This window comes from Urtica dioica, chromosome 3, assembly GCF_054948205.1.
Source record: "Urtica dioica subsp. dioica isolate 48M chromosome 3, U.dioica_male_clone48M_v1_H2, whole genome shotgun sequence".
NCBI lineage: Eukaryota > Viridiplantae > Streptophyta > Magnoliopsida > Rosales > Urticaceae > Urtica > Urtica dioica.
Window position 1 is genome coordinate 35,501,367 of NC_142758.1, and position 72,089 is coordinate 35,573,455.

Below are 72,089 nucleotides of genomic sequence, written 5' to 3' on the forward strand. Positions count from 1 at the left end.
GATCCCACTCGGTTGGATTCCATGCAATCAGAGTTGGTAAAAACTCTATGCATGCTAGAGAAGTTTTTCCCACCTTCGTTTTTTGACATCATGATTCACTTAACTGTTCACTTGGTACGTGAAGTGAAATTATGTGGGCCCGTATTTTTACGTTGGATGTATCCAATCGAACGTTACATGAAAGTGTTGAAGAGTTATGTGAAGAACTACAATAGGCCGGAAGGGAGCATAGTAGAAAACTATATAGCTGAGGAGTCCGTTGAATTTTGTTCGGAGTATTTAACTAATGCAGACGCGATTGGGTTGCCAAAGAACACAAGTCATGAATCAAAAGTTTTATCTACAGGTATGTTTTGTGACACTTTCTTTTGTGTATTTAACTTATTCATGAGAAGATCACTACTTATATGAGTGGTTATGTACAGGTACTTATTTTATCGTCAACCGGAAAGAGTGGGAGCAAGCCAGTCTCCATGTCTTGCATAACGTTTCCGAGGTCACGCCGTTTGTGGATATTCATTTGAAAGAATTGAGGGCAAATGATCCAAAAAGAGCTAAAAATGAAAAAAATGGTTACAAGAAGAGCACAATTGTTTGTTTCAGAAGTGGCTTGGAAAATGATTATTTCAAGAATCAGGACATTCAGAAACGTTGAGCAAAATATGTGGCGGTCCTTCGTCAATGGTTACAAGGTACACTGCTTGGTCTGTTAATGGTTTTACTTTTTACACCAAAGAAAGAGACAACCAGCATCCCGTTCAAAATAGTGGTGTTACATTACTTGCTGAAGCATTACACGTTTCTTCGGCAAAGGATAAAAATCCAAAAAAAGCTTTCATGAACTATTATGGGTACATTGAAGACATTTCAGAACTTGATTATTGTGGGCTACGAATCGCTTTGTTTAAGTGCAAATGGGCAGACAACAATCATGTTAAAGTTGATACACGCCGCGGCCATGTATACTACACGCCGCGGCCATCATGTCTCGCCGCGGCCATCATGTCTCGCCGCGGCCAATAGAACACCTGGCCGCGGCGAAATAAGTTCCAGATTCTATGTTTTTTAAGGAACTTATTTCGCCGCGACCATGTATAATACACGCCGCGGCCATCATGTCGCGCCGCGGCCAATAGAACACCTGGCCGCAGCGAAATAAGTTCCAGATTCTATGTTTTTTAAGGAACCCATTTCGCCGCGGCCATGTATACAACACGCCGCGGCCATGATATCTCACCGCAACCAAGAGGATACGTGGCCGCGGCGAATTACTTCTTCGTCGGGGAGAATCTAGTTATTACTTATTAATCTAAAGTAATATCAAACACAATCAATACATAAATTTTAAATACTCAAATCATCCATTCAATACCATAACAATACCATAACAAGTCTCAAACAGAAATTCATACAATACCATAACGAGTCTCAAACACAAATTAAAAACTGAAACAAGTATCAAACACACATAAAGACATAAATATTTAAGTCTCACACACATAAAAAAAGTTGAAAACAATAATTAAACTTAGAATGTTTAAAAAAAAAACATAAAAAAAAAAGTTTACTCGTTGTCGTCGTTGTCATTCCTAGGTGGTTGTGGTGGTGGTGGTGGTGGCCCCGGGTACTGAGGAGGTGCCATATGCGGTGCTTGCGCCTGATAGTATGTGTATTGAGGATATGGAGGAAACCGGTATTGATTCTACTGATTAATGTCCCATCGACATATCAGCTCGTTCAATCCTTCGAAAGCCGCGGCGCCATATTGTCCTTGTTGGTACATGTAATCTTGGGTGTGTTGATACCCGCCAACGAGATAGTGGTTACACCGAGCAATGTACTCTTGGGTGGCGGGATCATACCCCGGAGGTGGTTGTAAACACAACAGTGGCTCGTTTAGTGACGATTCATCCTGCTCTTCTTCATCCTCTTCCTCCTGTTCAGGCTCTTTGACAATGTATCTCTCGATCGTCTTGTCATTAATAGGCGGCCCACACTTCTTGGTTGTGTCGTGTTTTGCGCCTCCAACACCGGCATTCAGACACAAGCCGTAGATGATTGACAGACACGGCAACCCATTTTTGATATTCTTGTAGTCGATTCTTTTCATCCAATTGTAGATGAATCGACCGACGTTGATGGTGTTACCACGAATGATACAAAACAAAAGATGGACATGTTCCTCGTCGAGACGGGTGAAGTGCTTTATCAGAAAGAGACGGGAGCAAATGAAATAAATCCACGTTTTTGCGAGCCTGTAAATTAAACACCGTTATATTTAAAACATGCAATTAATAGAAAAAATAAACACTGTTCTATTTAAAATATACAATAGATAAAATAATACACACGAAAAACAAGAAAAGTCTAACCTCGTCAATGATTTACGGAAAAGCTTTCTAACTCCTTTGTCCATGACCCAATTCTCTCCTGGAGTAGTCAACAAACTCACATTTCATCGAGATTAGGATTTCTCAACCATTGTCGGTAACCCTCATTCTCGAATTCGATGCCAGGGGTTCCTAGCAATGCGTTGATGACTCCGACACTACAATCGACGTCTACACCACGAACCGTCACCACATCATCCTCGTGATCTGGTAAGTTCGCGTAGAATTCGTACATGAGAGTGACGTTTGCTTTGTGCTCGGGTGTGGCACAAAATTTTCTCCAAGAGAAACCTTCGATGGTGTTGTTGATTTGAGCCCCTATAGTTGTGCTTGAGCTCACCTTCAACCCTCGTTCAAAGATTGGAGTTCATTGAACGAGGATGTCGTAGCGATCTTCTGCGGCCTTGCTAGTGAATACCCGACTATTATAATCCACTACGGGTTCAGGTTCGGCTTGACGAGACCTCTTATTTTTTTTTTGTGGGGGGCCTAGAAGAGCTAGGGGCGGCTTCTTTGTGATCGGCGGGGGTCTTTGAACGGCCCATTTTCACCTAATTGAAAAAATCATTTCAAACTCAAATTCAACAACATTTTCAAACAATAAATCATCTTCAACACAAAATTAAACTCAATTCAACACTGAATACATATAAAAACACATTATATTCAAATAAATAAAACATAAAACTCATCACAAACACAAATTCAAACTCCAATCCGAACTCAATTTAACTACAATATCAAAATACAACTCATTTTCAATCTAAAATAACATTATACCCAAAATCATAAATTAGAACAAAAAACCCAAAATAAAAAATCCTAATTTCAGCCAAATCTACACCCCCAATATCATAAATTACAACCAAAATCAACCAAAATCATAAATTAGTTTATAAATCACACAAAATATTCATGAAAATTAAGATTTTGATATGAAATTGAGATAAAAACATACCTTGATAAAAGAATTCGGTGGGAGAGAGAGCAAGGGAGGCGACACCGAGAGAAAGATAGAAGAGACACGACGAGATTTTGCTTCGGTGAGGAGGGCGGCGACATTTGGCTGCGAAGTTTCAAGGTGGGTTTTGGAGGAGAAATTGCACAGAATCGGCCGAAATGAAGGTCTGAGGCGAGTGAAAGTGTAAAAAATGAAAAAAGAAATTGAAATGAGGCTTTTATAGTGAAGCCCTAAAATATTTTACGACAATTCCCCGCGGCGAGTTGAAGCCTTGGCCGCGGCGAAATGTCGTAAAAAATTTCAACAACGGGTTATTGTCCCATTGTGGAATCAACTCGCCGCGGCGAAGCATTGACTTCGCCGCGGCGAGATTTCTGACTTTATACCCCTCCCACAACGGTACAGCGTACAGTTGTGGAAGAGTTTGGCCGTGGCGAGTTCTTGCCTTGGCCGCGGCGAGATCCAACAACGGGTCACCATACCGTTGTGGAATGTCCGGGATTCCACAACGGTACTGTGGTACCGTTGTGAAATCCCGGACATTCCACAACGGTACAACTGTACCGTTGTGGAAGCATATAGATTCCACAACGGTACTGTGTTCCGTTGTGTAATCCAACATATGTAATAGTGCATGGTACAACCAAGTCGTCACTCGAGACGCACCTAAGACGACTACATGGCGCACGTAAGACATGGCGCACCTAAGACATCTACATGGCGCACCTAAGACGCCTACATGGCGCACGTAAGATGCCTACATGGCGCAACCAAGTCGTCTCTCGAGACGCACCTAAGACGCTTACATGGCGCACCTAAGACGCTTACATGGCGCACCTAAGACGCCTACATGGCGCAACCAAGTCTTCTCTCGAGACGCACCTAAGACGCCTACATGGCGCACGTAAGACGCCTACATGGCGCAACCAAGTCGTCTCTCGAGACGCACCTAAGACTCCTACATGGCACACGTAAGACGCCTACATGGCACAACCAAGTCGTCTCTCGAGACGCACCTAAGACGCCTACATGGCGCACCTAAGACGCCTACATGGCGCACCTAAGATGCCTACATGGTGCACGTAAGACGCCTACATGGCGCAACCAAGTCGTCTCTCGAGACGCACCTAAGACGCCTACATGGCGCACCTAAGACGCCTACATGGCGCACCTACGATGCCTACATGGCACACGTAAGACACCTACATGGCGCAACCAAGTCGTCTCTCGAGACGCACCTATGACGCCTACACGGTGCACCTAAGACGCCCACATGGTGCACCCAAGACGCCTACATGGCGCACGCAAGACGTCTACATGGCGCACGCAAGACGTCTACATGGCGCACGTAAGACGCCTACATGGCGCATCCAAGTCTTCTATCGAGACACACCTAAGACGCCTACATGGCGTAATCAAGACACCTACCCGGCACACATAAGGTGCCTGTGTAGCATGGCGGACTCGCAGTCGAAAAAGCTTACAGAACGCAAACCATCCAAGCGGCTGGCACGTCTGAAGTGAGATCCTGCTGAGATAAAAGAACTGGCAAAACCGTTGACACAAACACTTGCCTATCAAAACATGCCATGAAAAATGAATGAGCAACAACGTTTATAAAAATAAATGATGTCTCATAAAAGAAAAAGGCGACTGCCCCAAAGATCCTAGAAAGCAAGAGCTAAAACAAGTGCGCTGAAAGGAAAAATCCTATAAAGCAAGCGCTAAAACAAGTGCGCTGAAAGGAAAAACCTAAAAAGGAAAGCATGCACTAAACACTTTGCGCGAAAAAAATAATAAAGAAAATATGTCACTCGGCGGGATCATCGCCAACAAGATCGGCTCTGTCGAGTGGTGGGAACAGCGAATTGAAGAAGTGGAAGGTGACCCCCCGAGAAACATTCTCGGTAGCTGTGGCGTCCCGACACTCTGCCGCATGTCTTGCCTCCTCGACTCCGACGTCGAAGTCGTCTTGAAGGTCGGTCGCGAGCTGTTCCACCGCAGCTTTCTCCGCGGTGACCCGAGCCACCTCCTCCGCCAAGGAGTCGGGCTCACGCTCCGCTCGAACACGGGCAGCTTCACTCGATGAAAGTTGGCCCTGAAGAATTCCTATTTCTTCTGTGCGTGACTCCAACTGGCGTCGAAGGTCCCGCACCTCGCTCCGGAAGACCTCCGTCGATCGAGTCGCCACCTCGAGAGCTTGACGTTCCGTCGTTAGCTTCTCATCCATTTTCACCACCGCCGACTGAGCACGGTCGCATTTGCCGCTGGTAACCCCCAATTCCACGCGAGCCTCTTGGAGCTGCTCGCGGAGACTCGCAAACTCTGCCTTTGAGTGAGAACCTCGCTCGGCACGAGCCAGCTGAGACTTCGCTTGAGCAAGCTCATCTTGGGCAAGGCTCATCCGACGGATGAGGTCATGAAGGATCTTCTCGCCTCGGGTCGCTCGAGCAAGCACCTAAGAAGGCAAAAATATAATTCAGCAAAAGACAAGCCCCTAACGAACAAAGCAAAAGAAACTTACTCTCTGCGCGTCAGAAACGCCGTGACAGAAGAACTCCACGTCGCTGCTGGCCACGACGCACTTCCACATCTTCATCAAAGATTGAGCAAGACCCAGGGAACATTCCCCTCTAACCTCCGCGGCCTCCACGTCGACCATCGAATTTACGCGCTTCGAGTCCGAAGACGTGTCTGGTAGAGCCGAGGAGGAGGGTCGCTTCAAAGAAGCGCGAGGGCCGCTCTCTGTCGGATGACCGGTATCGGATTTCACAAGACCATTCCGTGCGGCAATCCGAGAACGGACCGCCGCCAATGAATTTGGGTCCCGTGAAGCCTTCGCTAAGCGGGCTCGAGCCCTTGCCCTAGCCGAAGAAGCTACAAAAGCGACAAAGTCAAAACCTTAGACTAAGAGCAAAAACAGAAAGAGCGAAATGTCGATATACCTGGAAGACCGCCGCTCGAGAGAGATGATGCAACACTGGGAGCACTCTCGGTCCGCTGATTATCGCCACGGCTAGGTGGAAAGGGCGGGAACTGTTGTCAATGGTGCCCACAAGAAGAGTTGTAATCTTTATTTTGTACATTTGATGTAATAAAGTCTCATGAAGACTCTTGCTTGTAATTGCCTATTCATTCATTAATAAAGTTGAAACGTTCATTCATTCTTTCTTTGTTTGAAGCTTTATGATAAAACCTTAGTCTTTTAGTCCATAAACAAACTTAACAACTTACGAAGAGACAAATGTAGATTTGCATGAACAAACTCTTCGTAGTTTGCTTAAAACGATATATTCGCAATCTTAGGGTCAAAGGACTATTGACCTCAGTATGATTGTTAGAAGAATCTATGATGTCTGGTTATGAGGCATTGAGAGTTGGGGACTCTATAGTTCTTCTAGGTATCTTCCGAAGGAACTGAATTGACCAGTGCACTTCTAGAGACAATATAAGAACAAACCATTTAACCTCTTATGTCTCGAAGTCACTATGTATGAATTGCATCATGCTTACCTTAATCCTGAAATGAGACATGCCATTTCACACCTTAGTATTCTCATTTGAGAAAGTCAAAGTTCGGACTCACTATGTGATTCCGAACAAGGCCTATTGGTGAAGTACTAAGTTGTGAGTCTGTCATGAGTAACTTTGTGAAGTTCTCATAGATATGGAATTCATGTACAAGATTGCTGAAATGCAATGTATGTCACCTCATGCTTTGTTCCTTGGAGTGTGAATAAATGAACTGGCCAGTGTCCAAATTGAGTCCTGACTCTTTTGGATGAAACAATGTGACTTGTTAGCTCCTCGTCAATACATTGTTTCTAACTTATTCACAAGCGACAAAGGAGTTGAGGAAATAACAGCTAGAAGGGTAAAATGGTAATTTAGTAAATCCCGACTAGCTGATGACATTCATGAAGGGTAAACATAGATAATATTCAGTGTATCCGCTCATCATAATTAGGTCGAATTCTTGAGTAGAAAATAAATTCATTTGAACCGAGAGATTTTCAGTGTCAGCTCTTTAGTGGAGTCAGTTGGCATTAAGCTAAACTTGGAAAAGGTTTGTGAACTTTTGAGTCCAAGTGTTTAGCTCAAGCTTTGTTCATTTGGGTCCATGAGGTCACTGTCACGAATCACATCGATAGGAATAGTTAAACTGGAAGCTAAGTAAAAACAAGAACGAAAATTGTCGAAATGGTATTTTTGTCTTTTGAGACATAAGGATGAAATGGATGTCAATAAATTTTGACAAGTTCATTTGATGACTTAATGTCACTCGGCCATAATATGATTAACTGGGCCTTGTGAATTAATTTCATTTCATAAGAATTTTATTAAAAATTCTTAATGGGCCTTTCTCATGTTGTCATGAACAAATGAAGAAGCTTCTAGAAGCTCCTTCTAGAGAGACTTGGGCGCCTACCCTAATAGAGAAATAGGATAGTTTATTTTGTGCATAAATGTATTTAGATACTTGCCAAAAGAAAAAGAGGAAACAAATTTTGCATATGGGATGCATAAAGAATCGGCCATGTTGAGAGAAAAGGCAAGCCTTGAACAAAATAGGAAACAAATCAAGGCTTCTAAAAGCCCTAGCTTGGCCGAGTGTCTCAAAGGGAAAGAGAGGAATTTGGCTCATGAATATGTGATATTCTATAGAAGAGGAAACTACCTTATTGAAGGTGAGACCTCTCCTATAAATAGGAGCCTCATTTCCTCACATTTCATTCATCCAAGTTTAAGAGATTTGAGAGACTCTCTCTCTAGAACTTGTGGCCGAAAATCCTCTCTCTCTCTCTCTAGTTTATTTTCGATTTTTTCTTGTCTTGGCACCTAGGTCCTCACTCGACCTAGTGTTTAGCTCTGCGACTTCGAGACTCGTTCTTAAGTCGTAGTGTTTAAAAGTGCCCACTCACTGATTCCTTCTTTTCGAGTGATTTAGTGATAGAAACTTTCGTGGTTGCTCGAGGTGCCGAGGAAAGAAAGAGAGACGTGCTGCGAGGGGAGATGAGCGTTGCAAACTTTCCACAAGCTTCTTCAAAGTTCAAGCTTCAAGAAAGGTTAGTAAACTTCTAGCTCATATTGGTTTTTAATTACATGTACTTGCACTTGTCTAGGTTAGTAAAAAACTGTTTTTACTTGTAAAAGAAAATTTTTAAAATTCCGCCGCTTAGCGAAGCGTTAATTATTTTCTCAAACCCTAGATCGATTCCAACAAATGGTATCAGAGCTATGGTCAAAGATTAGCATGTACATGTTTTTAAAATTATGAGCTTGAAAATCGTTTTCGAAAGTTTACTAATTTTGTGACAAGTTAGAATTGTAATCTTAGATTTTTTTTTAATTTAATGCTCTTGTCTTTAAATTAAAAAGCATGTTGATTTTCTATGAGTTTGGGATGTTTTTAAAACACATTAGAATCAGTTCTAAAAGTTTTTAATTTTTTATATTGAAAAACGTGTTTTAAAGGTTTGAGAAATTTCGGTAAATTTTGTGACTAGTTACTTTGTCTTTCTAGTTTCTTTTATTTACCGTAATTTTTTTATGCATGTTGTTATTTCTTTTATTCTATGTTATTACCCTGCTAATTAAACACAAATAAAAGCTTTAAACAACATCTTAAAACGTTCTGTTACACTTGATTCTTTTTCGCACCTAAAAAGGACCAAAGTTTTAATTTATTTCTTTTTCTTCGAGCTGGAGTAAACCTGCATTAAAAGTGGCATAACTCTCTGCTCAGAAATCCAAATTTAATTATTCTTGAATCAAATTAAAGCTCAGTCTGTCCTCTGTCCAATGCCACCGGTTTTGGCTCAAAAGGACATCGGAGCCGCCAGATATGGCGATTTTACTCCGAGGTGCGCGGCTGTCTGAAACTCCAGTTTTTTAGAAATCCGGATTTTCAAACCCCACTACCATGAGTTATAGAACTCTAATGAGAAAATTTTCTTGAGCAAAAATGTTTTTCATATGATTATAAACATGATGTGTAAGATTAAAATGTTTTGATTTTTGAAAGTTTAATTGAAATTGAATTTTTACAAAACTAGTTTGAATTTTGAAAAACCGTTTTCACTTTCAAACTTAAAAATATTTTGTCATCCAAATCAAATAAATTTTCAAAATGTTTTCAAAACTATATCTATATCACATATGTTCAAAATCTATATGCTCTTGAAAATTTGAGTGGGAGGTCTCTTTGTAGACAAGCCGAAAAATAAAAAGATGTGTAATCTAAAACTTTCAAGTGTTCGAGTGGGTTGAAGTTCACACTTCCCTCACGCACTTTCCCGAAATAGAAAATAGGAAAAGATCGAGTACGTACCTTGTGCCTTTATCCACTAATACTACTCTGAACATGTCAATCTAGGATTCTCTTCTAGTTGTCCGCTCTGTCGCTCTCTAACTAGGAAATCTGTTTCCGAACTTAAAAGAGTCGATGAACCAACTCCAAAAACTAAGTGGGAGGGTTATATTCGTTGTTTGTAACCCGCGATCCCCAACACTAGTGAAAGATGCAATAACGTGGGACTAAGAGCCGCTCTTGCGACCCTCACTTAAATGTGAGTACTCCAAGGCGTTATTGCTTCGATCATTGCTCAATGAGCTACGTCCGAGAGTGATGCAATGATGACAAGGCCTCCCCTTGGGGGATTGTTTTTCAAAGCTGATCTTTTGGACTAAGTGGTTGGTTGCACACTTAGGCTCAATCCCTAGTATCCTCCCTTGAGGCTCTGCGAAAGGATGTGAGTGATCAAACCAATTTAAAAGGTGGCTAGTCAAAATAGATGTATTGACATCTTGGCTTAGCATTAATGATGTGTCATTTACTTATAAATGGAGATTTTTTGCGGCCTTCTCTTGAGGGAGTAAATTATCGTTTGGTTTATAACACCTTTGGATTTTACAAAAGTCTTAATAAAACTTAAATCCTAAACCAAAGACTAATCATAAACTTGTTTCAACTTTTATAGGCAATATGTCTCTCAACCCTCTCTCTACAATTCTTTCCTCGAATAAACTCGAAGGCGACAATTACGTCGACTGGAAACGTAACCTCGACATAGTCCTTACTGTCGACAAGCACAAATGGGTTCTCACCACCCCCTGTCCTCAAACGAATGAAGATTCGACGCAAGAGGAGAAAGACGCCCTGGCGGCTTGGCTTCGATCCGATGAGATTGCGAGATGCTATATTTTGGCATCGATGAACAATGTGTTGCAACAACAACATCGTGATTATGAAACTGCCACCGATATGCTCTACAATCTCCATGAGATGTTTGGAGGGCAAGGACGTCAAGCTAGGCAACAAGCGGTCCGACAATTCATGAAATGTCGTATGAAGGCTGGAACTCCCGTTAGAGATCATATGATGCTGATCATTAGCTATCTCAACGAGATGGAGATTCTTGGATCTGAGATTGATGGGGAGACTAAAATAGATATGATCTTTGAAACTCTCCCCGAAACCTTTGATACCTTCAAGTTGAATTATTCCATGAACAAGCTAGAGTACACTGTTACCGAGCTCATGAAGGAACTTCAAACCGCTGAGGCACTCACTAAGAAAAAGAGGGCTCAAGGAGAAGTACATGCTACTGCCTCCACCTCTGGATCTAAGAAGAGACCTCGCAACGCTGAGAAGAAGAACCAACCTAAGGTTCACACGAAGAAGAAGGCGCCAAAGGCTCCGAAGGTGGACAAGTCTAACGACAAGTGCCACCACTGCAACGAGCCTGGTCACTGGCGTAGGAATTGTCCTGCCTACCTCAAAACCAAAGCAAAAGGTATTGTACTTGTTACTGAAGCCTGTTTAGTAGCTGATAATGTATCATCGTGGATTGTTGACTCCGCTGCTACTAACCATATTTGCTGCTCCTTGACTGGTTTTAGGAAAAGCAAAAGCTTAGAGGATGGCGACTTCTGCTTCAAGTGGGGTGATGAGAGCGTGGTGTCTGCGAAGGCTGTGGGATCCGTGACGCTATCTTTTGAAGATCGAACTTTAAATTTGAATAATGTTTATTATGTTCCTTCCTTTGGGAAAAACCTAGTATCTGTTGCTCAACTTTTCGAGCAAGATTATTAGTTGAAGTTTATAAAGAATGGAATTCGTATTTCTTTTTCTAATTCTTTCGTCACTGATGCATGTATGAAGAATGGTCTTTTTTACATCTATCCCACTCAACCTTCTCTTTTAGACACCGAAATAGATAACGATCTAATTAGGGAGCCAAAGAGGATCAAACTTTCTGAATCCTCCGATCTAACAAAATCAACATACCTCTGGCACTTAAGACTTGGTCATATCAGTCTAGATAGGATTAAGAGACTTGTGAGGGATGGTCCACTCCAAGCCTCTGCAATAGGCTCACTACCTACTTGTGAATCCTGCATAGAAGGAAAAATGACTAAGCGACCTTTCTCCGATAAGGGTCGAAGAGCCACTGAGTTGCTGGAACTAATACATTCTGATGTATGTGGTCCGCTCAACCAACAGGCACGTGGAGGATACGAATACTTCGTTACCTTCACTGATGATTACTCAAGATATGGGTTTGTCTATTTGCTTAAACACAAATCCGAGACCTTTAACGTATTTAAGGTCTTTAGGGCTTTAGTGGAAAAGCAAACTGGCAAAGTGATCAAAACCCTTCGATCTGATCGAGGTGGTGAGTATATGTCTGGAGAGTTCGATGACTTTCTTAAAGAAGAAGGTATCGCTTCTCAGCTTACCGCACCTGGCACACCTCAACAAAACGGAGTGTCAGAGAGAAGAAACCGAACTCTTATGGAGATGGTTAGATCGATGATGAGTTACTCATCACTCCCGCTTTCCTTTTGGGGATATGCCCTCGAAACAGCCGCCTACATTCTGAACCAAGTTCCGTCTAAAACGGTTCCTGGTACTCCTTATGAGAGATGGACTGGCCGTAAAGTGAATCTTGGTCGCATCCGAATTTGGGGTTGCCCTGCACACGTGCTGAGGCAAAAGACTAGCAAGTTGGCTAGTAGGTCAGAATTGTGCCTGTTTGTAGGATATCCGAAGGAAACCAAAGGTTTTACTTTCTATAGTCCCGAGGACGATAAGACTTTCGTTAGCACGAATGCTCGTTTCCTTAAGGAGGACTTTATGAAGGATACGAAACCTAGAAGCAAAATTGTGCTTGAAGAAAAGTTGGGTGAGGAAGCTTCTACCTTATCTGTAAGAACTGTTCTTACCCCAACTGAAACACAACCTAACTCATCAGAATCTCGTCAAGTAGTACTTCGACGTAGTGGGAGGGCTGTTCAACAGCCTGACAGGTACATGTCTTATGGAGACTCTCTTGTAGCCGTCTCCGACATGGATGACCCTGTTTCCTATAGCCAAGCGATGGCTTGTTCTGAATCAAACCTTTGGCTTGACGCCATGAAAGTTGAAATGCACTCGATGTATGTCAACAAAGTCTGGAAACTTGTAGACCTTCCTGAAGGGATTAAACCTGTAGGGTGTAAGTGGATATACAAGAAGAAAAGGGGTCCTGATGGGAACGTCGAGACGTTCAAATCACGACTTGTGGCAAAGGGTTATACCCAACAAGAAGGGATTGACTATGAAGAAACCTTCTCGCCAGTCGCGATGCTTAAATCCATCCGCATACTCCTATCCATAGCTGCAGCTCTCGACTATGAGATCTGGCAAATGGATGTCAAGACAGCCTTTCTGAGTGGCAATCTTGACGAGCGCATTTACATGGCTCAACCAGACGGTTTCGTGGATAAAGGTCAAGAGACCAACGTTTGTGAGTTGCTTAAATCCATTTATGGACTAAAGCAAGCATCTAGGTCATGGAATATTAGATTCGATGAAACTGTAAAGAGCTTCGGCTTTGAACAATCAATAGATGAGCCTTGTGTTTACAAGTTAATACATGAAGGCAAAGTTGTGTTTCTGGTACTATATGTCGATGATATACTGCTCATTGGTAATGACGTGGGTAAGTTATCTGAGGTTAAGGTCTGGCAGGCAAAGCAATTCGATATGAAGGATCTAGGAGAAGCCGCATACATTCTGGGAATCCAAATCTTTCGAGATAGGAAAAACCGGACCCTGTCGCTCTCTCAAGCATCTTACATTGATAAGGTGATGGATCGCTTCTCGATGCAAGACTGCAAGAGGGGTCAAACACCCTTTAGGCATGGAGTTTCACTCTCTAAGGACCAGTCTCCCAAGACTGCACAAGAGATTGAAGACATGAGGAAAATTCCTTACGCCTCTGCCGTAGGAAGCCTTATGTATGCTATGCTTTGCACTAGACCTGACATCTGTTTCGCCGTTGGCGTAGTTAGCCGTTTCCATTCCAACCCTGGACCCGAGCACTGGATTGCTGTTAAGCATGTTCTTAAGTATCTTTGAAGAACTAGGAACTTGATGCTTACATACTCAGGGACTGACCTGACTATGACGGGATATACCGACTCCGATTTTCAAGCGGATAAGGATTCCAGGAAATCCACTTCGGGATCTGTGTTCATCCTTAATGGTGGAGCTGTTGTGTGGAGGAGTATTAAGCAATCTTGCATTGCTGACTCCACAATGGAAGCAGAATATGTGGCTGCTTGTGAAGCATCCAAAGAGGCTGTATGGCTTAAAAAGTTCCTTAAGTATTTGGAAGTTGTTCCAAACGTCGACGAGCCCATGACCCTTTATTGTGATAATAGTGGGGCTGTCGCTAACTCAAAGGAACCTAGAAGCCATAAGCGCTCTAAGCATATTGAGAGGAAATATCATTTGATTCGAGAGATCGTGCAGCGCGGAGACGTGGAAGTGAAGAAGATCTCAACGGTGGACAACCTAGCAGATCCATTCACCAAGGCCCTAGCGAACAAGGTCTTCGACCAACATCGTGAGGGATTAGGCATGAAAGACTACACACATCTTCTTTGAGTCAAGTGGGAGTTTGTTGTCAATGGTGCCCACAAGAAGAGTTGTAATCTTTATTTTGTACATTTGATGTAATAAAGTCTCATGAAGACTCTTGCTTGTAATTGCCTATTCATTCATTAATAAAGTTGAAACGTTCATTCATTCTTTCTTTGTTTGAAGCTTTATGATAAAACCTTAGTCTTTTAGTCCATAAACAAACTTAACAACTTACGAAGAGACAAATGTAGATTTGCATGAACAAACTCTTCGTAGTTTGCTTAAAACGATATATTCGCAATCTTAGGGTCAAAGGACTATTGACCTCAGTATGATTGTTAGAAGAATCTATGATGTCTGGTTATGAGGCATTGAGAGTTGGGGACTCTATAGTTCTTCTAGGTATCTTCCGAAGGTACTGAATTGACCAGTGCACTTCTAGAGACAATATAAGAACAAACCATTTAACCTCTTATGTCTCGAAGTCACTATGTATGAATTGCATCATGCTTACCTTAATCCTGAAATGAGACATGCCATTTCACACCTTAGTATTCTCATTTGAGAAAGTCAAAGTTCGGACTCACTATGTGATTCCGAACAAGGCCTATTGGTGAAGTACTAAGTTGTGAGTCTGTCATGAGTAACTTTGTGAAGTTCTCATAGATATGGAATTCATGTACAAGATTGCTGAAATGCAATGTATGTCACCTCATGCTTTGTTCCTTGGAGTGTGAATAAATGAACTGGCCAGTGTCCAAATTGAGTCCTGACTCTTTTGGATGAAACAATGTGACTTGTTAGCTCCTCGTCAATACATTGTTTCTAACTTATTCACAAGCGACAAAGGAGTTGAGGAAATAACAGCTAGAAGGGTAAAATGGTAATTTAGTAAATCCCGACTAGCTGATGACATTCATGAAGGGTAAACATAGATAATATTCAGTGGATCCGCTCATCATAATTAGGTCGAATTCTTGACTAGAAAATAAATTCATTTGAACCGAGAGATTTTCAGTGTCAGCTCTTTAGTGGAGTCAGTTGGCATTAAGCTAAACTTGGAAAAGGTTTGTGAACTTTTGAGTCCAAGTGTTTAGCTCAAGCTTTGTTCATTTGGGTCCATGAGGTCACTGTCACGAATCACATCGATAGGAATAGTTAAACTGGAAGCTAAGTCAAAACAAGAACGAAAATTGTCGAAAGGGTATTTTTGTCTTTTGAGACATAAGGATGAAATGGATTTCAATAAATTTTGACAAGTTCATTTGATGACTTAATGTCACTCGGCCATAATATGATTAACTGGGCCTTGTGAATTAATTTCATTTCATAAGAATTTTATTGAAAATTCTTAATGGGCCTTTCTCATGTTGTCATGAACAAATGAAGAAGCTTCTAGAAGCTCCTTCTAGAGAGACTTGGGCGCCTACCCTAATAGAGAAATAGGATAGTTTATTTTGTGCATAAATGTATTTAGATACTTGCCAAAAGAAAAAGAGGAAACAAATTTTGCATATGGGATGCATAAAGAATCGGCCATGTTGAGAGAAAAGGCAAGCCTTGAACAAAATAGGAAACAAATCAAGGCTTCTAGAAGCCCTAGCTTGGCTGAGTGTCTCAAAGGGAAAGAGAGGAATTTGGCTCATGAATATGTGATATTCTATAGAAGAGGAAACTACCTTATTGAAGGTGAGACCTCTCCTATAAATAGGAGCCTCATTTCCTCACATTTCATTCATCCAAGTTTAAGAGATTTGAGAGACTCTCTCTCTAGAACTTGTGGCCGAAAATCCTCTCTCTCTCTCTCTAGTTTATTTTCGATTTTTTCTTGTCTTGGCACCTAGGTCCTCACTCGACCTAGTGTTTAGCTCTGCGACTTCGAGACTCGTTCTTAAGTCGTAGTGTTTAAAAGTGCCCACTCACTGATTCCTTCTTTTCGAGTGATTTAGTGATAGAAACTTTCGTGGTTGCTCGAGGTGCCGAGGAAAGAAAGAGAGACGTGCTGCGAGGGGAGACGAGCGTTGCAAACTTTCCACAAGCTTCTTCAAAGTTCAAGCTTCAAGAAAGGTTAGTAAACTTCTAGCTCATATTGGTTTTTAATTACATGTACTTGCACTTGTCTAGGTTAGTAAAAAACTGTTTTTACTTGTAAAAGAAAATTTTTAAAATTCCGCCGCTTAGCGAAGCATCAATTATTTTATGGTTATTGAATTGTGGTTTAAATTTCAGAATGTTTCGAGTTATCAATATTATTTTATGAATTAATTACGATCAGTGCGCAGACTTGTTTTTACCCCGATTCTTTTTACAACAAAACGTCTTGTTTATATATCTAAAAAATTCTTTTTGACCTAATTTTTATACACGGCCTATTTATATATGTTTATGGTATTTACTCCAAAATTTAGAATGTTTGGATTCCCACAGAATATATTAGGAATAAATTCCAAACGGTGCGCAGAATCGTTCCAAAACAGTTTTGTTTTTAAAAAGACTAAATATTGCTTTCTTATAATTTTTATTTTTTTATTAAATAATCTGAGCATATTTTGTATATGACTCTGAAGTATGAAGTGCTCCAAATAATATTTCCCTTTTACGGTAATGTTTATAGATTTATTTTTCAAAAAAATATTTTATCGACCCCAAGGGTATTTTCGTAATTTTACACCTTCAGTCGATTTTTTTGAAATTTCTAGAACCCGAGTAGTCATTAGAACTTCTTCAACAGAAGCTTTATAATTTTTTTTCCCATCGATTAGGTTCCGAGCTGCGTAGCTTTTCCGACCCGTCTAGTTTTCCCGAGCCGTCCTCGACCAACGGTCGTAATTTCCGAAGCGAAGGTGAGAATAATGTCACTGCAACACGGATTAGTTAAAAAAATATACTAAGTATTATGTGATATGAAATATTTATGTATTGTGTGAATTTTTGTGTGTGTGTGTTTGTTCGGAATGTGCTTGGTATGATATGATAGGACGATATGTGAGGTTATATTATTATCTTATGCTGTGTATTAGAATAACCATAACACGTCTTATCTTTCTAGCTATGTTATCATGTATGTTTTTATCTTATGTCGCTCATGCTTTTAACGTAATAAACACGATTAATAAGTTAAGTAAGCAAGAGAGTCGTACCGCCTCAAACTACGGAGGTAACTAGAGGAATTTCTCGAGCCGAACTACGGGCTCACATAGAGAGTTCCTCATATCTTTATGTATGTGACGGGGCATTCTATGTGAGGTCGGAGCCCCATGGTTCATTAACAAAGTGTACACTGAAATCAGTACGGCTACTCTAGGGGACCCCCGAACTAAAATACGATAGATATTTAATAGGGTATCTCATGTCACAGTTAATTTTTAAAGTACTAATAACCGGTTCATACATTTTATTTTATTGCTTATGTTTTGTGAGTTATAATTATGCTCGCTGAGCGTTAGCTCACTCTATGTATATACGTCTGTGTTGTAGGTAAACAACATATGAACAAGTGAGGAGGGTGGATTAGCGGTGGCGATAGCAAGAGGGTTGGGTTATGGTTGCCATTTTCGAAATTAAAAGACTTCCGCTTTGCTTTCAGTTTTTCAATAATCCAAACCCAAGGTTTTATTTTTCATGGTTTAAGTTATGTTTTTCAATTCCGTTAAAGGTTACGACTTTATTTATGGTATTTATTTCACAATGGTATTTTTTGGGTTTAATTTTCGATTATGCAACTTCGACTTTTTGGTTGTTTTCGTTCATCAAGTTTTAAATGGAAATTTATTTATTTTTAGGTTATGAGTTTTCACATTTTATATTTTAAGTTATGTTTTAAAAAAAAATTTACCTCAAATTTTCTTAAGTTTTAAAAAGTAAGATAAATAAGATGGTCCGAAATGTCGGGTCGTCACAGAAAACTACTTTAAGACCTAAATCTTAAGTAAATAGTCACTTTCATATATCAAACGTTGGCTATTTACCTAAGATTTACGTCTGAAAGTGGCTATTTACCTAAGATTTACCAAATTTTGGATATTTAGCAACGTAAAACGTAGATGTGATCATTAAGGGGCCCATGATTGTTGAGAATGTATACACGGGCAACAATCCAACAAGTATCGCTATGAAGACAATGACAAGACTAAGTTTCAGAATTGTAGCGGCTTTATAAACATCGTGAATTGAGAAACTAGATGATGACTTAGACTATGATTCAAGAGAGGTTAACGATGTTGTTGGTTTATTTTTCAGTAATGGTTTTCTTAAAATAAGGTGGATATAATTTAGCAAAATAGCCAACTTAAACGTTGGAAATTGCTAAATAGCCAAGGTTTGGTAAATATTAGGTAAATAGCCAATTTTATATATTCACACACGTAAATATTAAGTAAATAATCACTGTCATATTAAGCCTCGTCATCATTTATGACTATTTACCTAATATTTACCAAATCTTGGCTATATAGCAATATCAAATGTTTAAATTGGCTATTTTTCTAATTTTTTGTTTTTTTAATGTGTCTTTTAAACCATTGTAGGGACCACTATTCTTTTCGCTTACTTTTGTATTTATTCACCGTGATAAAAAAAAAACAAATAATTGGGTTTGAAATAGCAGGTGATTGAAAGGAAAAGGGAAAAAAACGTCTTAGAAGATTTGTAATTTTTGTAGTCTCCACTTGATTTTTTGTTATTAAAACCACACTAAACGTACGATCTTCTTCGTTCTATACCTAAGTAATATTTATGTCTCAATCTTTTCTTTATTTAGTGTGTCTTTTAAATCATTGTAGGGACCACTATCCTTTTCGTTTGCTTTTGTATTTATTCACCGTGATACAAAAAAAAAACACTAATAATTGGGTTTTGAAATAGCAGGTGACTGAAAGGAAAAGGGGAAAAAAAAGGAGAAATGTAAGTAGAGCAACTTTAAAAGAAAATAAAAGAGAGAAAATAAAAGCTTAGAAGATTTGTAATTTTTGTAGTCCCCAATTGATTTTTTTTTATTGAAACCACTTTAAAAGTATGATATTCTTCGTTCTGTACCTAAGTAATATTTATGTCTCAATCTTTTCTTTATTTAGTGTGTCTTCAAAACCATTGTAGGGACCACTATTCTTTTCGTTTGCTTTTGTATTTATTCACCGTGATAAAAAAACAATAAAAACATATAATTGGGCTTTGAAATAGCAGGTGACTGAAAGGAAAAGGGAAAAAAAGGAGAAATGTAACTGGACCAACTTTAAAATAAAATAAAAGAGAGAAAATAAAAGTTTAGAAGATTTGTAATTTTTCTAGTCTCCAATTGATTTTTTGTTATTGAAACCATTTTAAACATATGATATGCTTCGTTCTGTATCTATGTAATATTTATATCTCAATCTTTTCTTTATTTTTTGTGATTATTTGTCTGGATTTGGAGCAGCAAAGATTATATATATTATCGTGTTGTTATATTTCGTATACCATAAGTATTCTACCCCGAATCGTTTCTATATTATCATGTACATAATTTTTGTGATTCCTATTCATTAAGACAGTGTTGTGAAAATAAGTGAACAAAGATGCGTGTTTTGTAGAAAACTTAATGTGCTGATAGTATACGTGTGAAAGAAAGTATAAAAAATTTAGATTACATACATATATATAAATATATATGTAACTATGATGGTGTAGATTTTGTTCTTTGGATATACAATGACATATATGTTTTAATCTAATCTACAAAACTTAAATAGGCACATCCGAATTTAAGTTTATTTTCCATTAGATCACACTAGAGTAATGATGCCACTTTATAGATGAGGAATAAAAAATAAATATTCGTAATAACACCCAGAGCATTTCATTGATATTAATGATCACGAATGTAAATGACAAGTAGTTACAACAAATCATTTTGAATAAGGAAATATATAATTAGATAGCTGTTGCTAGAAAGGTATGTAATAGTAGGCTATAAAGATGATTTTTACAATCATATAAACAAATTTAATGTTTCCATCACCGCATTTATCTTCATTTTCCACTATATAACAATGAAGTAATAACACCGTCAAGAACAAAAACTACAAATTCGTACTAAGTTAAGAAGAAAAAGAAATACAACAAGAAAAACGAAAGCAGAGCACGAAGAAGAAAGCCGCTCTCAACCTTACTTCGGTGGTAGTGTTTTTGGTCATCATTTCTGGTTTGCCTCTATCTCTCTACCTCTTCGCCTGCCATCTTATCAATTGATGTAATTAAATTGTAATCAAATGTACAGTTGCGTAATTGTCAATGATGATGGGTGGTACGGAAGCGCTGCTGTAAAGGATAACTTTTGAATCTCGCCGTTTGTAATTTACGTTGAATAAACGAGCTTCCGTTTGTTACAATTAAATTAATGAGTGAATGATGGACGTATAAGTTTATCGAGTTAATTTAAATTATTTTAAGGTAATGGAAAATCTCGGAATAAATAAAGGATTTATCGAGTTCGCCTCGAATAATAAATTATTTTCCGAGGATATATGTCGGAATTTAATTTAAGAAATAAATTCTCAAGGACGAGAATTATTTCCGAGAAACCTTGAATATATTTAAATTAATCGAGAACGAACGAGAAAATTATCGGTTCGAATCATATAATTATAATCCATTCGGTTATGGATTTAATTAAATAATTATATGAAAGGACGTGGTTGTAACAATTTTTAAGGGACTCATTTGATATAAAAGTGGGAAAAGAAGGCCAAGTGAGAATTTTGGAAATTTCTCACACTTGTTCCTATCCTCTCCACGTCATTAATGAGGGCAATATTCCTTAAGTGAGGTATATCACTTTGCCGAACAAGATAAAATGCAACCAGGAAAAGGATATGGACGTTATCCTTTATGTGGGTCCCATTCACAATGCCATCACCTATCTTGGCCAAATATATAAAGAGTGAGCAAGAAAAGAAACGCTCAGGAAGAAGAGCGAAAAAAAAAGAAAGGAAAAGAAAAGAGAAAGAAGAAGAGAGCACGGGAGAAAGAGAGAGAGAGCCGAGAGAGTGAGAGAGAGGAAGAGAGCGAGAGAGCGAGACGAGGGTGAGCTCGCGAAGGGGACGCTCGGCCGACAGCCACCAAGCTCGAGCGCCACCCACACGCGGTCGAGAAGGAACCAACGCCGCCGCGAGCAAGCCGAGGACGCCGGAGCAGAGAAACTCGCCGGAGAAGAAGGAGAGAAGGAGACCGAGCGACTGAAGGTGAGGAGGCTCGGCCGACAGCCACTGAGCCTTAGCGCCACCCGCGCACGGCCGAGAGAGAGCGAGCGCCGCCGCGAGCACGCCGAGGGCGCCGGACCGAGAGGCGACGCCGGGAAACGAGGCAGAGAACACCAAAGAGAAGAGATTTCACGAATTGAGGTGAGGTTTCGGTTTCCCCCAATCTTGAATCTGGGCTAGGGTTTCGAATTTTGGAATTGGGGATTTGGTGTTGAACTCGGTTTGAATCTCTCATTTTATGTCCAAGGGTGTTTCTTGAGTGTTGAATTGAAGGTTTGAACTCGTTTTCTTGTGTGGTTTGATTTTGGACGAAATCTGAGAGTAAACGGACGTGGACAGTCCGATATACTTTGATATTATTTTTGTTAGTATTTTTTCCATGAAAGTAGACGTTATGGGTTTTCTAAAATGACCAAGAACGTGATAATCCGTGGAGTATTGAAAGAGTTATGAATTTTTGAAATCTGGTATTCAAAGCTGTGAAATGTGAATTTCCAGAACAGCGACCGGAAATTTCAGATAGTTTTTCAGATAGCTATGATTCTTGAAATTGGTCTTATAATATGTTTTTAGAAAGCTACGGAAGTTGTCTTTCTCATGGAATTGGAATCGTTTGATTTGAGTTTGTGTAGCTAAAGTTGTGATTCATTTTGCAGTCGCTGTCTGAATAGTACGAGCCGAACGGTCGGGCCGTGGATTTTGTGACAAGTTGAGATTCGTGCTAGTTGCTCGTTTTCGGGTTCTAAGTTTCGAGTCGGGAGTTGGATGTTATAAATTTATTCGATGTTCGTTTTCTGAATTTCACAGCTCAGTCACGGATCAGATAGAATCGAGGAAGAGCCGGCGGAACTGAACGCGTTGAAGCCCTGAAAGTTGACAATTCAGAAAAAAGGATTCGTAAAGCTCGATCTCACTCGTGAGTCGTTTATCGCTTTATAGCGTTAGACTCGAGTTATCTTTAGTAATTTGAGATTGTATTCAAGAATTGTTAATTATTTAATTAAGAGATGTTCGAGAATTTAATTGTTGGTTAATTCATTTAGAATTCTCGGTTGTATGGTTTCGGATTATTTAATTATTTAAGACTCGTCAAAATAATGATTTGGATTTTATTTCGTACTCGTTCTCTGGTACGAACTCGCACGAGTCTTGAATAAGTTTAAATTCCGAAAAGCCGAGAAATAAGTGAATTAAATTCTCGAACCCCTGAACCGACTCGCAGTGAATCCCGATAACGAATCTTAATCTTGTCATCACCTTTCGGATCATTGACTAATGAGTTTTCAACTTTGGGTTTTAGTTTCTCGACGCTTCAGGACGTGTTAACGCTTCAGGACGTGTAGAGTCTCGTAAAACGTGAGAAGCAAGGAAACTCCTGAAGTCAACAAATTTCCAGACGATCTTTTCCGGGTAAGTGAGGAGACATAAGTCAACTACTTACCAAGGGTATAACCCTGTTTGTTTGTGCATTTGCTTGCTAGTAAACAAGAGTAGGTAAAAGCCTAAAATGAATAAACTCGAAAGTTAAGGCTTCGGCCACTCTTGCTTGAAAACTTAGTTCGGGTACGCCCGGTAGGTTCAAACGCTAACTTGAACCAGACACGTTTGCTTTGTGCATAGTTAGACTTCTCTTCTAACTCTAGGAAGTAAGTTAGAATCGAGAGGACGGAAGAGCGATAGACTCTCAAATTCAATCGAGAGTAGAGAGTTCGGAAGTCGCATTTCGAGCTTTCAACTTAAAACACTTAACGAGCTTCAAAGGGAAACAATAATTTCTTTCGGGGTTTATCCCGTTACGCTCTTCTGTATATAAGTTTAACGTGTACGCTGCTAGCTGCAGCGTACCCAAACATTAAAACTCGTGTCGGTGGTACTCACAAGTCCCTGACTTGTGCTTGGCGGGCCATGCCGGTCCGTGCGCCGAGTACTCGAAACAATGGGTGAAGGTCGCGCATCGCGAGCTCATTGTTAGCTGGAAGACTCACCGGAGGCTGCCTTGAGCGCCCCGGGGCGTAGTGGGTGAAGGTCGCGATTCGCGAGCTCACTATGCCAGAGACCAGTGCCGCTGACGTCATGATGAAGAAAGTACCACTAGTGGATCCCAGACAGATGTTAAAACTTAGATCAGCTGACGACTGCTGCTCGAAGTCTGAAGCTGGTCTCTAGTCGGACCGGAGGTTATAGCAGTGAGGAGTGTATAACCTTGCGGGACGGCCAGTGTGTAGATAGAGTGTGACGTCACGCGTCAGTCATGCTCTAGTCATATAATCTAGCTGCATCTAGCAATCATTTTGCATTCTTGTGTATTTGTTTGCACGTCACATGGCATTAGTTGTTTTACTTTATAGATAGACTCCCACTTACTGAGTCATTCGACTCATAGTTTTATGTCCCTTGGTAATGTAGATAAGGGAAAAGCTCGTAAGCGGGAAACGAGATTGAAGACCGAGACCGAGCGCGTATTGCCTTGACCTATGGGCTATGGGGTTTCTTAATCGGGGGTTAGTATCTTATGATAAAACGTTCCGGAACATATTTGTATATGAGTCGCTATAAGACTCTAAGTTATAAAAGCGAAAAATTTCCCCGAATTTTCGCAAACTATTTTATTATATAATCTTATGAAATATTATGTTTAATTTATGTGTTTATATTATGAGTTAAGTACAGATTTGAGTTGATCAGTCGCGGTTCGTGGGCGAGCTATCGCTCGCGGGTCGTGACAGATTTTGTGGTATCAGAGCCCCAGGTTTAGCCGTTTCTGTAGACTTGGGATACGTGTTCTCGGTATAGGTCGCGAGTATGCCATGTGATAGTGTTGTGCTTAGAGTCGACTTGTCTAGAGATAGGTTCGACATGATGCAGAATGAATTGCTAGGAGTTAGATCTCTCCTCCCCGATGAGATTCGTCTGTACCGCGATGCGATCACGTGTATTCTTTCGACCGCAAGTACGTTCAGTGTCGTGAGAGGCACCATCACTTAGGGGCCGGTGAATTGGTCTGACTTGTGAGTGGATGAGTGTTATCTCGACGCTTTACTGCTCATGTACGAATATCGCGATGACCCCTCCTTATTGGCCAACGTTGAGTCGATGGACTCGTTCACCGCTGACGGTATTATCAGCCGAGACTTTGAGATGTTCCAGAAGGTGATACAATACACGTTGGGGCCAGGAGGGAGGGGCGAGTGGGAGGAGCAACTTACGAATTCTACCGGCTCGGGATTGAATCGGTTGTCCGATATAGAGACCGACTTGTCCAAGAAATTGTGGATCGGTGTCCGATGTGCTCGAGGATAGACTCCAGCGAGGTATCGAGTATTGGGAGCTATGTGTAGAGCTCCAATATCTGACGCTGGAATCTGATTGTCCCTTGTTCGCTGTCTTGCGAATGCAGACTGAATTCCTCGTCATGACGCGATGTGGTATATGAGTACCTTACCCCGATGATTGTTTTTCCGGTGGTTGTTCCGCATGATGACGAGAAGGTTGACTGTGACGAGGGAGATTCCGAGGAGGATCCCGCTGAGCCTTCGGACGACCCAGCTGCGTAGATGTTTGCTTGTCAACCACAAGAGTGGTTGCTTTGTGTGTGTAACGAGAGAGCTAGCATTTTGTGTTTAAATCTCGTTTGACTAGGCCTTGAGAGGCTAGTCCATGTTGGTTACGCATTCACGTTATGGTTGATTGTGATATTCAACCATGCCCATCCTCTTATATGTGAAAATAAGAAGGAAGTGGGGTCTAGACAAGATACGTCTAATGCCGAGAATGTTTCAGCTGCGGATCTCTCAGAGATTAGACGCATCCTGAAAAATTTGAGTTGACGCTGCTCGATGAGACGAGCATAAAGAGCGTCATAATTATCAAGCTTTGCTCAACGGATAGAACAGCATAGCCGCACGATTGCGGATGTCTTGATGAAATTGAACGCGCCACCCCAGCCAAACCCTGAACCTCCAGCTCAGGAAGAACGACGCGAGAAGCCACCACGAGTGCATGTGGATTCTCCCGAGGAGCTCAACTTCCAGATCCCTGACGTCGTTCCTCCTGTGAGCGAGCCGGTGTACGAGAGGTTTCGTGAGTAAAAGCCTCCGACGTTTGGAAGCAGAGTTGATCCAGATGCAGTTGAGAATTGGATCAAGAAGATGCAGCAAATCCTCAACTTTATGCAGCTATCTGATACAGAGAGAGTGGCTTGCGCCGTAATCAGCTGGAAGATGAGGCTAGGCGTTGATGGGAGGTGGTGGCGGCGTCTGAGGATGTCCACTCGATGACGTGGATCCATTTCCTCAATCTGTTCCATGGGAAGTACCTGAGTGAAGCTAACTTGTCGGATAAGGTACGCGAGTTTATGAGCCTACGACAAGGTTCAATGTTAGTATTAGAATATACGACAAAGTTCGACACGATTAGCAAGGTTCGCTTCTTTCTTAGTCCCTACTGATCAGGCTATGAAGATGAAGTACATGCATGGGCTTAACGTGGATACCGTGAGCCAGGTGGATATCGGCGATGATTGACCTTGCTCTTTCGCCAACGTTGTGCAAAGAGCTTTGCGGATTGCCGGTTGGTGCGAGGTTGTCGGACTCCTGCACCGAAACCAACTGCCACAACACCTTCTGAAGCTGCTGGCCCAAAGCAGAGTGAATCAAGGAAAAGATTCAGGAGCCACGCATTCATTCATCGCATCTATGAAGTCTGATCAGTTAGGTGAGCACCAGAAAGAATCCTCATACCTGTTCGTTATGGTTACGCTTTCTGGAGAAAAGTACCAGTCGTTATACTGGTATAGAGATGTACCCATCCGAGTTCATGATCGGATAATGAAAGCAGACTTGGTAGAATTGAAAATGGTGGACTATGACGTAATCCTCGGGGTGGATTGGTTAAGTACCCATCATGCAATCATAGATTGCCGAAAGAAATCAGTTATGTTCCAGAACCCCGGACTTGGACCGCTGCAGTTCCAAGGTTCCTCTCGGAAATCGAGTATTTCGATCGTATCGGCGCTGAAGGCCGTGAAGATGATGCATCAGGGATGCGCTGGTTACGTTGCAAGCGTGGTAGACGTCACGAAGACGGTCAAGCCGCAACCGCATGAGATTCCAGTTGCTAGAGATTTCCTTGATATTTTCTCAGAATATCTTCCAGACCTACTTCCTGATTAGGAAGTGGAGTTCAATATAGAGCTCATTCCAGGCACAACTCCGATATCGAAAGCTCGATATCGTATGGCTCCAGCAGAATTGAAGGAACTCAAGACGCAGCTACAAGAGTTGCTTGACAAATGGTTCATACGACCAAGCCATTAGCCTTGGGGAGCGCCTGTCTTGTTCGTTAAGAAGGCAGTTAATTCCTTACAGCTCTGTATTGACTACCGTGGATTGGACCAAGAACGATCAAGAACAAGTATCCGTTGTGCGGATCGACGATCTCTTTGATCAGCTGTCAGGAGCGACAGTGTTCTCGAAGATTGACTTGCGTTTAGGATACCGTCAGCTGAAGGTTCGAGATGAAGACATCTCGAAAGCTGCTTTCCGTATTCGATATGGTCATTACGAGTTCTTAGTTATGTCGTTTGGATTGACTAACGCGTCAGCAGCGTTCATGAACCTGATGAACCGAGTATTTGAGAAGTTCTGGATAAGTTCATGATCGTGTTCATCGACGACATTCTAATCTACTCGAAAACTAACGAAGAGCATGGGCAGCATCTAAAGCTAGCACTAGGCAAACTGAGGGAAAAACAACTGTGCGCAAAGTTCTCAAAGTGTGAATTTTGGCTGGAACGTGTAGTATTCCTCGGTCATGTTGTCAGTAGCGCTGGTATTATGGTAGATCCTGCTAAAGTGGAAGCCGTGAGGCAGTGGAGTCAGCCAAAGACGGTCACTAAAATAAGAAGTTTCTTGGGTCTTGCTGGCTACTATAGGAAGTTTGTAGAAGGATTCTTTAAGTTTGCCATGCTTCTGACTCAATTAACCCGTAAAGGACAGAAGTTCCTTTGGACCGAGACGTGTGAAAAGAGCTTCCAAGAGCTTGCTGCAGTAGTGTTTGCACTCAAGATATGGCGACACTACCTGTACGGAGTCCATTGAGACATCTATACATGCCACAAAACGGTAAAGATGGTGACTTCGAGTTGGATAAGAATGAGGTTCTACGGTGCAACGAAAGAGTTTGTGTGCCGTCCAACGAGGAAGTCAGGAAGCAGTTGATGAAAGAAGCTCACGGGACACCATATTCGGTACATCCAAGTGTGACAGAGATGTATCAAGAGTTGAGAAAGGTGTATTGGTGGCCAGGAATGAAGGAAGACGTAGCTGAGTTCGTCCAAAAGTGCCTAACTTGTCAACAAGTTAAGGCAGAGCATTAGAAGCCAGCTGGAATGCTGCAACCACTTGAGATTCCACAATGGAAGTGGGAGCAGATAAAGATGGATTTCGTGTCAGGTTTTCCAAAAACCACACCTGGTCACGACTCAATCTGGGTCATTGTCGATAGATTGACCATATCAGCTCATTTCCTGCCCATCAAAACCACTCACACCGTGGATCCAGGTTCTGGAAGGGATTATAAGAGAACCTGGGGACTCGCCTGAAGTTTAGTACTGTTTTTCACCTGCAAACCGATGGTCAAAGCGAACGAACGATCCAAGTGTTGGAGGACATGCTCCGAGCTTGTGTTCTAGACTTCCAGGGCTCATGGAGTCGTTACCTTCCGCTAGTTGAGTTCTCGTACAACAATAGCTATCAGGCGTCGATTGACATGGCGCCGTATGAAGCTCTTTATGGGCGGAAGTGTCTCTCTTCAGTTCATTGGGATGAAACTGGTGAGAGCAAGTTTGTTGGACCTGAAATACTAGAGCAGACCACAGAAGCAGTTAAGAAAATCCAATCTCGATTAAAAACGTCCCAAAGTCGTCAGAAAAAAACTACGCTGACAGACATATGAGGCCTCTAGAGTTTGAAACAGGAAATAAAGTTTTTCTGAAGATCTCACCTATGCGAGGAGTTATGAGGTTTGGAAAGAAAGGGAAAACTCAGTCCAAGGTATATTGGACCTTTTGAGATCCTTGAGCATGTAAGCCAGACAGCTTATCGCTTGGCGTTACCGCCGTCTATGTCAAACCTGCACGATGTGTTCCACATGTTCATGTTACGGAAGTACGTGTCTGACCCTTCGCATGTTCTGCAAGAGCAAGAGGTTGAGATCTCCCCTGAAGTCAGATATGAAGAGCCAGCCGTTGCGATTCTTGATCGCAAGGATGAAGTTTTAAGGAAGAAATCCATCCCTTTGGTAAGGGTTTTGTGGAAGAGGCATGTTGTAGGAAAAGCTACCTGAGAGCTCGAGTGTGAGATGCAAAAGAAGTACCCTGCTCTGTTTTAAGTTTCGAGGACGAAACTCTTTTAAGGGGGTAGGGATTGTAAAGGATAACTTTTGAATCTCGCCGTTTGTAATTTACGTTGAATAAACGAGCTTCCGTTTGTTACAATTAAATTAATGAGTGAATGATGGACGTATAAGTTTATCGAGTTAATTTAAATTATTTTAAGGTAATGGAAAATCTCGGAATAAATAAAGGATTTATCGAGTTCGCCTCGAATAATAAATTATTTTCCGAGGATATATGTCGGAATTTAATTTAAGAAATAAATTCTCAAGGACGAGAATTATTTCCGAGAAACCTTGAATATATTTAAATTAATCGAGAACGAACGAGAAAATTATCGGTTCGAATCATATAATTATAATCCATTCGGTTATGGATTTAATTAAATAATTATATGAAAGGACGTGGTTGTAACAATTTTTAAGGGACTCATTTGATATAAAAGTGGGAAAAGAAGGCCAAGTGAGAATTTTGGAAATTTCTCACACTTGTTCCTATCCTCTCCACGTCATTAATGAGGGCAATATTCCTTAAGTGAGGTATATCACTTTGCCGAACAAGATAAAATGCAACCAGGAAAAGGATATGGACGTTATCCTTTATGTGGGTCCCATTCACAATGCCATCACCTATCTTGGCCAAATATATAAAGAGTGAGCAAGAAAAGAAACGCTCAGGAAGAAGAGCGAAAAAAAAAAGAAAGGAAAAGAAAAGAGAAAGAAGAAGAGAGCACGGGAGAAAGAGAGAGAGAGCCGAGAGAGTGAGAGAGAGGAAGAGAGCGAGAGAGCGAGACGAGGGTGAGCTCGCGAAGGGGACGCTCGGCCGACAGCCACCAAGCTCGAGCGCCACCCACACGCGGTCGAGAAGGAACCAACGCCGCCGCGAGCAAGCCGAGGACGCCGGAGCAGAGAAACTCGCCGGAGAAGAAGGAGAGAAGGAGACTGAGCGACTGAAGGTGAGGAGGCTCGGCCGACAGCCACTGAGCCTTAGCGCCACCCGCGCACGGCCGAGAGAGAGCGAGCGCCGCCGCGAGCACGCCGAGGGCGCCGGACCGAGAGGCAACGCCGGGAAACGAGGCAGAGAACACCAAAGAGAAGAGATTTCACGAATTGAGGTGAGGTTTCGGTTTCCCCCAATCTTGAATCTGGGCTAGGGTTTCGAATTTTGGAATTGGGGATTTGGTGTTGAACTCGGTTTGAATCTCTCATTTTATGTCCAAGGGTGTTTCTTGAGTGTTGAATTGAAGGTTTGAACTCGTTTTCTTGTGTGGTTTGATTTTGGACGAAATCTGAGAGTAAACGGACGTGGACAGTCCGATATACTTTGATATTATTTTTGTTAGTATTTTTTCCATGAAAGTAGACGTTATGGGTTTTCTAAAATGACCAAGAACGTGATAATCCGTGGAGTATTGAAAGAGTTATGAATTTTTGAAATCTGGTATTCAAAGCTGTGAAATGTGAATTTCCAGAACAGCGACCGGAAATTTCAGATAGTTTTTCAGATAGCTATGATTCTTGAAATTGGTCTTATAATATGTTTTAAGAAAGCTACGGAAGTTGTCTTTCTCATGGAATTGGAATCGTTTGATTTGAGTTTGTGTAGCTAAAGTTGTGATTCATTTTGCAGTCGCTGTCTGAATAGTACGAGCCGAACGGTCGGGCCGTGGATTTTGTGACAAGTTGAGATTCGTGCTAGTTGCTCGTTTTCGGGTTCTAAGTTTCGAGTCGGGAGTTGGATGTTATAAATTTATTCGATGTTCGTTTTCTGAATTTCACAGCTCAGTCACGGATCAGATAGAATCGAGGAAGAGCCGGCGGAACTGAACGCGTTGAAGCCCTGAAAGTTGACAATTCAGAAAAAAGGATTCGTAAAGCTCGATCTCACTCGTGAGTCGTTTATCGCTTTATAGCGTTAGACTCGAGTTATCTTTAGTAATTTGAGATTGTATTCAAGAATTGTTAATTATTTAATTAAGAGATGTTCGAGAATTTAATTGTTGGTTAATTCATTTAGAATTCTCGGTTGTATGGTTTCGGATTATTTAATTATTTAAGACTCGTCAAAATAATGATTTGGATTTTATTTCGTACTCGTTCTCTGGTACGAACTCGCACGAGTCTTAAATAAGTTCAAATTCCGAAAAGCCGATAAATAAGTGAATTAAATTCTCGAACCCCTGAACCGACTCGCAGTGAATCCCGATAACGAATCTTAAGCTTGTCATCACCTTTCGGATCATTGACTAATGAGTTTTCAACTTTGGGTTTTAGTTTCTCGACGCTTCAGGACGTGTTAACGCTTCAGGACGTGTAGAGTCTCGTAAAACGTGAGAAGCAAGGAAACTCCTGAAGTCAACAAATTTCCAGACGATCTTTTCCGGGTAAGTGAGGAGACATAAGTCAACTACTTACCAAGGGTATAACCCTGTTTGTTTGTGCATTTGCTTGCTAGTAAACAAGAGTAGGTAAAAGCCTAAAATGAATAAACTCGAAAGTTAAGGCTTCGGCCACTCTTGCTTGAAAACTTAGTTCGGGTACGCCCGGTAGGTTCAAACGCTAACTTGAACCAGACACGTTTGCTTTGTGCATAGTTAGACTTCTCTTCTAACTCTAGGAAGTAAGTTAGAATCGAGAGGACGGAAGAGCGATAGACTCTCAAATTCAATCGAGAGTAGAGAGTTCGGAAGTCGCATTTCGAGCTTTCAACTTAAAACACTTAACGAGCTTCAAAGGGAAACAATAATTTCTTTCGGGGTTTATCCCGTCACGCTCTTCTGTATATAAGTTTAACGTGTACGCTGCTAGCTGCAGCGTACCCAAACATTAAAACTCGTGTCGGTGGTACTCACAAGTCCCTGACTTGTGCTTGGCGGGCCATGCCGGTCCGTGCGCCGAGTACTCGAAACAATGGGTGAAGGTCGCGCATCGCGAGCTCATTGTTAGCTGGAAGACTCACCGGAGGCTGCCTTGAGCGCCCCGGGGCGTAGTGGGTGAAGGTCGCGATTCGCGAGCTCACTATGCCAGAGACCAGTGCCGCTGACGTCATGATGAAGAAAGTACCACTAGTGGATCCCAGACAGATGTTAAAACTTAGATCAGCTGACGACTGCTGCTCGAAGTCTGAAGCTGGTCTCTAGTCGGACCGGAGGTTATAGCAGTGAGGAGTGTATAACCTTGCGGGACGGCCAGTGTGTAGATAGAGTGTGACGTCACGCGTCAGTCATGCTCTAGTCATATAATCTAGCTGCATCTAGCAATCATTTTGCATTCTTGTGTATTTGTTTGCACGTCACATGGCATTAGTTGTTTTACTTTATAGATAGACTCCCACTTACTGAGTCATTCGACTCATAGTTTTATGTCCCTTGGTAATGTAGATAAGGGAAAAGCTCGTAAGCGGGAAACGAGATTGAAGACCGAGACCGAGCGCGTATTGCCTTGACCTATGGGCTATGGGGTTTCTTAATCGGGGGTTAGTATCTTATGATAAAACGTTCCGGAACATATTTGTATATGAGTCGCTATAAGACTCTAAGTTATAAAAGCGAAAAATTTCCCCGAATTTTCGCAAACTATTTTATTATATAATCTTATGAAATATTATGTTTAATTTATGTGTTTATATTATGAGTTAAGTACAGATTTGAGTTGATCAGTCGCGGTTCGTGGGCGAGCTATCGCTCGCGGGTCGTGACAGCTGCGTTGTACATGGGATTTTGATTGCAAGTCATGGAAGTGCAATAACGCCGAGAAATGGCCAGCCTATCCCGTTTGTTTCCTCGGACATTGTGAATGCCGTGATGTCGTACCGCCTGCGAGCAATACTCCTTCTGCTAGAAATGTTGAAATGGAAGGCTGAGATAACTAACTACTAATTGATGGATTTATGTATTTTCGTCATTGTCCAGAAATAAAATATGAATCTTTCCCAAAGTGCATGGTGTTACTATAAAAATCATACAAAATAGCAATTTGAAACTAATTGATTATAAATATAGAAAAACCTTCAAATATTTAGCAAAATATCTAAAATTACGTTATCAAATTTTTTAAACACCAAGATTATAAATTTTGACGATTATTTTTATGCAATTTATCACTTTCAAAAAATTTAATCTTACGGTGAAAAATAGTTTTGAAACTTAATTATGGCATGTTTTAGCAATTTCACTAATTTTAAGCAAATTTCGACAATTTCGAAAATCGATTACATTAAATTGTTTATTTAACTAAATCACCTTCTAAAGGAAAAATTATATAAAATAGTCAAATGGACTCTGAAAATAAAAAAAATGGTATAAGACTCACACATATAAATATATAGCAGTTGGCAACAATATTATAATTTCAATACATAATACTATAGCCGAGCAATATGTGCAACCGGTACAAAATATTAAAAATGTAGATGCACTGTATTGGCAATTGAAAGTATATTAAATTTATTTCCTTATATATGTTAATTTGAAGTAAACACAATATATTTTTTTTATATATATGATAATCGGGCGATCTGACTTTTTTTTTTTATTTAAAATAGAGTTCATTAGAAAAATAATCAATTTAAATGTTTGACATTGCTAAATAGCTAAGGTTTGGTAAATCTTAGGTAAAAAAACCACCTTAAGACCTAAATCTTAAGTAAATAGTCACTTTCATATATCAAACGTTTGCTATTTACCTAAGATTTACATCTGAAAGTGGCTATTTACCTAAGATTTACCAAACTTTGGATATTTAGCAACGTAAAACGTAGATGTGATCATTAAGGGGCCCATGATTGTTGAGAACTTATACACAGGCAACAATCCTACAAGTATCGCTATGAAGACAATGACAAGACCAAGTTTCAGAATTGTAGCAGCTTTATAAACATCATGAATTGAGAAACTAGATGATGACTTGGACTATGATTCAAGAGAGGTTTGAAATAGCAGGTGATTGAAAGGAAAAGGAAAAAAAAACGTTTTAGAAGATTTCTAATTTTTGTAGTCTCCAATTGATTTTTTGTTATTGAAACCACACTAAACGTACGATCTTCTTCGTTCTATACCTAAGTAATATTTATGTCTCAATCTTTTCTCATTTAGTGTGACTTTTAAATCATTGTAGGGATCACTATCCTTTTCGTTTGCTTTTGTATTTATTTACCGTGATACCAAAAAAAAAACTAATAATTGGGTTTTGAAATAGTAGGTGAGTGAAAGGAAAATCGAAAAAAAAGAGAAATGTAACTAGAGCAACTTTAAAAGAAAATAAAAGAGAGAAAATAAAAGCTTAGAAGATTTGTAATTTTTGTAGTCTCCAATTGATTTTTTGTTATTGAAACCATTCTAATCATATGATATGCTTCGTTCTGTATCTATGTAATATTTATATCAAAAAAATGGCTACGTAAGCCACCTAAACTATAGGAATTGTAAATTAGCCAACCTTTGGTAAATACTTTGTAAATAGCCAACTTGCATACGTGGCAGCCTATTAACTACCTTTTTTACATGTTTGACTGGATTAAATAAGTATTTTATTAATTTGTTAATAAGTTAACTTTGCTATTTACAAGAAATTAAAGAAATGTTGGCTATATCCCAATTCACTATAACCGTGTGGTTATATAACTAAATAACCCTATTTATATCTCAATCTTTTCTTTATTTTCTGTGATTATTTGTCTGGATTTGGAGCAACAAAGATTATATATATTATCGTGTTGTTATATTTCGTATACCATAAGGATTCTACCCCGAATCGTTTCTATATTATCATGTACATAATTTTTGTGATTCCTATTCATTAAGACAGTGTTGTGAAAATAAGTGAACAAAGATGCGTGTTTTGTAGAAAACTTAATGTGCTGATAGTATACTTGTGAAAGAAAGTATAAAAAATTTAGATTACATACATATATATAAATATATATATATATATATATATATATATATATGTAACTATGATGGTGTAGATTTTGTTCTTTGGATATACAATGACATATATGTTTTAATCTAATCTACAAAACTTAAATAGGCACATCCGAATTTAAGTTCATTTTCCATTATATAACACTAGAGTAATGATGCCACTTTATAGATGTGGAATAAAAAATAAATATTCGTAATAACACCCAGAGTATTTCATTGATATTAATGATCACGAATGTAAATGACAAGTAGTTACAACAAATCATTTTGAATGAGGAAATATATAATTAGATAGCTGTTTCTAGAAAGGTGTGTAATAGTAGGCTATAAAGATGATTTTTACAATCATATAAACAAATTTAATGTTTCCATCACCGCATTTATCTTCATTTTCCACTACATAACTGTGACGACCCGGCTTTCCGGACCGTCATACTTATCTTAATTCTTTTACTTAGAAGAAAAAAGTGGGTAATTTTTTTTTTTAAACATCGTTTCATAAATTTATAAAGTTTAGATTTTAAAATAAAAACAACTTTGAAAATAACCAACATTTGAAGACTTATAAAAACATTATTTGAAAATATGCGAAACACTTAATTCGGAATTCCAAACTAAAGTAGATGGTTGGAATATTCAACGGAAATAAAACCATAAAAATTCAACTTCAGTTTTGCACAACTAATTAAACTTGGAAAATATCTTAAGCATAAAAATCTCAAACCTAGTGTTTATAAAATTTCGTAGCGGAAGTCCTTTAAATAAGCGAACATAACCACAACCCAACCCCTTAGCCATAGAATGCCGCTGATCCACCCTCCTCACTTATTTATTTGTTGCTTACCAACAATACGGACGAATACACATAATATGAGCTAACGCTCAGCGAGAATAACAATAACTCACAAAAAGATGAGTAATGCGATGCATGATCCGGTTATTAGTGTTTTAAATTCTAATAGTGTCATGGTCTTTCGTATCATATATCTTATCATATTTTATTCGGGGTGCCCCTAGAGTAGTCGTACCAATTTCAGTGTAAACTTTGGAAACGAACTACGGGGCTGCGACCTCCCATAGTTCGCACCATCTAATAACATATCATATGAGAAAACTCCCTTTATGAGCCCGTAGGTCGGCTCGAGAGAATTCTCTTAATACCTCCGTAGCTCGAGGCGGTACGACTCTCTTACTTATCTTATAACTTGATTATTTGCGTTACATACAAAGATGACATATGACATAAACATAAATGAAACATGCTAATAAATAGAACATGTTATGTCAAAATTGTACTAAACTCATACATAAACTCATCATAACGAGTCATAACATAATAATCACAATTCACTCAATAACATATACATGCACATAAGAGATATCACACAATCAATCATATAACACATATAAACCAATTCAGATCACACACTCATCGTAAATTAATTTTAAACTAATCCGTATTGTAGTGAGATTATTCTCACCTTGTTTCGAGAACGTGCGACTTTAAACTATCGGACGATCGGAAACCGTATTTGACTCGGGACCTAGACGAAAGAAAAAAAATGAATAAAGCTTATCACTAACTATCTCTAGTACTCTTAAAAAAAACATACAAGGCTGCTGGAAAGAGAATTCCAGAACTGAAAATTGGACATGAAAAGACCAAAATACCCTTAATCCTAAAGTATCGGGGAAAAACGTTTTCTGGAAACAAATTCTGAAAAAATTACAGAAGTTGGAGAATAAAAAACTGAACGTTTTCATCTTCAGTGGTGTTACCAAAATCGGATCCCAAACAACAGAACTAAATTAAAAGTATAAAATGTAAAAAGACGCTTTAAAAAAAAACTTCTGGAACCTATCTGTGCACTGGTCCAAAATTTCGGTTTAGAAAACGTTCTACTGATTAAAAACTCATAAAAATTTTATCATCTAATATTAACATATAAAATTATCGTGTATAAAAATTTCATTCAAAAATACATCTTCTAGGTATTTTTTAAAAAAAACAAGACCTTGCTGATTGAATCAATGTAAAACTATATGTGCACTGATGGTAAATATATTTTATAAAATAAACCATTCAACTAAAAATCATAAAATTTTAAACACATACCGAAGACATATATACTATTCAGGTATAAAAATATCAAATAAAAATTCGTTTTGTAGCTATTTCATTTTGAATCAAAACCTTTCTGTTTGAAACAGAAAACAAAATTAGGCGCGCTGATCATAATTGAATTTTAGAAACAAAACGGTTTGTCCACAAATTATGAAATTAAATATACATATTATAAACATCTTGAGTAGTCATGTATAAAAACATTAGATTCAAATAAATTTCTTAGATTGTTAAAACAAGATGATATCCTAAAAATAAACAATTCTTTCAAACCATAAAATATTTAACCAAAAATGCTCATACGGAAAAATATATATTAATTGACATACTCTCAAGAAAATGAAAACAAAGAGGTGAAGATAAAATACCTCCTGATTGAGTGATAGGAGAAAAACCTCTAATGTTGTTAGGAACACCAATTACGTTAGCCAAGGATTTTTTTGTTTCTTTTTTTTTTTTGAAAGAAAAAGGGAGAGGACAGATTAAGGGAGAGAAAAAAAAAAGGGAACAAAAAGGAGAGTCTATGAGTTTTCTGAGTATGAAAACGTGAAGAAAGGAATCCCAAAAAAAAAAAGAACATGTCAAGGCCAAAATATCTAAACTTAATGCAAATCAAAGACCATCTTAATTTGTATACGGTGGAATAAGGAAACAAATAATCAGCCCATGCAAAAAGAGCAAGTATGTAACGTCAACTTTAAAAGATTGTCTATAATTATACAATCTTTATTCTTTGAAATTGTTTGACTTTGGTAGAAATGAATGCTATTACGTATAGCTTTAAAAACCATATAACTATGTATCCATATATATATATATATATACATATATTTAGGTACATGAAATGAATAGCATATTTGTTAAGATAATTTTTTTATTATTATATATTTATATATATATATATATATATATATATACACATTCACGTATAAACTGATTCTCATGTAGTTAGAACTTATATTTATGTACATAAATATATATATATATATATATATATATGTATATATATGTTATGATATGCATATCTGATTACAAAAGTGTCAACATATTATACAAATATCCCTCATGTATAATTTTGACTAATGCAACATTACTTAGAAAGAAATATTTCGGAGAAAATTTCTCATACCATGAAAACGCGTATCCATACATAACACATAACAAACAGCTCATAAACAAAAATTCACATACACCAAATTTTAAATTCTGAAATGGCTAAGTTTCGGGGTTTCACAATCTCCCCTACTTATTAGAATTTTCGTCCCGAAAATTAATATAAGGGCTGAGATAAAACATAAGGATTCTTACTTGACAACACTAAGCTTCTAGAAAAAGGTCGGGATATCGTAATCTCATATCATCTTCACGCTCCCATGTTGCTTCTTCAATCTTGTGGTTCCGCCATAGTACTTTTACCAAAGGAATAACCTTATTCCTCAGGATCTTTTCTTCACGATCAAGAATTTGAACCGGCTTTTCCTCATAGGTCAAGTCTTCGTGTACTTCGATAGGCACTTGCACTAGTTCATGATTTGGATCGGGTAGGTACTTTTTGAGCATTGAGACGTGAAACACATTGTGCACCGATGCTAACTCGGGATTCAGAGCTAGACGGTAGGCTACTTTTCCGATTCTGTCTGTGATCTCGAAAGGACGAATGTACCTCGGGCTCAATTTTCCTTTCTTTCCGAATCTCATCACGCCCTTGAGAGGTGCTACCTTCAAGAATACAAAGTCTCCTACTTGAAATTCCAGTGGTCGTCTTCTTTTGTCAGCGTAGCTCTTCTGTCGGCTTTGAGCAGTTCCCATTCGATCTCGTATCTTCTTGATGGCTTCAGTGGTGTCGCGAATAAAATCTGTCTTCTCAAGGCTGTTTTCTCTGGATTCGAACCAGTGAATCGGAGATCGACACTTTCTACCATAAAGAGCTTCATATGGGGCGACGCCGATGGAAGCTTGGTAGCTATTGTTGTATGAAAATTCAATAAGTGGTAGCCTCTTATTCCAACTCCCACCAAAATCCATGACACATGCTCGTAGCATATCCTCTAAGGTCTGAATAGTCCTTTCGGATTGGCCATCCGTTTGGGGGTGAAAGGCAGTACTGAGCTTCAGTTGTGATCCCATAGACTTTTGCACACACCTCCAAAAGTTAGAAGTAAAACGACCGTCACGATCTGAGATGATGGACAAAGGAACGCCATGCAGTCTCACTACGTTATTAACGTATAGTTCAGTCAACTTCTCCACGGAGTATGTGACTTTTATCGGTATGAATCTGGCGGATTTGGTCAAACGATCCACTACTACCCATATAGCATCATATCCCTCAATTTTCTTAGGTAAACCAACCACAAAATCCATTGTGATTTGTTCCCACTTCCATTCAGGAACCTCGATTGGTTGTAATTCTCCAGCTGGTCGTTTATGTTCAGCCTTCACTTTTTGGCAGGTAAGACATTTACTGACGAACTTTGCAACATCGCCCTTCATTCCGTTCCACCAGAAGTGTTCTCGGAGGCCTTGATACATCTTCGTGGAACCTAGGTGAACTGAATATGGAGTCTCATGTGCTTCGGTCAAAATCTGCCTTCGTAACTCATTTTCATTAGGTACACAGATCCTTCCATCAAAAAAGAGTACATCATTCTCTGCAAGAGAAAATTTTGACTCCTGACCTTCCACTGCATTGTCCTTCAGCCTTGATATCTCAGGATCACGTCTTTGCGCTTCTTTGATTCTCTCGAACAAATCCGATTTTAAGGTCATGTTGGCTAATCCCCAGGTGACAATTTCAACTTCCATGTTGTTGATTTCGCCAACAAGTTGAGGAGATAATGCCTGCATCATCGATAGTCGAGCCTCATCTTTCCTACTTAACGCATCGGCTACCACGTTCGCCTTTCCGGGATGGTAATGGATACCACAATCGTAATCCTTAACCAATTCTAGCCACCTTCTTTGTCTCATGTTCAACTCTTTCTGAGTGAAAATGTACTTTAAACTCTTATGATCGGTAAATATCTCACACCGAACACCATACAAGTAGTGTCTCCAAATCTTGAGGGCAAACACCACTGCGGCTAACTCCAAATCATGAGTAGGATAATTCCTCTCGTGGTTTTTGAGTTGCCGTGACGCATAAGCCACGACTTTGCCGCTTTGCATTAACACAGCACTGAGACCTGTCTTTGATGCATCGTTGTAGATAGACAAAGGTTCTCCACTTTCAGGGACTATAAGGATTGGAGCGGTGGTGAGTCTTCTCTTCAACTCGCGAAAACTCTGTTCACACTTCTCGGTCCACTCATACTTCTTATCTTTCTTTGTGAGGGCGGTGAGTGGAGCAGCTAATGTAGAAAATCCTTCCACAAATCTTCTATAGTAACCTGCTAGACCGAGAAAACTCCTTATCTATGTCACACTTCGAGGTGGCTTCCAATCATTCATGGATTCTATCTTGGCAGGATCGACGGAGATTCCGTCTTTAGAAACCACGTGTCCGAGAAAATGCACTTTATCCAACCAAAATTCACACTTCGAGAATTTGGCATACAGCTGATGTTGTCTCAGCGTCTGGAGTGCAACTCGTAAGTGTCCCTCGTGGTCTTCGGCGCTCTTAGAGTAAATCAGTATGTCATCGATGAAGACGATAACAAACTTATCCAAGAAGTCGCTAAAGATCCTATTCATCATGTCCATGAATGCTGCTGGAGCGTTAGTGAGTCCAAAAGGCATGACAGTGAATTCGTAATGACCATAGCGGGTGCAAAAAGCTGTCTTTGGGATATCGTCATCCTTGACCCGTAATTGATGATAGCCGGATCGCAAGTCTATCTTCGAGAATACCTTCGCCCCCTTGAGTTGGTCAAACAAGTCATCAATCCTTGGAAGAGGATACTTGTTCTTGACCGTCACTTTATTTAGCTCTCAGTAGTCAATACACATGCGAAAAGACCCATCCTTCTTTTTGACAAATAGAACGGGTGCTCCCCAAGGCGAATGACTAGGGCGAATAAATCCCTTATCTAACAATTCTTGAAGTTGAGATTGTAATTCTTTGAGCTCGGCAGGGGCCATATGATAGGGTGCTTTGGAAATTGGACCTGTTCCAGGTAGCAACTCGATTGCGAAAGAAATCTCGCGTTCGGGCGCTAAACCAGGTAGATCTTCAGGAAAAACGTCAACATATTCCCTCACCACTAGCACATCTTGTGGTTTTGTTTCGACCTCCATCGTCTTGTCCACCACAGACGCTAGGTATCCATGACACCCTTTACTCATCAATCTCTTAGCTTGCAATGCTGACACCATCATCTTTGGTTTCTTGAGTGGTCTTCCTACAAAGGTGAACCTCTTCCCCGTCACCGGTTTGAAGGTTACTCTTTTTCGCCGACAATCGATTACTGCATTATTCTCCACCAAGAAGTCCATACCCAAGATGGCATCAAAGTCTTTCATTTATAAGACAATGAAGTCACTCTTTAGCTCTTGTCCACTTATAATTATCGATACCTCTTTCAGACAATATTCCGATAATAACATATCGCCAGACGGTAATGCCGTCCTGAAAACCTTCTTAGTTTTCACTACACTGTCGCCTAATCTCCTAGCCAGTTCTAATGAAATAAAGCAATGCGTAGCACCAGAGTCAAACAATACTAAGGCATCAAGATGAGCTATAGGAAGCTGACCTGCTACTACATTCGAAGAGCTGGCTAAGGCATCTGCGTTGGTGTAGGCGTAGATACCAGCTTGAGCTGGTGGTAGCATTTGGGTGGATGCAGATGCTTCCAAACGACCCAAAGAGATTTGTGGCCCTTCTAGTGCGGTGGGCATGTAGTTGAGTCGGCCGTTCTGATTCTGAGGCTGGTACTGTCCACTCTGAACAAAATTCGGCTTCAGGCAGTCCTTGAGGAAGTGACCCGGCTGACCACACTTGTAGCAGGTCACGGTCCCTCTCCGGCATTCTCCAGGATGCATCTTTCCACAAGTCTTGCATATTGGAAAATTTGTCCCCTCTACCTTGACCTTGTTGTTGGCATTACCTCCATTACCGGGATGAGTCCTTTTTTTCCCATTCCCATTTCCATGGGATTGCGCCCTGAAGCCTTGATTGTTACGGTTGAGGTGATGGTTACTTGGTTGGTTTGGCTTCTTATTGGTGTCAGGACCCTTGTTTTGAGCCCTATCTTCTTTCCGAGCCTTATAAAATTGGGCCCGTTCCTCCTTCACTTGGATCAAGTGATACTCCGCTCGCATGGCACGTTCAAGACAATCGGCAACCGTGGTAGGTGGCTGACTTCCACTATCAATGGCTAAAGCCAACTCTGGTCGAAACATGCTCATCATACGTCTGACCCTTTCGGCCTCTGTCGGAACCAAGTGTGGGCACAGTCTCGCCAATTGATTGAACTTACTAACCGCTTCAGTCACGGTCATCGAGCCTTGTTTCAGCTCCGCAAACTCCTTCTGTTGCACATTCATTGCCCTCATGTTGAAATACTTCTTGGTGAACTCTTCCAAAAAGTCATCCCAAGTCATGGTTCGCACATCCCTCCTTGTTGCCACTGTTTCCCACCAGTAACGCGCGTCTTTCTTCATGACAAATCAGGCACATATGACCTTCTCCTGCTCGGTTATGTTCATGAAGTTGAAGATCGTCTTGATCTCTGATATCCATTCGTCAGCCACTAACGGATCGGTCGATCCTTCGAATTCCGGAGCCCTCATCCTCCTGAACCTCTCGAATAGGTCAACAGCAACATTGACTTGACCCATTTGCGGTACACCCTAAGGAATGGCTTGAGCTGCCGCATGCATGGGAACATAGGGTGGCGGTGGCGGTTGTTCCCCTTCTTCGACCTCTTCATTTTCCTGATGAAGCTGGTTCCTTAAATCGTGTATCTCAGCTTCTTGAGCTTCGATGCGATGTAGTAAGGTAGTAACTAGAACTGCCAGATCAGGTTGGCCAGCTGGCTGAGCAGCAAGGGCAGGGCCTTGAGGATGTTCGGCTTCTTGTTGTTCGGGAAAATGGGCAGCCTGAGGGGCATCTTGATTAGGAACCTCAGTGGCAACTCTGCCCCTTCCTCTTCCTCGGCCTCGTGCCCTTCCTTTACCCCGTCCACGAGCAGCAGGGACGTTTTCCATCTAAAAACTCGAAGACATAGCCGTGATTATGGTTTTTCTTTTGGCTACTAGAAGGGATCGATTGTGAAAAGAAAGAAAAACACGTACATACTCCATACATAAAACTTTATAAAACTCTTTAAAGAAGAGTGCATTTCCCATAAAATAAATATAACTAAAATACGCAATCCAATTTGAGCATATCACTCAAACTAAAGCAAAACCAAAACCATAACAAAAGTATAAAAGGTATCTCAAACTTTAAGGAAAGACAAATAAATCATAAGTCTAGAATAGCAAGAGGAATTTAATCCTCGTCTGGATCATCTTCAGAAGGGTCTTCCTCCGATTCTTCTCCGGGTGATCCCATCCTCCAATCATCCAGTGAGTCTCCATCTTCATCTTCTTCATCACTCCCAGAAGGAAAATTTCTTCTAAGCCATGCCGCGGGGTATATGAGGAATTCCATGTCTGAAAGGAATTCTTCAAGCGTAAATCCAGAAGGTTTCGAAGGGGGTTTGTAAAATTTAGCCTTCCCCACAGTTTTCTCGAAATCGGATAGCTTATCCCAAAATAGCTGAATTAGCTCTTCGTCGGTAATTGATTCTGGTCGGCGGCTATAAGTGTTATTAAAACGGTGGTAGTAATCCTCGAACGTTTCTTCGGGCATCATCCTCCATGTCTCAGAGTTTCGACGATAGATCTGTCTCGTGATCTTTTCCTAAAATCCTTTTGGGGTGAAGTTGCGCAGGATACCTTCCTTCATTATGTTCCACTCCGCATCTGGGTGTTTCTTGAGCTTCTCCTTCCAATAGGAGAGTGTTGGCACCTTAAGTTGACATGCTGCCATACTGAGCTGCAGAGGACCACGTATATTTAACAGGTGGAAACGTTCCTCCATGTTTGTACACCAAGCAAGTGCACAATCGTCTGGTCTTCCGTCTCCGAAAAGTGTTGGGGGATTCGAGTTCATGAAAGCCTCAAAGGCCTTACGGTCGGCTTGAACCTCTCGGGTGGTTGTCCTCAAATTCTTCGACATAGGCATCTAAGTGAAAAGAAAAAAAAAGACTAAGAAATAAACAAAATAAAACAAACTAACTTACTGGAGTAGGGGATGCAGCCGTGCGATCGAATAGCGAGGGTGGTCGTAGGATCATTGCTCTGATACCAACTGTGACGACCCGGCTTTCCGTACCGTCATACTTATCTTAATTCTTTTACTTAGAAGAAAAAAGTGGGTAATTTTTTTTTTAAACATCGTTTCATAAATTTATAAAGTTTAGATTTTAAAATAAAAACAACTTTGAAAATAACCAACATTTGAAGACTTACAAAAACATTATTGAAAATATGCGAAACACTTAATTCGGAATTCAAAACTAAAGTAGGGGGTTGGAATATTCAACGGAAATAAAACCATAAAAATTCAACTTCAGTTTTGCACAACTAATTAAACTTGGAAAATATCTTAAGCATAAAAATCTCAAACCGAGTGTTTATAAAATTTCGTAGCGGAAGTCCTTTAAATAAGCGAGCAGAACCGCAACCCAACCCCTTAGCCATAGAACGCCGCTGATCTACCCTCCTCACTTATTTATTTGTTGCTTACCTACAATACGGACGAATACACATAATATGAGCTAACGCTCAGCGAGAATAAGAATAACTCACAAAAAGATGAGTAATGCGATGCATGATCCGGTTATTAGTGTTTTAAATTCTAATAGTGTCATGGTCTTTCGTATCACAAGTCTTATCATATTTTATTCAGGGTGCCCCTAGAGTAGTCGTACCAATTTCAGTGTACACTTTGGAAACGAACTACGGGGCTGCGACCTCCCATAGTTCGCACCATCTAATAACATATCATATGAGAAAACTCCCTTTATGAGCCCGTAGGTCGGTTCGAGAGAATTCTCTTAATACCTCCGTAGCTCGAGGCGGTACGACTCTCTTACTTATCTTATCACTTGATTACTTGCGTTACATACAAAGATGACATATTACATAAACATAAATGAAACATGCTAATAAATAGAACATGTTATGCCAAAATTGTACTAAACTCATACATAAACTCATCATAACGAGTCATAACATAATAATCACAATTCACTCAATAACATATACATGCACATAAGAGATATCACACAATCAATCATATAACACATATAAACCAATTCAGATCACACACTCATCGTAAATTAATTTTAAACTAATCCGTATTGTAGTGAGATTATTCTCACCTTGTTTCGAGAACGTGCGACTTTAAACTATCGGACGATCGGAAAACGTATTTGACTCGGGACGTAGACGAAAGAAAAAAAAATGAATAAAGCTTATCACTAACTATCTCTAGTACTCTTAAAAAAAACATACAAGGCTGCTGGAAAGAGAATTCCAGAACTGAAAATAGGACATGAAAAGACCAAAATACCCTTAATCCTAAAGTATCGGGGAAAAACGTTTTCTGGAAAATAATTCTGAAAAAATTACAGAAGCTAGACGTTTTCTGGAAAATAATTCTGAAAAAATTACAGAAGCTAGAGAATAAAAAACTGAACGTTTTCATCTTCAGTGGTGTTACCAAAATCGGATCCCAAACAATAGAACTAAATTAAAAGTATAAAATGTAAAAAGACGCTTTAAAAAAAAACTTCTGGAACCTATCTGCGCACTGGTCGAAAATTTCGGTTTAGAAAAAGTTCTACTAATTAAAAACTCATAAAAATTTTATCATATAATATAAACACATAAAATTATCTTGTATAAAAATTTCATTCAAAAATACATCTTCTAGGTATTTTTTAAAAAAAAAACAAGACCTTGCTGATAAAACTATATGCGCACCGATGGTAAATATTTTTTATAAAATAAACCATTTAACTAAAAATCATAAACTTTTAAACACATACCGAAGACATATATACTATTCAGGTATAAAAATATCAAATAAAAATTCGTTTTGTAGCTATTTCATTTTGAATCAAAACCTTGCTGTTTGAAATAGAAAACAAAATTATGCGCGCTAATCAAAATTATGAAAGAAAAAGGGAGAGGACTGATTAAGGGAGAGAAAAAAAAAGGGAAAAAAAAGGAGAGTGTATGAGTTTTCTGAGTATGAGAACGTGAAGAAAGGAATCCCAAAAAAAAAAAAAAAGAACATGTCAAGGCCAAAATATCTAAACTTAATGCAAATCAAAGACCATCTTAATTTGTATACGGTGGAATAAGAAAACAAATAATCAGCCCATGCAAAAAGAGCAAGTATGTAACGTCAACTTTAAAAGATTGTCTATAATTATACAATCTCTATTATTTGAAATTGTTTGACTTTGGTAGAAATGAATGCTATTACGTATAGCTATAAAAACCATATAACTATGTATCCATATATATATATATATATATATATATATATATATCCATATATATATATATATATATATATATATATTTAGGTACATGAAATGAATAGCATATTTGTTAGGATAATTTTATTATTATATATATATATATATATATATATATATATATACACATTCACGTATAAACTGATTCTCATGTAGTTAGAACTTATATTTATGTATATATATATATATATATATATATATATATATATATATGTATATATATGTTATGATATGCATATCTGATTACAAAAGTGTCAACATATTATACAAATATCCCTCATGTATAATTTTGACTAATGCAACATTACTTGAAAAGAAATCTTTCGGAGAAAATTTCTCATACCATGAAAACGCGTATCCATACATAACACATAACAAACAGCTCAAAAACAAAAATTCACATACACCAAATTTTAAATTCTGAAATGGCTAAGTTTCGGGGTTTCACATAACAATGAAGCAATAACACCATCAAGAACAAAAACTACAAATTCGTACTAAGTTAAGAAGAAGAAGAAATACAACAAGAAAAACGAAAGCAGAGCACGATGAAGAAAGCCGCTCTTAACCTTACTTCGGTGGTAGTGTTTTTGGTCATCATTTCTGGTTTGCCTTTATCTCTCTACCTCTTCGCCTGCCATCTTATCAATTGATGTAATTAAATTGTAATCAAATGTACAGTTGCGGAATTGTCAATGATGATGGGTGGTACGGAAGCGCTGCGTTGTACTTGGGATTCTGATTGCAAGTCATGGAAGTGCAATAACGCCGAGAAATGGCCAGGCTATTCTGTTTGTTACCTCGGACATTGTGAATGCCGTGATGTCGTACCGCCTGCGAGCAATACTCCTTCTGCTAGAAATGTTGAGATGGAAGGCTGAGATAACTAACTACTAATTGATGGATTTATGTATTTTCGTCATTGTCCAGGAATAAAATATGAATCTTTCCCAAAGTGCATCGTGTTACTATAAAAATCATACAAAATAGCAATTTGAAACTAATTGATTATAAATATAGAAAAACCTTCAAATATTTAGCAAAATATCTAAAATTACGTTATCAAATTTTTGAAACACCAATATTATAAATTTTGACGATTATTTTTATGCAAATCATCACTTTCAAAAAATTTAATCTTACGGTGAAAAATAGTTTTGAAACTTAATTATGGCATGTTTTAGCAATTTCACTAATTTTAAACAAATTTCGACAATTTCGAAAATCGATTACATTAAATTGTTTATTTAACTAAATCACCTTCTAAAGGAAAAATTATATAAAATAGTCAAATGGACTCTGAAAATAAATAAAAAAATGGTATAAGACACACACATATAAATATATAGCAGTTGACAACAATATTATAATTTCAAAACATAATACTATAGCCGAGCAATACGTGCAACCAGTACCAAATATTAAAAATGTAGATGCAATGTATTGGCAATTGAAAGTATATTAAATTTATTTCCTTATATATGTTAATTTGAAGTAAACACAATATATTTTCTTATATATATGATAATCGGGCGATCTGGCTTTTTTTTTTTTTTTTAAAATAGAGTTCATTAGAAAAATAATCTTAAGTAAATAGTCACTTTCATATATCAAACGCTTGCTATTTACCTAAGATTTACGTCTGAAAGTGGCTATTTACCTAAGATTTACCAAACTTTGGATATTTAGCAACGTAAAACGTAGATGTGATTATTAAGGGGCCCATGATTGTTGAGAACTTATACACGGGCAACAATCCAACAAGTATCGAATATGAAGACAATGACAAGACCAAGTTTCAGAATTGTAGCAGCTTTATAAACATCATGAATTGAGAAACTAGATGATGACTTGGACTATGATTCAAGAGCGGTTAACGAAGTTGTTGGCTTATTTTCAGTAACGGTTTTCTTAAAATAAGGTGGATATTTTTTTAATGTCTCTTTTAAACCATTGTAGGGACCACTATTCTTTTCGCTTGCTTTTGTATTTATTCACCGTGATACAAAAAAAAAAAAATAATTGGGTTTTGAAATAGCAGGTGATTGAAAGGAAAAGGGAAAAAAAACGTCTTAGAAGATTTGTAATTTTTGTAGTTTCCAATTGATTTTTTGTTATTGAAACCACACTAAACGTATGATCTTTTTCGTTCTGTACCTAAGTAATATTTATGTCTCAATCTTTTCTTTATTTAGTGTGTCTTTTAAATCATTGTAGGGACCACTATCCTTTTCGTTTGCTTTTGTATTTATTCACCGTGATACCAAAAAAATAAAATAAAAACTAATAATTGGGTTTTGAAATAGCAGGTGACTGAAAGGAAAAGGAAAAAAAAAGGAGAAATGTAACTAGAGCAACTTTAAAAGAAAATAAAGAGAGAAAATAAAAGCTTAGAAGATTTGTAATTTTTGTAGTCTCGAATTGATTTTTTGTTATTGAAACCATTCTAAACATATGATATGCTTCGTTTTGTATCTATGTAATATTTATATAAAAAAATTGGCTACGTAAGCCACCTAAACTATATGAATTGTAAATTAGCCGACCTTTGGTAAATACTTTGTAAATAGCCAACTTGCATACGTGGCAGCCTATTAACTACCTTTTTTACATGTTTGACTGGATTAAATAAGTATTTTATTAATTTGTTAATAAGTTAACTTTACTATTTACAAGAAATTAACGAAATGTTGGCTATATCCCAATTCACTATAACCGTGTGGTTATATAACCAAATAACCCTATTTATATCTCAATCTTTTCTTTATTTTCTGTGCTAATTTGTCTGGATTTGGAGCAACAAAGATTATATGTATTATCGTGTTGTTATATTTCGTATACCATAAGGATTCTACCCCGAATCGTTTCTATATTATCATGTACATAATTTTTGTGATTCCTATTCATTAAGACAGTGTTGTGAAAATAAGTGAACAAGGATGCGTGTTTTGTAGAAAACTTAATGTGCTGATAGTATACGTGTGAAAGAAAGTATAAAAAATTTAGATTACATACATATATATAAACATATATATATATATATGTAACTATGATGGTGTAGATTTTGTTCTTTGGATATACAATGACATATATGTTTTATTCTAATCTACAAAACTTAAATAGGCACATCCGAATTTAAGTTAATTTTCCATTATATAACACTAGAGAAATGATGCCACTTTATAGATGAGGAATAAAAAATAAATATTCGTAATAACACCCAGAGCATTTCATTGATATTAATGATCAAGAATGTAAATGACAAGTAGTTACAACAAATCATTTTGAATGAGGAAATATATAATTAGATAGCTGTTGCTAGAAAGGTATGTAATAGTAGGATATAAAGATGATTTTTACTATCATATAAACAAATTTAATGTTTCCATCACCGCATTTATCTTCATTTTCCTCTATATAACAATGAAGCAATAACACCATCAAGAACAAAAACTACAAATTTGTACTAAGTTAAGAAGAAGAATAAATACAACAAGAAAAACGAAAGCAGAGCACGATGAAGAAAGCCGCTCTTAACCTTACTTCGGTGGTAGTGTTTTTGGTCATCATTTCTGGTTTGCCTCTATCTCTCTACCTCTTCGCCTGCCATCTTATCAATTGATGTAATTAAATTGTAATCAAATGTACAGTTGCGGAATTGTCAATGATGATGGGTGGTACGGAAGCGCTGCGTTGTACTTGGGATTCTGATTGCAAGTCATGGAAGTGCAATAACGCCGAGAAATGGCCAGGCTATCCTGTTTGTTACCTGGGACATTGTGAATGCCGTGATGTCGTACCGCCTGCGAGCAATACTCCTTCTGCTAGAAATGTTGAGATGGAAGGCTGAGATAACTAACTACTGATTGATGGATTTATGTATTTTCGTCATTGTCCAGGAATAAAATATGAATCTTTCCCAAAGTGCATGGTGTTACTATAAAAATCATACAAAATAGCAATGTGAAACTAATTGATTATAAATATAGAAAAACCTTCAAATATTTAGCAAAATATCTAAAATTACGTTATCAAATTTTTTAAAAACCAAGATTATAAATTTTGACTATTATTTTTATGCAATTTATCACTTTCAAAAAATTTAATCTTACGGTGAAAAATAGTTTTGAAACTTAATTATGGCATGTTTTAGCTATTTCACTAATTTTAAACAAATTTCGACAATTTCGAAAATCGATTACATAACTTGTTTATTTAACTAAATCACCTTCTAAAAGAAAAATTATATAAAATAGTCAAATGGACTCTGAAAATAAAAAAAATGGTATAAGACACACACATATATATATATATAGCAGTTGACAACAATATTATAATTTCAAAACATAATACTATAGCCGAGCAATACGTGCAACCTGTACCAAATATTAAAAATGTAGATACACTGTATTGGCAATTGAAAGTATATTAAATTTATTTCCTTATATATGTTAATTTGAAGTAAACACAATATATTTTCTTATATATATGATAATCAGGCGATCTGGCTTTTTTATTTATTTATTTAAAATAGAGTTCATTAGAAAAATAATATTAAGTAAATAGTCACTTTCATATATCAAACGTTTGCTATTTACCTAAGATTTACGTCTGAAAGTGGCTATTTACCTAATATTTACCAAACTTTGGATATTTAGCAACGTAAAACGTAGATGTGATCATTAAGGGGCCCATGATTGTTGAGAACTTATACACGGCCAACAATCCAACAAGTATCGAATATGAAGACAATGACAAGACCAAGTTTCAGAATTGTAGCAGCTTTATAAAAATCATGAATTGAGAAACTAGATGATGACTTGGACTATGATTCAAGAGCGGTTAACGAAGTTGTTGGCTTATTTTCAGTAATGGTTTTCTTAAAATAAGGTGGATATTTTTTTAATGTGTCTTTTAAACCATTGTAGGGACCACTATTCTTATCGCTTGCTTTTGTATTTATTCACCATGATACAAAAAAAAAAAAAAAATTGGGTTTTGAAATTGCAGGTGATTGAAAGGAAAAGGGAAAAAAACGTCTTAGAAGATTTGTAATTTTTGTAGTTTCCAATTGATTTTTTGTTATTGAAACCACATTAAACGTATGATCTTCTTCGTTCTATACCTAAGTAATATTCATGTCTCAATCTTTTCTTTATTTAGTGTGTCTTTTAAATCATTATAGGGACCACTATCCTTTTCGTTTGCTTTTGTATTTATTCACCGTGATACCAAAAAAATAAAATAAAAACTAATAATTGGGTTTTGAAATAGCAGGTGACTGAAAGGAAAAGGAAAAAAAAAAGGAGAAATGTAACTAGAGCAACTTTAAAAGAAAATAAAGAGAGAGAAAAAAAACTTAGAAGATTTGTAATTTTTGTAGTCCCCTTTTGATTTTTTGTTATTGAAACCACTCTAAACGTATGATATTCTTCATTCTGTACCTAAGGAATATTTATATCTCAATCTTTTCTTTATTTAGTGTGTCTTCAAAACCATTGTAGGGACCACTATTCTTTTCGTTTGGTTTTGTATTTATTCACCGTGATAAAAAAAACAAAAAAGAAATAATTGGGTTTTGAAATAGCAGGTGACTGAAAGAAAAAAGGGAAAAAAAAGGAGAAATGCAACTGGAGCAACTTTAAAAGAAAATAAAAGCGAGAAAATAAAAGCTTAGAAGATTTGTAATTTTTGTAGTCTCCAATTGATTTTTTGTTATTGAAACCATTCTAAACATATGATATGCTTCGTTTTGTATCTATGTAATATTTATATAAAATAATTGGCTACGTAAGCCACCTAAACTATATGAATTGTAAATTAGCCGACCTTTGGTAAATAATTTGTAAATAGCCAACTTGCATACGTGACAGCCTATTAACTACCTTTTTTACATGTTTGACTGGATTAAATAAGTATTTTATTAATTTGTTAATAAGTTAACTTTACTATTTACAAGAAATTAACGAAATGATGACTATATCCCAATTCACTATAACCGTGTGGTTATATAACTAAATAACCCTATTTATATCTCAATCTTTTCTTTATTTTATGTGCTTATTTGTCTGGATTTGGAGCAACAAAGATTATATGTATTATCGTGTTGTTATATTTCGTATACCATAAGGATTCTACCCCGAATCGTTTCTATATTATCATGTACATAATTTTTGTGATTCCTATTCATTAAGACAGTGTTGTGAAAATAAGTGAACAAGGATGCGTGTTTTGTAGAAAACTTAATGTGCTGATAGTATACGTGTGAAAGAAAGTATAAAAAATTTAGATTACATACATATATATAAATATATATATATATATATATATATGTAACTATGATGGTGTAGATTTTGTTCTTTGGATATACAATGACATATATGTTTTAATCTAATCTACAAAACTTAAATAGGCACATCCGAATTTAAGTTCATTTTCCATTATATAACACTAGAGTAATGATGCGACTTTATAGATGAGGAATAAAAAATAAATATTCGTAATAACACCCAGAGCATTTCATTGATATTAATGATCAAGAATGTAAATGACAAGTAGTTACAACAAATCATTTTGAATGGGGAAATATATAATTAGATAGCTGTTGCTAGAAAGATATGTAATAGTAGGCTATAAAGATGATTTTTACTATCATATAAACAAATTTAATGTTTCCATCACCGCATTTATCTTCATTTTCCTCTATATAACAATGAAGCAATAACACCATCAAGAACAAAAACTACAAATTCGTACTAAGTTAAGAAGAAGAATAAATACAACAAGAAAAACGAAAGCAGAGCACGATGAAGAAAGCCGCTCTTAACCTTACTTCGGTGGTAGTGTTTTTGGTCATCATTTCTGGTTTGCCTCTATCTCTCTACCTCTTCGCCTGCCATCTTATCAATTGATGTAATTAAATTGTAATCAAATGTACAGTTACGGAATTGTCAATGATGATGGGTGGTACGGAAGCGCTGCATTGTACTTGGGATTCTGAATGCAAGTCATGGAAGTGCAATAACGCCGAGAAATGGCCAGGCTATCCTGTTTGTTACCTCGGACATTGTGAATGCCGTGATGTCGTACCGCCTGCGAGCAATACTCCTTCTGCTAGAAATGTTGAGATGGAAGGCTGAGATAACTAACTACTAATTGATGGATTTATGTATTTTCGTCATTGTCCAGGAATAAAATATGAATCTTTCCCAAAGTGCATGGTGTTACTATAAAAATCATACAAAATAGCAATTTGAAACTAATTGATTATAAATATAGAAAAACCTTCAAATATTTAGCAAAATATCTAAAATTACGTTATCAAATTTTTTAAAAACCAAGATTATAAATTTTGACTATTATTTTTATGCAATTTATCACTTTCAAAAAATTTAATCTTACGGTGAAAAATAGTTTTGAAACTTAATTATGGCATGTTTTAGCTATTTCACTAATTTTAAACAAATTTCGACAATTTCGAAAATCGATTACATTAACTTGTTTATTTAACTAAATCACCTTCTAAAATAAAAATTATATAAAATAGTCAAATGGAATCTGAAAATAAAAAATGGTATAAGACACACACATATAAATATATAGCAGTTGAGAACAATATTATAATTTCAAAACATAATACTATAGCCGAGCAATACGTGCAACCAGTACCAAATATTAAAAATGTAGATGCACTGTATTGGCAATTGAAAGTATATTAAATTTATTTCCTTATATACGTTAATTTGAAGTAAACACAATATATTTTCTTATATATATGATAATCGGGTGATCTGGCTTTTTTTTAATTTATTTAAAATAGAGTTCATTAGAAAAATAATCTTAAGTAAATAGTCACTTTCATATATCAAACGTTTGCTATTTACCTAAAAGTTACTTCTGAAAGTGGCTATTTACCTAATATTTACCAAACTTTTGATATTTAGCAACGTAAAACGTAGATGTGATCATTAAGGGGCCCATGATTGTTGAGAACTTATACACGGGCAACAATCCAACAAGTATCGAATATGAAGACAATGACAAGACCAAGTTTCAGAATTGTAGCAGCTTTATAAAAATCATGAATTGAGGAACTAGATAAGGACTTGGACTATGATTACAAGAGCGGTTAACGAAGTTGTTGGCTTATTTTCAGTAACGGTTTTCTTAAAATAAGGTGGATATTTTTTTAATGTGTCTTTTAAACCATTGTAGGGACCACTATTCTTTTCGCTTGCTTTTGTATTTATTCACCGTGATACAAAAAAAAAAAAAAATTGGGTTTTGAAATTGCAGGTGATTGAAAGGAAAAGGGAAAAAAACGTCTTAGAAGATTTGTAATTTTTGTAGTTTCCAATTGATTTTTTGTTATTGAAACCACATTAAACGTATGATCTTCTTCGTTCTATACCTAAGTAATATTCATGTCTCAATCTTTTCTTTATTTAGTGTGTCTTTTAAATCATTGTAGGGACCACTATTCTTGTCGTTTGCTTTTGTATTTATTCACCGTGATACCAAAAAAATAAAATAAAAACTAATAATTGGGTTTTGAAATAGCAGGTGACTGAAAGGAAAAGGAAAAAAAAAAAGGAGAAATGTAACTAGAGCAACTTTAAAAGAAAATAAAAAGAGAGAAAATAAAAGCTTAGAAGATTTGTAATTTTTGTAGTCCCCTTTTGATTTTTTGTTATTGAAACCACTCTAAACGTATGATATTCTTCATTCTGTACCTAAGTAATATTTATGTCTCAATCTTTTCTTTATTTAGTGTGTCTTCAAAACCATTGTAGGGACCACTATTCTTTTCGTTTGGTTTTGTATTTATTCACCGTGATAAAAAAACAAAAAAAAAATAATTGGGTTTTGAAATAGCAGGTGACTGAAAGAAAAAGGGAAAAAAAGGAGAAATGCAACTGGAGCAACTTTAAAAGAAAATAAAAGAGAGAAAATAAAAGCTTAGAAGATTTGTAATTTTTGTAGTCTCCAATTGATTTTTTGTTATTGAAACCATTCTAAACATATGATATGCTTCGTTTTGTATCTATGTAATATTTATATAAAAAAATTGGCTACGTAAGCCACCTAAACTATATGAATTGTAAATTAGCCGACCTTTGGTAAATACTTTGTAAATAGCCAACTTGCATACGTGGCAGCCTATTAACTACCTTTTTTACATGTTTGACTGGATTAAATAAGTATTTTATTAATTTGTTAATAAGTTAACTTTACTATTTACAAGAAATTAACGAAATGTTGGCTATATCCCAATTCACTATAACCGTGTGGTTATATAACTAAATAACCCTATTTATATCTCAATCTTTTCTTTATTTTCTGTGCTTATTTGTCTGGATTTGGAGCAACAAAGATTATATGTATTATCGTGTTGTTATATTTCGTATACCATAAGGATTCTACCCCGAATCGTTTCTATATTATCATGTACATAATTTTTGTGGTTCCTATTCATTAAGACAGTGTTGTGAAAATAAGTGAACAAGGATGCGTGTGTTGTAGAAAACTTAATGTGCTGATAGTATACGTGTGAAAGAAAGTATAAAAAATTTAGATTACATACATATATATAAATATATATATATATATGTAACTATGATGGTGTAGATTTTGTTCTTTGGATATACAATGACATATATGTTTTAATCTAATCTACAAAACTTAAATAGGCACATCCGAATTAAAGTTCATTTTCCATTATATAACACTAGAGTAATGATGCCACTTTATAGATGAGGAATAAAAAATAAATATTTGTAATAACACCCAGAGCATTTCATTGATATTAATGATCAAGAATGTAAATGACAAGTAGTTACAACAAATCATTTTGAATGAGGAAATATATAATTAGATAGCTGTTGCTAGAAAGGTATGTAATAGTAGGCTATAAAGATGATTTTTACTATCATATAAACAAATTTAATGTTTCCATCACCGCATTTATCTTCATTTTCCTCTATATAAAAATGAAGCAATAACACCATCAAGAACAAAAACTACAAATTCGTACTAAGTTAAGAAGAAGAATAAATACAACAAGAAAAACGAAAGCAGAGCACGATGAAGAAAGCCGCTCTTAACCTTACTTCGGTGGTAGTGTTTTTGGTCATCATTTCTGGTTTGCCTCTATATCTCTACCTCTTCGCCTGCCATCTTATCAATTGATGTAATTAAATTGTAATCAAATGTACAGTTGCGGAATTGTCAATGATGATGGGTGGTACGGAAGCGCTGCGTTGTACTTGGGATTCTGATTGCAAGTCATGGAAGTGCAATAACGCCGAGAAATGGCCAGGCTATCCTGTTTGTTACCTCGGACATTGTGAATGCCGTGATGTCGTACCGCCTGCGAGCAATACTCCTTCTGCTAGAAATGTTGAGATGGAAGGCTGAGATAACTAACTACTAATTGATGGATTTATGTATTTTCGTCATTGTCCAGGAATAAAATATGAATCTTTCCCAAAGTGCATGGTGTTACTATAAAAATCATGCAAAATAGCAATTTGAAACTAATTGATTATAAATATAGAAAAACGTTCAAATATTTAGCAAAATATCTAAAATTACGTTATCAAATTTTTTAAACACCAATATTATAAATTTTGACGATTATTTTTATGCAATTTATCACTTTCAAAAAATTTAATCTTACGGTGAAAAATAGTTTTGAAACTTAATTATGGCATGTTTTAGCTATTTCACTAATTTTAAACAAATTTCGACAATTTCGAAAATCGATTACATTAACTTGTTTATTTAACTAAATCACCTTCTAAAAGAAAAATTATATAAAATAGTCAAATAGACTCTGAAAATAAAAAAATGGTATAAGACACACACATATAAATATATAGCAGTTGACAACAATATTATAATTTGAAAACATAATACTATAGCCGAGCAATACGTGCAACCTGTACCAAATATTAAAAATGTAGATACACTGTATTGGCAATTGAAAGTATATTAAATTTATTTCCTTATATATGTTAATTTGAAGTAAACACAATATATTTTCTTATATATATGATAATCAGGCGATCTGGCTTTTTTATTTATTTATTTAAAATAGAGTTCATTAGAAAAATAATATTAAGTAAATAGTCACTTTCATATATCAAACGTTTGCTATTTACCTAAGATTTACGTCTGAAAGTGGCTATTTACCTAATATTTACCAAACTTTGGATATTTAGCAACGTAAAACGTAGATGTGATCATTAAGGGGCCCATGATTGTTGAGAACTTATACACGGGCAACAATCCAACAAGTATCGAATATGAAGACAATGACAAGACCAAGTTTCAGAATTGTAGCAGCTTTATAAAAATCATGAATTGAGAAACTAGATGATGACTTGGACTATGATTCAAGAGAGTTTAACGAAGTTGTTGGCTTATTTTCAGTAACGGTTTTCTTAAAATAAGGTGGATATTTTTTTAATGTGTCTTTTAAACCATTGTAGGGACCACTATTCTTTTCGCTTGCTTTTGTATTTATTCACTGTGATACAAAAAAAAAAAATTGGGTTTTGAAATAGCAGGTGATTGAAAGGAAAAGGGAAAAAAAACGTCTTAGAAGATTTGTAAGTTTTGTAGTTTCCAATTGATTTGTTGTTATTGAAACCACATTAAACGTATGATCTTCTTCGTTCTATACCTAAGTAATACTTATGTCTCAATCTTTTCTTTATTTAGTGTGTCTTTTAAATCATGGTAGGGACCACTATCCTTTTCATTTGCTTTTGTATTTATTCACCGTGATACCAAAAAAATAAAATAAAAACTAATAATTGGGTTTTGAAATAGCAGGTGACTGAAAGGAAAAGGAAAAAAAAAGGAGAAATGTAACTAGAGCAACTTTAAAAGAAAATAAAAGAGAGAAAATAAAAGCTTAGAAGATTTGTAATTTTTGTAGTCCCCTTTTGATTTTTTGTTATTGAAACCACTCTAAACGTATGATATTCTTCATTCTGTACCTAAGTAATATTTATGTCTCAATCTTTTCTTTATTTAGTGTGTCTTCAAAACCATTGTAGGGACCACTATTCTTTTCGTTTGGTCTTGTATTTATTCACCGTGATAAAAAAACAAAAAAAAAATAATTGGGTTTTGAAATAACAGGTGACTGAAAGAAAAAGGGAAAAAAAAGGAGAAATGCAACTGGAGCAACTTTAAAAGAAAATAAAAGAGAGAAAATAAAAGCTTAGAAGATTTGTAATTTTTGTAGTCTCCAATTGATTTTTTGTTATTGAAACCATTCTAAACATATGATATGCTTCGTTTTGTATCTATGTAATATTTATATAAAAAAATTAGCTACGTAAGCCACCTAAAATATATGAATTGTAAATTAGCCGACCTTTGGTAAATACTTTGTAAATAGCCAACTTGCATACGTGGCAGCCTATTAACTACCTTTTTTACATGTTTGACTGGATTAAATAAGTATTTTATTAATTTGTTAATAAGTTAACTTTACTATTTACAAGAAATTAACGATATGTTGGCTATATCCCAATTCACTATAACCGTGTGGTTATATAACTAAATAACCCTATTTATATCTCAATCTTTTCTTTATTTTCTGTGCTTATTTGTCTGGATTTGGAGCAACAAAGATTATATGTATTATCTTGTTGTTATATTTCGTATACCATAAGGATTCTACCCCGAATCGTTTCTATATTATCATGTACATAATTTTTGTGATTCCTATTCATTAAGACAGTGTTGTGAAAATAAGTGAACCAGGATGCATGTTTTGTAGAAAACTTAATGTGCTGATAGTATACGTGTGAAAGAAAGTATAAAAAATTTAGATTACATACATATATATAAATATATATATATATATATATATATATATATATATATATATATATGTAACTATGATGGTGTAGATTTTGTTCTTTGGATATACAATGACATATATGTTTTAATCTAATCTACAAAACTTAAATAGGCACATCCGAATTTAAGTTCATTTTCCATTATATAACACTAGAGTAATGATGCCACTTTATAGATGAGGAATAAAAAATAAATATTCGTAATAACACCCAGAGCATTTCATTGATATTAATGATCAAGAATGTAAATGACAAGTAGTTACAACAAATCATTTTGAATGAGGAAATATATAATTAGATAGCTGTTGCTAGAAAGGTATGTAATAGTAGGCTATAAAGATGATTTTTACTATCATATAAACAAATTTAATGTTTCCATCACCGCATTTATCTTCATTTTCCTCTATATAACAATGAAACAATAACACCATCAAGAACAAAAACTACAAATTCGTACTAATTTAAGAAGAAGAATAAATACAACAAGAAAAACGAAAGCAGAGCACGATGAAGAAAGCCGCTCTTAACCTTACTTCGGTGGTAGTGTTTTTGGTCATCATTTCTGGTTTGCCTCTATCTCTCTACCTCTTCGCCTGCCATCTTATCAATTGATGTAATTAAATTGTAATCAAATGTACAGTTGCGGAATTGTCAATGATGATGGGTGGTACGGAAGCGCTGCGTTGTACTTGGGATTCTGATTGCAAGTCATGGAAGTGCAATAACGCCGAGAAATGGCCAGGCTATCCTGTTTGTTACCTGGGACATTGTGAATGCCGTGATGTCGTACCGCCTGCGAGCAATACTCCTTCTGCTAGAAATGTTGAGATGGAAGGCTGAGATAACTAACTACTAATTGATGGATTTATGTATTTTCGTCATTGTCCAGGAATAAAATATGAATCTTTCCCAAAGTGCATGGTGTTACTATAAAAATCATGCAAAATAGCAATTTGAAACTAATTGATTATGAATATAGAAAAACCTTCAAATATTTAGCAAAATATCTAAAATTACGTTATCAAATTTTTTAAACACCAAGATTATAAATTTTGACGATTATTTTTATGCAATTTATCACTTTCAAAAAATTTAATCTTACGGTGAAAAATAGTTTTGAAACTTAATTATGGCATGTTTTAGCTATTTCACTAATTTTAAACAAATTTCGACAATTTCGAAAATCGATTACATTAAATTGTTTTTTGACTAAATCACCTTCTAAAGGAAAAATTATATAAAATAGTCAAATGGACTCTGAAAATAAAAAAAAAATGGTATAAGACACACACATATAAATATATAGCAGTTGACAACAATATTATAATTTCAAAACATAATACTATAGCCGAGCAATACGTGCAACCAGTACCAAATATTAAAAATGTAGATGCACTGTATTGGCAATTGAAAGTATATTAAATTTATTTCCTTATATACGTTAATTTGAAGTAAACACAATATATTTTCTTATATATATGATAATCGGGCGATCTGGCTTTTTTTTTAATTTATTTAAAATAGAGTTCATTAGAAAAATAATCTTAAGTAAATAGTCACTTTCATATATCAAACGTTTGCTATTTACCTAAAATTTACGTTTGAAAGTGGCTATTTACCTAATATTTACCAAACTTTTTATATTTAGCAACGTAAAACGTAGATGTGATCATTAAGGGGCCCATGATTGTTGAGAACTTATACACGGGCAACAATCCAACAAGTATCGAATATGAAGACAATGACAAGACCAAGTTTCAGAATTGTAGCAGCTTTATAAACATCATGAATTGAGAAACTAGATGATGACTTGGACTATGATTCAAGAGAGGTTAACGAAGTTGTTGGCTTATTTTCAGTTACGGTTTTCTTAAAATAAGGTGGATATTTTTTTAATGTGTCTTTTAAACCATTGTAGGGACCACTATTCTTTTCTCTTACTTTTGTATTTATTCACCGTGATACAAAAAAAAACAAATAATTGGGTTTTGAAATAGCAGGTGATTGAAAGGAAAAGGGAAAAAAAAAACGTCTTAGAAGATTTGTAATTTTTGTAATTTCCAATTGATTTTTTGTTATTGAAACCACACTAAAATTATGATCTTCTTCGTTCCATACCTAAGTAATATTTATGTCTCAATCTTTTCTTTATTTAGTGTGTCTTTTAAATCATTGTAGGGACCACTATCCTTTTCGTTTGCTTTTGTATTTATTCACCGTGATACCAAAAAAATAAAATAAAAACTAATAATTGGGTTTTGAAATAGCAGGTGACTGAAAGGAAAAGGAAAAAAAAAAGGAGAAATGTAACTAGAGCAACTTTAAAAGAAAATAAAAGAGAGAAAATAAAAGCTTAGAAGATTTGTAATTTTTGTAGTCCCCTTTTGATTTTTTGTTATTGAAACCACTCTAAACGTATGATATTCTTCGTTACGTACCTAAGTAATGTTTATGTCTCAATGTTTTCTTTATTTAGTGTGTCTTCAAAACCATTGTAGGGACCACTATTCTTTTCGTTTGGTTTTGTATTTATTCACCGTGACAAAAAAACAAAAACAAAAATTGGGTTTTGAAATAGCAGGTGACTGAAAGAAAAAGGGAAAAAAAAGGAGAAATGCAACTGGAGCAACTTTAAAAGAAAATAAAAGAGAGAAAATAAAAACTTAGAAGATTTGTAATTTTTGTAGTCTCCAATTGATTTTTTGTTATTGAAACCATTTTAAACATATGATATGCTTCGTTTTGTATCTATGTAACATTTATATAAAAAAATTCGCTACGTAAGCCACCTAAACTATATGAATTGTAAATTAGCCGACCTTTGGTAAATACTTTGTAAATAGCCAACTTGCATACGTGGCAGCCTATTAACTACCTTTTTTTTTACATGTTTGACTAGATTAAATAAGTATTTTATTAATTTGTTAATAAGTTAACTTTACTATTTACAAGAAATTAACGAAATGTTGGCTATATCCCAATTCACTATAACCATGTGGTTATATAACTAAATAACCCTATTTATATCTCAATCTTTTCTTTATTTTCTGTGATTATTTGTCTGGATTTGGAGCAACAAAGATTATATATATTATCGTGTTGTTATATTTCGTATACCATAAGGATTCTACCCCGAATCGTTTCTATATTATCATGTACATAATTTTTGTGATTCATATTCATTAAGACAGTGTTGTGAAAATAAGTGAACCAGGATGCGTGTTTTGTAGAAAACTTAATGTGCTGATAGTATACGTGTGAAAGAAAGTATAAAAAATTTAGATTACATACATATATAGAAATATATATATATATATATATATATATATATATATGTAACTATGATGGTGTAGATTTTGTTCTTTGGATATACAATGACATATATGTTTTAATCTAATCTACAAAACTTAAATAGGCACATCCGAATTTAAATTCATTTTCCATTATATAACACTAGAGTAATGATGCCACTTTATAGATGAGGAATAAAAAATAAATATTCGTAATAACACCCAGAGCATTTCATTGATATTAATGATCAAGAATGTAAATGACAAGTAGTTACAACAAATCATTTTGAATGAGGAAATATATAATTAGATAGCTGTTGCTAGAAAGGTATGTAATAGTAGGCTATAAAGATGATTTTTACTATCATATAAACAAATTTAATGTTTCCATCACCGCATTTATCTTCATTTTCCTCTATATAACAATGAAGCAATAACACCATCAAGAACAAAAACTACAAATTCGTACTAAGTTAAGAAGAAGAATAAATACAACAAGAAAAACGAAAGCACAACACGATGAAGAAAGCCGCTCTTAACCTTACTTCGGTGGTAGTGCTTTTGGTCATCATTTCTGGTTTGCCTCAATCTCTCTACCTCTTCGCCTGCCATCTTATCAATTGATGTAATTAAATTGTAATCAAATGTACAGTTGCGGAATTGTCAATGATGATGGGTGGTACGGAAGCGCTGCGTTGTACTTGGGATTCTGATTGCAAGTCATGGAAGTGCAATAACGCCGAGAAATGGCCAGGCTATCCTGTTTGTTACCTCGGACATTGTGAATGCCGTGATGTCGTACCGCCTGCGAGCAATACTCCTTCTGCTAGAAATGTTGAGATGGAAGGCTGAGATAACTAACTACTAATTGATGGATTTATGTATTTTCGTCATTGTCCAGGAATAAAATATGAATCTTTCCCAAAGTGCATGGTGTTACTATAAAAATCATACAAAATAGCAATTTGAAACTAATTGATTATAAATATAGAAAAACATTCAAATATTTAGCAAAATATCTAAAATTACGTTATCAAATTTTTTAAACACCAAGATTATAAATTTTGACGATTATTTTTATGCAATTTATCACTTTCAAAAAATTTAATCTTACGGTGAAAAATAGTTTTGAAACTTAATTATGGCATGTTTTAGCTATTTCACTAATTTTAAACAAATTTCGACAATTTCGAAAATCGATTACATTAAATTGTTTTTTTAACTAAATCACCTTCTAAAGGAAAAATTATATAAAATAGTCAAATGGACTCGGAAAATAAAAAAAAATGGTATAAGACACACACATATAAATATATAGCAGTTGACAACAATATTATAATTTCAAAACATAATACTATAGCCGAGCAATACGTGCAACCAGTACCAAATATTAAAAATGTAGATGCACTGTATTGGCAATTGAAAGTATATTAAATTTATTTCCTTATATACGTTAATTTGAAGTAAACACAATATATTTTCTTATATATATGATAATCGGGTGATCTGGCTTTTTTTTAATTTATTTAAAATAGAGTTCATTAGAAAAATAATCTTAAGTAAATAGTCACTTTCATATATCAAACGTTTGCTATTTACCTAAAAGTTACTTCTGAAAGTGGCTATTTACCTAATATTTACCAAACTTTTGATATTTAGCAACGTAAAACGTAGATGTGATCATTAAGGGGCCCATGATTGTTGAGAACTTATACACGGGCAACAATCCAACAAGTATCGAATATGAAGACAATGACAAGACCAAGTTTCAGAATTGTAGCAGCTTTATAAACATCATGAATTGAGAAACTAGATGATGACTTGGACTATGATTCAAGAGAGGTTAACGAAGTTGTTGGCTTATTTTCAGTTACGGTTTTCTTAAAATAAGGTGGATATTTTTTTAATGTGTCTTTTAAACCATTGTAGGGACCACTATTCTTTTCTCTTACTTTTGTATTTATTCACCGTGATACAAAAAAAAACAAATAATTGGGTTTTGAAATAGCAGGTGATTGAAAGGAAAAGGGAAAAAAAAAACGTCTTAGAAGATTTGTAATTTTTGTAATTTCCAATTGATTTTTTGTTATTGAAACCACTCTAAAATTATGATCTTCTTCGTTCCATACCTAAGTAATATTTATGTCTCAATCTTTTCTTTATTTAGTGTGTCTTTTAAATCATTGTAGGGACCACTATCCTTTTCGTTTGCTTTTGTATTTATTCACCGTGATACCAAAAAAATAAAATAAAAACTAATAATTGGGTTTTGAAATAGCAGGTGACTGAAAGGAAAAGGAAAAAAAAAAGGAGAAATGTAACTAGAGCAACTTTAAAAGAAAATAAAAGAGAGAAAATAAAAGCTTAGAAGATTTGTAATTTTTGTAGTCCCCTTTTGATTTTTTGTTATTGAAACCACTCTAAACGTATGATATTCTTCGTTCCGTACCTAAGTAATGTTTATGTCTCAATGTTTTCTTTATTTAGTGTGTCTTCAAAACCATTGTAGGGACCACTATTCTTTTCGTTTGGTTTTGTATTTATTCACCGTGATAAAAAAACAAAAAAAAAACAATTGGGTTTTGAAATAGCAGGTGACTGAAAGAAAAAGGGAAAAAAAGGAGAAATGCAACTGGAGCAACTTTAAAAGAAAATAAAAGAGAGAAAATAAAAACTTAGAAGATTTGTAATTTTTGTAGTCTCCAATTGATTTTTTGTTATTGAAACAATTTTAAACATATGATATGCTTCGTTTTGTATCTATGTAATATTTATATAAAAAAATTGGCTACGTAAGCCACCTAAACTATATGAATTGTAAATTAGCCGACCTTTGGTAAATACTTTGTAAATAGCCAACTTGCATACGTGGCAGCCTATTAACTACCTTTTTTTTACATGTTTGACTGGATTAAATAAGTATTTTATTAATTTGTTAATAAGTTAACTTTACTATTTACAAGAAATTAACGAAATGTTGGCTATATCCCAATTCACTATAACCGTGTGGTTATATAACTAAATAACCCTATTTATATCTCAATCTTTTCTTTATTTTCTGTGATTATTTGTCTGGATTTGGAGCAACAAAGATTATATATATTATCGTGTCGTTATATTTCGTATACCATAAGGATTCTACCCCGAATCGTTTCTATATTATCATGTACATAATTTTTGTGATTCCTATTCATTAAGACAATGTTGTGAAAATAAGTGAACAAAGATGCGTGTTTTGTAGAAAACTTAATGTGCTGATAGTATACGTGTGAAAGAAAGTATAAAAAATTTAGATTACATACATATATATAAATATATATGTAACTATGATGGTGTAGATTTTGTTCTTTGGATATACAATGACATATATGTTTTAATCTAATCTACAAAACTTAAATAGGGACATCCAAATTTAAGTTCATTTTCCATTATATAACACTAGAGTAATGATGCCACTTTATAGATGAGGAATTCAAAATAAATATTCGTAATAACACCCAGAGCATTTCATTGATATTAATGATCAAGAATGTAAATGACAAGTTGTTACAACAAATCATTTTGAATGAGGAAATATATAATTAGATAGTTGTATCTAGAAAGGTATGTAATAGTAGGCTATAAAGGTGATTTTTACTATCATATAAACAAATTTAATGTTTCCATCACCGCAATTATCTTCATTTTCCTCTATATAACAATGAAGCAATAACACCATCAAGAACAAAAACTACAAATTCGTACTAAGTTAAGAAGAAGAATAAATACAACAAGAAAAACGAAAGCACAACACGATGAAGAAAGCCGCTCTTAACCTTACTTCGGTGGTAGTGCTTTTGGTCATCATTTCTGGTTTGCCTCAATCTCTCTACCTCTTCGCCTGCCATCTTATCAATTGATGTAATTAAATTGTAATCAAATGTACAGTTGCGGAATTGTCAATGATGATGGGTGGTACGGAAGCGCTGCGTTGTACTTGGGATTCTGATTGCAAGTCATGGAAGTGCAATAACGCCGAGAAATGGCCAGGCTATCCTGTTTGTTACCTCGGACATTGTGAATGCCGTGATGTCGTACCGCCTGCGAGCAATACTCCTTCTGCTAGAAATGTTGAGATGGAAGGCTGAGATAACTAACTACTAATTGATGGATTTATGTATTTTCGTCATTGTCCAGGAATAAAATATGAATCTTTCCCAAAGTGCATGGTGTTACTATAAAAATCATACAAAATAGCAATTTGAAACTAATTGATTATAAATATAGAAAAACATTCAAATATTTAGCAAAATATCTAAAATTACGTTATCAAATTTTTTAAACACCAAGATTATAAATTTTGACGATTATTTTTATGCAATTTATCACTTTCAAAAAATTTAATCTTACGGTGAAAAATAGTTTTGAAACTTAATTATGGCATGTTTTAGCTATTTCACTAATTTTAAACAAATTTCGACAATTTCGAAAATCGATTACATTAAATTGTTTTTTTAACTAAATCACCTTCTAAAGGAAAAATTATATAAAATAGTCAAATGGACTCGGAAAATAAAAAAAAATGGTATAAGACACACACATATAAATATATAGCAGTTGACAACAATATTATAATTTCAAAACATAATACTATAGCCGAGCAATACGTGCAACCAGTACCAAATATTAAAAATGTAGATGCACTGTATTGGCAATTGAAAGTATATTAAATTTATTTCCTTATATACGTTAATTTGAAGTAAACACAATATATTTTCTTATATATATGATAATCGGGTGATCTGGCTTTTTTTTAATTTATTTAAAATAGAGTTCATTAGAAAAATAATCTTAAGTAAATAGTCACTTTCATATATCAAACGTTTGCTATTTACCTAAAAGTTACTTCTGAAAGTGGCTATTTACCTAATATTTACCAAACTTTTGATATTTAGCAACGTAAAACGTAGATGTGATCATTAAGGGGCCCATGATTGTTGAGAACTTATACACGGGCAACAATCCAACAAGTATCGAATATGAAGACAATGACAAGACCAAGTTTCAGAATTGTAGCAGCTTTATAAACATCATGAATTGAGAAACTAGATGATGACTTGGACTATGATTCAAGAGAGGTTAACGAAGTTGTTGGCTTATTTTCAGTTACGGTTTTCTTAAAATAAGGTGGATATTTTTTTAATGTGTCTTTTAAACCATTGTAGGGACCACTATTCTTTTCTCTTACTTTTGTATTTATTCACCGTGATACAAAAAAAAACAAATAATTGGGTTTTGAAATAGCAGGTGATTGAAAGGAAAAGGGAAAAAAAAAACGTCTTAGAAGATTTGTAATTTTTGTAATTTCCAATTGATTTTTTGTTATTGAAACCACTCTAAAATTATGATCTTCTTCGTTCCATACCTAAGTAATATTTATGTCTCAATCTTTTCTTTATTTAGTGTGTCTTTTAAATCATTGTAGGGACCACTATCCTTTTCGTTTGCTTTTGTATTTATTCACCGTGATACCAAAAAAATAAAATAAAAACTAATAATTGGGTTTTGAAATAGCAGGTGACTGAAAGGAAAAGGAAAAAAAAAAGGAGAAATGTAACTAGAGCAACTTTAAAAGAAAATAAAAGAGAGAAAATAAAAGCTTAGAAGATTTGTAATTTTTGTAGTCCCCTTTTGATTTTTTGTTATTGAAACCACTCTAAACGTATGATATTCTTCGTTCCGTACCTAAGTAATGTTTATGTCTCAATGTTTTCTTTATTTAGTGTGTCTTCAAAACCATTGTAGGGACCACTATTCTTTTCGTTTGGTTTTGTATTTATTCACCGTGATAAAAAAACAAAAAAAAAACAATTGGGTTTTGAAATAGCAGGTGACTGAAAGAAAAAGGGAAAAAAAGGAGAAATGCAACTGGAGCAACTTTAAAAGAAAATAAAAGAGAGAAAATAAAAACTTAGAAGATTTGTAATTTTTGTAGTCTCCAATTGATTTTTTGTTATTGAAACAATTTTAAACATATGATATGCTTCGTTTTGTATCTATGTAATATTTATATAAAAAAATTGGCTACGTAAGCCACCTAAACTATATGAATTGTAAATTAGCCGACCTTTGGTAAATACTTTGTAAATAGCCAACTTGCATACGTGGCAGCCTATTAACTACCTTTTTTTTACATGTTTGACTGGATTAAATAAGTATTTTATTAATTTGTTAATAAGTTAACTTTACTATTTACAAGAAATTAACGAAATGTTGGCTATATCCCAATTCACTATAACCGTGTGGTTATATAACTAAATAACCCTATTTATATCTCAATCTTTTCTTTATTTTCTGTGATTATTTGTCTGGATTTGGAGCAACAAAGATTATATATATTATCGTGTCGTTATATTTCGTATACCATAAGGATTCTACCCCGAATCGTTTCTATATTATCATGTACATAATTTTTGTGATTCCTATTCATTAAGACAATGTTGTGAAAATAAGTGAACAAAGATGCGTGTTTTGTAGAAAACTTAATGTGCTGATAGTATACGTGTGAAAGAAAGTATAAAAAATTTAGATTACATACATATATATAAATATATATGTAACTATGATGGTGTAGATTTTGTTCTTTGGATATACAATGACATATATGTTTTAATCTAATCTACAAAACTTAAATAGGGACATCCAAATTTAAGTTCATTTTCCATTATATAACACTAGAGTAATGATGCCACTTTATAGATGAGGAATTCAAAATAAATATTCGTAATAACACCCAGAGCATTTCATTGATATTAATGATCAAGAATGTAAATGACAAGTTGTTACAACAAATCATTTTGAATGAGGAAATATATAATTAGATAGTTGTATCTAGAAAGGTATGTAATAGTAGGCTATAAAGGTGATTTTTACTATCATATAAACAAATTTAATGTTTCCATCACCGCAATTATCTTCATTTTCCTCTATATAACAATGAAGCAATAACACCATCAATAACAAAAACTACAAATTCCTACTAAGTTAAGAAGAAGAATAAATACAACAAGAAAAACAAAAGCAGAGCACGATGAAGAAAGCCGCTCTTAACCTTACTTCGGTGGTAGTGTTTTTGGTCATCATTTCTGGTTCGCCTCTATCGCTCTACCTCTTCGCCTGCCATCGTATCAATTGATGTAATTAAATTGTAATCAAATGTACAGTTGCGGAATTGTCAATGATGATGGGTGGTACGGAAACGCTACGTTGTACTTGGGATTCTGATTGCAAGTCATGGAAGTGCAATAACGCCGAGAAATGGCCAGGCTATCCCGTTTGTTACCTCGGACATTGTGAATGCCGTGATGTCGTACCGCCTGCTAGCAATTCTCCTTCTGCTAGAAATGTTGAGATGGAAGGCTGAGATAACTAACTACTAATTGATGGATTTATGTATTTTCGTCATTGTCCAGAAATAAAATATGAATCTTTCCCAAAGTACATGGTGTTACTATAAAAATCATACAAAATAGCAATTTGAAACTAATTGATTATAAATATAGAAAAACCTTCAAATATTTAGCAACATATCTAAAATTACGTTATCAAATTTTTTAAACACCAAGATTATAAATTTTGACGATTATTTTTATGCAATTTATCACTTTCAAAAAATTTAATCTTACGGTGAAAAATAGTTTTGAAACTTAATTATGGCATGTTTTAGCTATTTCACTAATTTTAAACAAATTTCGACAATTTCGAAAATCGATTACATTAAATTGTTTATTTAACTAAATCACCTTCTAACGGAAAAATTATATAAAATAGTCAAATGGACTCTGAAAATAAAAAAAATGGTATAAGACACACACATATAAATATATAGCAGTTGACAACAATATTATAATTTCAAAACATAATACTATAGCCGAGCAATACGTGCAACCAGTACCAAATATTAAAAATGTAGATGCACTGTATTGGCAATTGAAAGTATATTAAATTTATTTCCTTATATACGTTAATTTGAAGTAAACACAATATATTTTCTTATATATATGATAATCGGGCGATCTGGCTTTTTTTTTTTTTATTATTTAAAATAGAGTTCATTAGAAAAATAATCTTAAGTAAATAGTCACTTTCATATATCAAACGTTTGCTATTTACCTAAAATTTACGTCTGAAAGTGGCTATTTACCTAAGATTTACCAAACTTTTGATATTTAGCAACGTAAAACGTAGATGTGATCATTAAGGGGCCCATGATTGTTGAGGACTTATACACAGGCAACAATCCAACAAGTATCGAATATGAAGACAATGACAAGACCAAGTTTCAGAATTGTAGCAGCTTTATAAACATCATGAATTGAGAAACTAGATGATGACTTGGACTATGATTCAGGAGAGGTTAACGAAGTTGTTGGCTTATTTTCAGTAACGGTTTTCTTAAAATAAGGTGGATATTTTTTTAATGTGTCTTTTAAACCATTGTAAGGACCACTATTCTTTTCTCTTACTTTTGTATTTATTCACCGTGATACAAAAAAAAAAACAAATAATTGGGTTTTGAAATAGCAGGTGATTGAAAGGAAAAGGAAAAAAAACGTCTTAGAAGATTTGTAATTTTTGTAATTTCCAATTGATTTTTTGTTATTGAAACCACACTAAAATTATGTTCTTCTTCGTTCCATACCTAAGTAATATTTATGTCTCAATCTTTTCTTTATTTAGTGTGTCTTTTAAATCATTGTAGGGACCACTATCCTTTTCGTTTGCTTTTGTATTTATTCACCGTGATACAAAAAAAATAAAATAAAAACTAATAATTGGGTTTTGAAATAGCAGGTGACTGAAAGGAAAAGGAAAAAAAAAGGAGAAATGTAACTAGAGCAACTTTAAAAGAAAATAAAAGAGAGAAAATAAAAGCTTAGAAGATTTGTAATTTTTGTAGTCCCCTTTTGATTTTTTGTTATTGAAACCACTCTAAACGTATGATATTCTTCGTTCCGTACCTAAGTAATATTTATGTCTCAATGTTTTCTTTATTTAGTGTGTCTTCAAAACCATTGTAGGGACCACTATTCTTTTCGTTTGGTTTTGTATTTATTCACCGTGATAAAAAAAACAAAAAACAAAAACAATTGGGTTTTGAAATAGCAGGTGACTGAAAGAAAAAGGGAAAAAAAAGGAGAAATGCAACTGGAGCAACTTTAAAAGAAAATAAAAGAGAGAAAATAAAAGCTTAGAAGATTTGTAATTTTTGTAGTCTCCAATTGATTTTTTGTTATTGAAACCATTCTAAACATATGATATGCTTCGTTATGTATCTATGTAATATTTATATAAAAAAATTGGCTACGTAAGCCACCTAAATTATATGAATTGTAAATTAGCCGACCTTTGGTAAATACTTTGTAAATAGCCAACTTGCATACGTGGCAGCCTATTAACTACCT

The 72,089-nt window shown here is 35.8% G+C and overlaps 1 protein-coding gene and 1 long non-coding RNA gene across 4 annotated transcripts; both read left to right on the forward strand.

Annotated features, from left to right (window-relative positions):
• Window positions 1-20,655: 20,655 nt before the first annotated feature.
• On the forward strand, window positions 20,656-24,147 carry LOC149402652 (uncharacterized). 3 transcript variants are annotated; one of them, XR_016296076.1, is made up of 4 exons: window positions 20,656-21,639; window positions 22,155-22,414; window positions 22,799-22,908; window positions 23,882-24,147. It is a non-coding gene; the product is annotated as an uncharacterized LOC149402652 (long non-coding RNA). The 3 variants fall into 3 exon arrangements; XR_016296075.1 differs by having other exon boundaries at window positions 23,905-24,147; XR_016296077.1 differs by lacking the exon at window positions 22,799-22,908 and having other exon boundaries at window positions 20,662-21,639; window positions 23,905-24,147.
• Window positions 24,148-27,886: 3,739 nt separating this feature from the next.
• On the forward strand, window positions 27,887-30,734 carry LOC149402653 (uncharacterized). The gene is made up of 4 exons (XM_089608473.1): window positions 27,887-28,058; window positions 28,157-28,380; window positions 28,591-28,797; window positions 30,672-30,734. Exons 1-4 carry the CDS (start codon window positions 27,887-27,889, stop codon window positions 30,732-30,734), a joined length of 666 nt encoding a protein of 221 aa, XP_089464599.1.
• Window positions 30,735-72,089: the final 41,355 nt, after the last annotated feature.

What these genes read in the sequence shown, in the direction of transcription:
- LOC149402653 (XM_089608473.1), top strand. Translation starts at nt 27,887, where the DNA reads ATGCTGCAACCACTTGAGATTCCACAATGGAAGTGGGAGCAGATAAAG. An exon ending in CACTCACACCGTGGATCCAG is followed by an intron (nt 28,059 to 28,156) that starts GTTCTGGAAGGG and finishes GAACGATCCAAG; the next exon opens with TGTTGGAGGACATGCTCCGA. An exon ending in GGAAGAAATCCATCCCTTTG is followed by an intron (nt 28,798 to 30,671) that starts GTAAGGGTTTTG and finishes TGAATTTCACAG; the next exon opens with CTCAGTCACGGATCAGATAG.